The 60,948-nt window shown below is 38.6% G+C and overlaps 1 protein-coding gene across 5 annotated transcripts; it reads right to left on the reverse strand.

Annotated features, from left to right (window-relative positions):
• Nucleotides 1-7,290: 7,290 nt before the first annotated feature.
• LOC128003051 (uncharacterized) lies at nt 7,291-59,991 on the reverse strand. 5 transcript variants are annotated; one of them, XM_052592495.1, is made up of 2 exons: nt 56,240-58,562; nt 7,291-12,136 (listed from the first exon to the last, which is right to left on the reverse strand). In XM_052592495.1, the coding sequence occupies exons 1-2, from the start codon at nt 56,770-56,772 to the stop codon at nt 10,858-10,860; spliced, it is 1,812 nt and encodes a 603-aa protein (XP_052448455.1). In that variant the 5' UTR covers nt 56,773-58,562; the 3' UTR covers nt 7,291-10,857. The 5 variants fall into 5 exon arrangements, 2 of the variants coding, with proteins under 2 accessions (XP_052448455.1, XP_052448453.1); XR_008175787.1 differs by lacking the exon at nt 7,291-12,136 and adding an exon at nt 42,018-43,737 and having other exon boundaries at nt 53,796-59,991; XR_008175793.1 differs by lacking the exon at nt 7,291-12,136 and adding an exon at nt 43,988-44,094 and having other exon boundaries at nt 54,153-59,991.
• Between the last annotated feature and the right edge of the window lie 957 nt (nt 59,992-60,948).

The raw sequence follows: 60,948 nt of genomic DNA on the forward strand, positions 1-60,948 counted from the left end.
CGAAAAATTTGAATACTAAACCCTAAATAGCCAACTTCCTGTTGGGCGGAGCCCATGATATGCAATACAAAAGTTGTTTGGATTGATGAGATTTATATGTGTACCGAGTTTCATACGTCTACGAGCAAGAATGTATGATATATGGCCCTCCATATTCCAGGGGGCGCTGTAGAGCCCCTGTGCCACGCCCGTGTATCAGTCTCTGCCCGGCCCTAATGGCCGCAGGTTCCAATCTGTGTGCCAATTTTCAAGACTTTTTAAGCACGTTAAGGGCCCCAAAAGCCCCCGAGACGTTGGAAAAAAATAATAATAATAATAATAATAATAATAATAATAATAAAAAATAATCCTAAGGAAAACAATAGGCCTCTCGCCCTTTGGGCTTGAGCCCTAAATATAGCTGCAAGCAGCGATGTCGGGCTCAAGCCACCAATGCCATCGCCACCCCGGTGGCATCAGGTAAACTGTGCCCAGCGGGCACATGCATTCACAATATCCCTCTGGCAGTGAGGTTTTAAAGGATATGGCAGTTAAAGGGTTAATCCGAATCATCTAGACTTTAAAATCACATTCACAGAACAATATATATGTATAACTTTAGTAACACTTTACAATAAGATTCCATTCATAAACATTATGTTAACATGAACAATATTTATATAGCATTCATTCACGTCAGTTAATATTCCAAACTTAAACATTAAAACATTGTTTTATTGTGATTTTTTTCCAAGCACATTTTACCAATTCCTAACCATATCAATCTTAATAACTACCATTATTTTTTTATTTAATCATTTATGAGTGCTATACAATAGTCCAGGAAAGCTGGAAGAGAAAAACAGGTCAAGAAGAACTGACAAAAAGAATTGCAAAATAATTAGGAAATAATGTGAAGATTAATTTTTAGTCAATTCTGCAAGACAGACTTTCAGGAAAGGAGGTGGAATAAAAATGAGCTCCTAAATCTTAATCCTGGATTCTGGAAGATATATTCCTCAAACCATCGAACAAGAGGAGGTGCTGGTCCTTCACGAGTCACTCTAATCTGTTCATAAAGCCTATATATAAAGTCTTAATATATAGTATTTCACAATACTTCATGGTATTCTAATTAAATCATTTTTTGGAATCTTAGATCTCTCAGAACCTGACACAGAGTAATTCTGGAGACTCCAGGAAAGTGGCAGTTCTGTAAAATGTTGGCGCTGGAGACTAAATGCTCCCTGATAGTTTCACACCTAATTCACTTAACACACACACACACACACACACATTACCCACAGTGACAGTGGGACTGAGTGACATCAGATGTATGATAGTTTTTTAATTTTCTATCATCCATATAGTGTTGTATAGTCATGAAACTATTGTCATGAGACCAGTCATTCTGAGGAAATATGCCTCAGAATGACTTGTCTTTTATGTGTACATTTTTTTTTAAAGTGTTTAGAAGCTGCACTTTAAAAAAATAAAAATACATTTACTGGTTCCTTTTTTACTATTATTTAAAAAAATCACCACGACAAAACCCTTCAAGCTATCCAAAATTCATTCACACCTGTTCTGTAAGATTAATTCTTTAAACAGTGGTAAAAGAGGATGTGGGGCTGAACCTTCAAGAGTCACTCAAAACGTATCTGTCCATAAAGCCTATAAAGAATTATTCTTAATATACAGTTCACAATACTTCAGCTTGTTATTCTAATTAAGTGAGGGTCATTTTATCAGTAAAATACATAAAATACATATTATTTTATTTGAAAGATTTCTATAAATTATTTAAATCATACTCGTTTCTCCAATAATTATTTAAAAGTAATCCTATAGCTCCCTCAGGTGGCCATTATAGGTACTAAGAATTGCAAGCTTGATTTATAAGTTATGATAGTTTAAATTTTATGCTGGCTCTTGAAAATGATAAAGCTATGAAACTTACTGTGCTTCCTTCAAATGAGGACTTCTACTTATATAAAAAATTATGAAGAGTTGGAATGAAAAATTGTAAAGATATAGTAAAATAACTATTGTATTTTTTTATGTTACTTTAATAAATCTCTGTGGCAACACCATTTAAGCTATCCTAAACCCATTCACAATTTAACATCTCAGTATTTTGGCATAATGTTGAAAAAGGAGTATGGAGTAGTATGAGGAGGAGTATGAATTCATTTACAGGCTGATTTTATCATAAATCCACAATAAAATTTCTGAGTTCTGTATCAATCTGTGTTGTTGTTTGTTTATTTTTATCTTTTATTTTTCATAGGAAGATAACTTACTCTCCTTTTTAATAAATGTGCTTATAAACCAAGGACAAGCTATTTATAGCTGTATTTATAAACTGCTTACTACTGACTATTGATATTGGGACAAGGCTTTATAAAGCATGAACTGACTATTTACTAATGAGTGCAGTTATTATAAAGTGTTATCAATGCATTTGCTAATGTTAACAAATTAGACATTATTTTACAGTGTTATCAAATCCTTAAATGACTCATAAGCATTTGTGAAAGTTCTGCTTGCATTACAGCTTAGTATTGATCTGTGAGCTGAACAGATTTAGTGTTACATCCATGAGATTATGTAAGTTAAAATAAATATAATGTCACAGGATGTCATAGGTCAGTATCAAATGAGTTTGAAATTATTATTTGCAGCACAAATAAGGTTTTTTTAGGATTTTTAAAAATCCCTAAAACTGTCAGGAAAAGGTTAAGGCCTAAGCTATTTCTATGTGAGTGGCTAAATTTATTTTTGTTTTTATAATTGTAATACACAAACTATGAAATTATACAAAATGTATAAAAAGGTAAATAAATAAATACGCACACATTAAAAAAGCAGCCAAGTCGAATGAGTTTCCTTTTTTATATAGATTAAAATTGAAGACAGAAGCAAGTGGTAAATGTGGTCACTTTAATATTCAAATCCAGTAGATCCAGTTTATGTTCACGTGGCTGTTTTCGTTTATAGTCGCCAAGCTATTATGTGTTTTGAAATAATCTTGTCCGTTATATGTTCGTTCGTACGACGAAAGGCAGAATCCTGCAGCTCGAGAGATGTGTTATTCTGCCAGTCGCGCTTTCAAATAGTCTTGCACACTTAAACAGGTCACAAACACCTGCATTTAGCTCTTGTTGTGTTACAATGGGTTTATTGTGTGCATTTGTGGTAATATTTTATTTAAAAAAGCTCTTAAACAAGAATAAATTCGTTTGTTTTGAGCTGGACACTGTACGCGCTGATCGGAGCGGTGATTTCAGATAGGCAGCCACAAATATTTCATTTTCACACAAACAGTTCAAAAACATCTGAATTTAGCTCTTGGTGTGTTCTAATTGGTTGATTGTGTGATATCGCTGTAATAATTTATTTTTAAAAGCTTTAAAACAGGAATAAATTCGTTTTCTCTGAGCTCTTTACTCCAGACGCTCGTGATCACAGCGGTGATTCATCTCTCCTATTTCTCACGTATCTCTGGCCAGAAATAATTTATCCATGAGCCCTGAACCGGTAATAATCAGATATGTTGGTTTAGCTTGTCAGTGTGAATTAAATCTAAGTATTTATTTGTATTTTTAACGGATTTAAAAGTGAAAGTAAAAGTCCGGGAATTGAACCTGTAGGGGCGCTATTTCTCTCAGACAATGGAAGTCTGAAGCACACACACTCAAACAGAGGGACAGAGTGAGATGAGATGTCTGACAGTTTTTTAATTTTCTGTTATCCATACAGTGTTGTAAAGTCGTGAAACTATGCATATTTCCTCAGAATGACTTTTTCATCTGTATGAAAAAATTATTTGACGTCTTTGGAAGCTGCAACTTAAAAATACAATAATGATTCCCTTTGTAAGGTCATTTAAAAAAATCACCACGGCAAAACCATTCAAGCTATCCAAAATCCATTCACAATTTAAGTTCCTATCAGAAATACTGATGTGTGTTCAGAGTTTTGTGAAATTCTAAGTATGTTATTTGCCTCAAAATCACCTGAGAAGTATTCCAGTTTGACATGTTGCCACGGCAACAATTTTTTAGATATCAATATCCCCCTTGCAGATTTATATCGGCTGTGTTTTAACATTATTCTGATGAAGTTTGAAGCAAATCGAGTAATAATAAGATGCTGAATTCAAATCATTTTGAAAATGACACACTTCCTTCTGCCAGTTGGTGGCGCTATAACTTTGACTCCTAATAGTCACATATATGCGATCGACATCGAACAACGAATAATCTGATGAAGTTTGATTAAAATCAGGAAATGTATGTGGACGATATTAGACACTTCCTGTTTCTCATTTCTCGCCATAATTTCAACGCCTCGCCACGAGCAAACCGTTCGAGATATCAAAAATCCCCTGGCAATTTTTCATCCCCAGTGTCTTGAGATCATGTTGACCGAGTTTGGCGGCAATCGAGAAAAAAACCTATGACAAGTATTTCAAATTCCAGAGCATGCGCTTTTTACATAACTCTAAATAGCTGACTTCCTGTTGGGTGGAGCCTATGACATGCAATACGAAAGTTGTTCGGCACGATGAGATCTATATGTGTACTGAGTTTCTTATGAATATGTGCAAGTATGTGTGAGCTATACATCAACATTTCTGACTGTGTTCCAGGGGGCGCCGTAGAGCCCCTGTGCCACGCCCGGGTCCCAGCCTCTGCAGGCTCCTAAAGGCCACAGATTCCAAAGTGTGCGCAAATTTTCAAGAGTTTTTGAGTATGTTAAGGACCCCAAAAGCACCCACAACTTTGCCGAAAAATTTGAATACTAAACCCTAAATAGCCAACTTCCTGTTGGGCGGAGCCTATGATATGCAATACAAAAGTTGTTTGGATTGATGAGATTTATATGTGTACCGAGTTTCATACGTCTACGAGCAAGAGTGTATGATATATGGCCCTCCATATTCCAGGGGGCGCTGTAGAGCCCCTGTGCCACGCCCGTGTATCAGTCTCTGCCCGGCCCTAATGGCCGCAGGTTCCAATCTGTGTGCCAATTTTCAAGACTTTTTAAGCACGTTAAGGGCCCCAAAAGCCCCCGAGACGTTGGAAAAAAATAATAATAATAATAATAATAATAATAATAATAATAATAATAATAATAAAAAATAATCCTAAGGAAAACAATAGGCCTCTCGCCCTTTGGGCTTGAGCCCTAATAATAATAAAAAATAATCCTAAGGAAAACAATAGGCCTCTCGCCCTTTGGGCTTGAGCCCTAATAATCCTAAGGAAAACAATAGGGCTCTCGCCCTCCAGGCTTGAGCCCTAATAATAATAATAATAATAATAATAATAACAAATAATCCTAAGGAAAACAATAGGGCTCTCGCCCTCCAGGCTTGAGCCCTAATGACAAGCAAAATTTCTGTTTTTCAAATGAGGAAAATTATTTTTTCCAATTAAATGTTATCAAAAACGTAAATAATATTATTATATTTCTTGCTTTGGACAAAAGAATACAATAATAATTCTGATATCTCTTTTCTTAGTCTGACAGGATTGACACCGTACACCTTTCAGTTGGACCGCTCACCAGGGAGTCAGCGAAGGCGACAGTTGCTCAACACGTATCTCTATTAAATTGATCTCAACGATGGATGAGATGCTAAAACTTGGAATGCGTTTCCAAATGTAGGGAGGTTAGGAAGAACAAATGAGAGGATGATTACAATCAAATTCATAAGGATGATTCGTCGTCTTTGGCACGATTGTGTATTTACTTCACTTAGAATTGATTGATGGTTCTTACATGTCCTACAAATGTAAAAAGAGAAGAGGAAAGTAAAGGAGAGAGAGGACGGAGATGGTAAGTCTCAGAAGCGGTTACCTCAACTACAAGGAGAGCGTTGTGTTAGTTGCTGCACAACTAATCAAACAAAATAAACTTTAAATGAAAGAGAGTTGTCTTTCTAATTTATTTGAACTCGTAGTGAGGGATAACAATGTCTCCTTTTAGGGCTCAGGTTTGTCGTTCCCAGGCTAGGATACACAAAGTAAAGAAATGGTAAGAAAAAGTAAAATTAAAAAAATTAATAAATGGGCAAAATATGCAAAAATGAAAAAAAAAAAAAAAGAAATCAATAAGTAAAACAATAGTGGTTAAGTGTATAACCAAAATAGGAAGAGGGGTAAAACGCATTCAAATAATTAAAGGTCTGAATAGCATATATTCAGATGGGTAATAAATAAATTAGGAAGAATAAGTTTACTTAAACTTCCAAAGTTCAAGGCTTATTCATTCCTAAAATAATAAGACCCAAAAGAGAATACTAGAAATAAAAGATCATATGAAATGATCTGAGAGGGAAATTTTAAATGATTCAAAATAAATTTAATGTTTCAATTAAATTTCAATTTGACAATTAATAATTGTGAGTCAGTATTTCCCTTTCTAGTAAAATGAAAATAAGTGGTCTAGTGAGAAAACAGAGCGATAAAAAGAAAGAGACTAACAAGTGTTAGTTAAGATGTTGAAAATGGTTAAATCACGTCAGCGTTGCCCAAACACACATTATTCTACCACTGGATGGTAATGCTAACGGCTAACCTTTGAGGCTAGTGGCTTTAGTATAGACTTCAATGTAAATGCAATGGTTTCGTTAGCTTAGCGACACCGCAGAGTTTGTGCGCTGCGCGTGCACAGTTCAGAGTTGCTCCGGAAGTACGTTAGGCTTCCGGGTCACGGTCGTCACTATGGCAACCAAAACACATTCTAGTGGATCAGCACATGAATCGTTGCATTGTTGCAAATACAGTAAAGCATGTTACATGAAATGTCGGCTCATTTCAACACTGTACAAATAACAACACCGCCTTTCAGTTGGTTTTGCGATGTGGCACTTAAACTCTCAGTTTGTATAGAGTTAAATTTATCTTAATTCAAATAGCAGCTTCCTGCTGTAGTTAAGGGAACACAGTTATATCAATCTCAGCAATTTGAATCTCCGTGCCAGTTTTTCTGGACACAAACATAAAAGTTTTCCTTCGCTGTTGGTACACAGTTAAACTTTACTTGATCAAGCTTTTAAAACACTCCCATTCAAATTACTCTCGGACACACGCAGTGTTACGCGAGATTGCATTCACTTTGTGAACGGATACAAATGGGCAAACATTGTTCTCTAATGTTTAACGTTAATTTAGGGGAGTAGAATATCAAATTTGATTCGGCAGTGGAACACGCACTGGCAATCAAACTATATGAAATATGAATACGGGGACTTTGATAAATAGATTGAGGAACCCGCTCAAAACTATTCTTTATTCACCGATTTATATCCCTTTTGAAACACTAACAGTTTAGCTCCGTTCAGCAAACAGTGACTGAGATAGCGTTTGAGACACTGGAACACGCAGTGAAATCAAATCAGCTATAAAACAAGGCATTACACAAATGAGGAACACGCTCAATTTCTACCTTATTGTACGATCTCAGATGTTTACTTTTAAGTTCACTTACTGCTGTTAACAAAGGGGAGACGGACTCGAGTTAAAGTCTCCTCTAGCTCCTTTCATTCAAGCGGGAGGGCGCGCGCTGCTTACGTCACGCAAACACACACACATACTCAGGTCTCGGAAGCTTTTCATCCGTCATTCCTTTAGCAAAATCAAAGATTAAATAACTTGGTTTATGCTCACAATTTAGGTTAAACTGCCCGCAATCATTCTCCACCATAATAAATGTAAGGGAAACAGGTCAATTTAGCTCAAAGGGAATCATTTAAGATTTTAAAGGGAATTTGAACAGAATCACTGTTTCACGGCTGTTCACGGAGACGCGCCTGCGATTCAGTGAACGAGCCGTTTAACATCAAATCTGCGCTGGATACTAATATCCAAACTATAGTGAAAACACTATCAATTAGCACAGTAACAAGATCGGCAGTTTAAGACATTAACTTGTAAGCACAAAACACAAGATACTTCTCTTTTCAATATGAATAAGGCTTTATTAGATAAATCTAAGACATATAAACTAATCTAACACATAAACGCACACACACACACATTCACACAAGTTGCAGGAAGGTCGAAAGTTAGGGAAAGATGAATTTAAGAGAATGGAAATATGGAATCCCAAGTTAACAGCAATACGTTAAATTGCATAGACATGAACAACCATCAATCACGTAATTAGCGCTCGCATTGAGTTCCTCAATGGGGTTAAAATTATATTAGATACACCAGCACAACAAATATCTGGGAATACGTTGCCTTCGTTTGCTGTGAAAGGGACTCCAGTTGAAAGGGGTTTCCCGGTGTCGCTGATTGGCTGGAAGTTCAGTTGACTGAAGTGACGTCTTGGGGAGCCCGTGCTTGGGCGTTGGCTGAAGCTGGAGTTGTGTGGCTGGTTGGAGTTCAAACGCGCAGACGAGGTCGACGTTACAAAACTTAACTCAGAACACGAAACTCTCAAACGGAAAAGAAAAGAAATAAAGTTTGACGAGACTAGGTTGTGTTCCTTCTCATTGTGGCATAAGTAGCAGCAGGCAGGCACGCTGGAACCGCGCTCAAAGAACCATGATGACTAACCGCATGGCTAGATGCTACAAGCTAAAGCTAGGTAGCAAAGCTACAAGCTAAAAGCTAAGAGCAGGCATGACTGATAGCACGAGCAATGCTAGAACTAAAAGCCGACATGGCTAATAGCAGCAGCTAGACTAGAACTAAAAGCCGACTAAAAGCCGACATGGCTAATAGCAGCAGGCAGACTAAAAGCAAGGCATGACTAAAAGCCGAAATTACATCGTGTCCAAAGTATTTAAAACTTCCTGTTGGCCACCCCTCAAATGTTGCCTTGACCAATCAGATATGTTCTTGAGTCTTGGGTATCATAAATCATTTGTTTATCTTACCAAGCATGTGGTTCTTGCCTCACAGGGTCTAATTTTGGACATGATTCCTATAACATGATTATGATATATTTTACAAATAAATGATTGTCAGGGCAATATCAAGCAAGAAAATTCAATCACACACATATCAAACACGACTATGTACCCTTCAGCTATACCATAGTCATTTAAAGAAAACATACACGATAAGTGATTATAACATGATAGTCAAATGTGTGGGTTACACGTAAATGAATATGGAGTTAAGCAATAGAATGATTCATTCATAAGTCTTTTTTGAGTTCATTCTGGTCCATATATAATGTATAAAAAGGGTTTCTTTGCCATTCTCTGGCAAAGGACTTTTCTGTGAAGACAAAGGTTTAAAGCCCTTCCCCCTTAGGAATTTCAGTCTGGTTTCACTGGCTGGGGGGGAAGTCAATGCAAGTATTTAACTTGATCTCCTGGGTTTACATGTGATGTCCAGCGTTGCATTCCAATCACGAACAATAAATTTGACAATCTCTTCTTTGAATTAAAATTGTCAATAATTGTTCTATTGGTGTTAATGTTGAAAGCTGTTGTGTGAACAAGTTGGTTGGTTGGTTATCTTGTTTGGTTCCTGTGGCACTAGAACTGATTTATGACTTCCTGAGGAATTCAGCTCATGTTTCAATGCACACAGCTCTGATAGACTCTTTGATTTGTCTGATTTGACTCATTTCTGCTACATATATCCCCCTTTCGATCGGCGAGGTGTTTAGGTGAAGACATCGTCGATCGCTGGAGAAACAAAGGCAGAAGAAGCAGACAAACACAGCAAACAGCAAGACAACACCTCCATGACAGTTACTGTACTGGTGCAGGCATCAGGTTATTTAGGTACACGTGGTTAAGTTCAATTAGTCAATGTAGTTTAGCACATTGAGGATAGTTTAGATCGTCTTGGAAATTGTTTTTATTTTGATTCATCAATCAAATTTGTGGTTAACTTTGTTTGGTTCTTCTAGGTTGTCTTACTTTACATGTTTACCATTAGTTTTCTAGTAATTTCATTTTCAATTCAATGGATTGACCTATCATGCATGGAGCTCTCTGGCTTCCATTCAGTTTAGAGTGGCTGGCGGATATTAGGTGTTGCGAGTCAATCCTAATATCAGACCTTCAACCCTCGCAGGGTGTCTAGGCGTTTCACCTACTCAGGAAAGAGGGGAAGGAGAAGGATAGGTAAAAGAAGAACAAAACAAAACAAGGCTGCTGTGGGTTTTCCTAGCATGTGTTACAACTACTATTGAGCTAGGATGTCAGGTGCAGCTAGTGTGTCGTGAACCTTAACTTAGTGTCAGGTGTTCTACCTATTGTGAGGATGGCTGCACGTTTCTTCATGGTGGGTATGTGTAACTTTGTTACGCTAAAAGTTGGATATTCTACCTGTGGGAAGAATATGTTTGTTGACTGTGTTATCAGTAGATGTGTTTACCTCTGGGTGTAGGTAATGTTGTGTATTACTGGTGTAGTGCATGTGTGGTCAGATCTGTTCAAGTCTGTGTTGTCTCCCCCTTTTTCTAGCATGTCACTGAAGACTGGCTCTCTGCATCTTTGGCTTGGATGAGGGCGTGTCCATGGTCTAATGAGGGGTCAGTCCAGCAAGGCAGGAAGTTCTTTAGCACGCCGTCGGAGGCAGTTTGGCATGGCTGTGTGAAGCTGAGTTGCAAAACTTGTCTCCTATGTTGCATTCTTCTTGTGATGCCTTCTGGCTGTAGCAGACTTTCTGACCTTCTGTGCTCTGGTGGTTACTGTTGCACAGACAGGGAATGTGGTACTTGGAGTTGGAGTTCATTTGACAGTTTGTTAGTGACTGAGGTGATGTCCTTTAGTACCTCAGATTTTTCATCAACAGTTGGCCGTGAAAGACTTGTTCATTCTGGGTTGTTGTTGAACAGGTGCTTGTCATCTCTGATGCGGTGCACCAGGTGATCACCGGCCTTCCGTTCTGTCGCTGGTCACAGCGAGCATGACTCAACTTTGTGGTCACCTGCATGTAAATTGTCTTGAAGGAACTCTCTTAGTTGTTCCATGACTTGTTCCGTGTCTTCTAATGGTAAGCGGTTATGTTCTTGTGAGTACTCAGCACTGTGCATGTCTGAGTGGTGCTGAGGTGGGTTTTGTTGTCGCTTACCCACACGAGTTGCTCTTGGATGAGTCAGGTGATTACCTTTGGATATCTGGTTAGGTTTCCAGATGTTATCCTTTTGGTTTCTTGAGAAGCGTGGCTGGTCCCATGGATTTTTCCAGCAGTTGGGCTGAAAGCGGTCGTGGATATGGGCGTCACGTTCTCTGTGCTCTTGATGGAAGACTCTGGTGTTGTGATGCCGCTGGGTGTCGTCCAGTGCAAGGCTTGAGTCTTTGTTGACAGAGTTCAAGAGTGTGGATGTTTTGTTACCTGTCTTTGAGGCCAACTTCTGCTTGTTATAGGCCTTCTGTGTTAGGTCACGCAACTGTTGGATGGTCATGGAGTTCGGACAGGCCATGACACCTAGATGGTGACTGACTCCAGGGTGCAGATTCTTTAGGAAGAGGGTTTTGAAGTTCACATCCTCTTCAAGGTCAGAGTTGTTGTGTGCACCAAAGTAGGATTGTCGGAGTCGGTTGTAGTAAGCTTGTGGAGTCTCTTGACGACCTTGTTTGGTTTCCAAGGCAGTTAACAGTCCATGTTCAGACTCTGGGTCTGTAAACTCTTTAATCAGGACCTCACGAAGTCGCTGGTAGTTTGACTTGGTTTGACTGGGCTGTCGATCTAGAAAGTTTCGTACCTCGGAACTGGACGTGGCTCTAAGGAGGTATAACCAGTCTCTGTCAGTCACATGAGGTCTCACTTCCAGGTGAAATTCGATATCTCGCAGATAAGCTTGGATGTCGGGGCTCTCTGTGGAGTTCGGGTTGAACCTGCTGATGTTTTTAGACAGCTTGTTGAGGTCTTTGATGGTCATCCCGTGTGCAGCTTCAAGGCCTTGGACGGGAGGTTTTCTTTCGTTGGCAGGAAAGGGTTGTGTGGCGAAGGCAGGTGAGGTTTTGGGTTGTGGCCCTTCGCTCCTTTCGTCACATGCCAGTTCTTGGACGTGGGACTCTGCTCTGCTCAGCAGTGATGAGGCTAAGAGATGTTTCTCTTTTCTTGGCTCTAGTTTGTGCTTGTAAGCATTTTGGAGTTCTTTTCTGACCATGTAGAGCTCATCGTTGGTATCATCTAGTTGTTGGGTCAGATTGTCCATTTCAGTTCTGTACCTTTCAAGGTGGTCTTTCAAAGCACTGATTTCAGAGTTCTTGTTTCTGATGTCTAGCTTGGCTTTCTCTAGTAGCTGTTCGGCATACTGGAGTCTGTTTACCAGGTCTTTCTGAGCAGCCGTTGCATGTTGCTGGTCGAGCTGAGCTGCTGCCAGGGCTGCTTGGAGCTTCATAACTTGTTCTGTTGTATCCTGCTCCCTCTCGCTGGGTGCTTTGAGTTGATTTTGAACTTTCACTTCCAGCTTGTCTATGCGACGTTGAGCACCTGTCAGCTCCTCTTGAAGGTGGGTGATGTGCTTGTCGCTCAGTTTCAGCTGGGTTGTGAAGGCATAGCTTAGTGAGCTCGTGATCTTGACTAGCTCCTCGTGGTTGTTGTTCTGGCTTGAATCTTGTGTCAGGAATCTTCTCAGGATTAGGATTATTATTAAAAATAATAACAGTTCAAATGTCTTTGGAGTGAGGCTGTCTGTTATGCCTCTCAGCCAAATGTTCACATCTTCCCCATGGGCAATGGGGTCTGCAGTCTGCGGCATGTTGGCACGCTGGGGAGAAGAGAGACTGACACAGATCTGTGTGGAGTAAAAGCCTATGTGTGGTGGGACAACTAAGTGTTGTATCAGTGATTGTGAACCACTAGTGAAATGTGGTGATGACTGTGTTGGTCTCAGGGTGTCTAAGTAGACTAGAGATGCGAAGACTTTGTCACTCTAATGAGGAAGAGGAAAAGAGAGACAGAGGTGAAAAACAAATTCAAATGACAAGCAAAATTTCTGTTTTTCAAATGAGGAAAATTATTTTTTCCAATTAAATGTTATCAAAAACGTAAATAATATTATTATATTTCTTGCTTTGGACAAAAGAATACAATAATAATTCTGATATCTCTTTTCTTAGTCTGACAGGATTGACACCGTACACCTTTCAGTTGGACCGCTCACCAGGGAGTCAGCGAAGGCGACAGTTGCTCAACACGTATCTCTATTAAATTGATCTCAACGATGGATGAGATGCTAAAACTTGGAATGCGTTTCCAAATGTAGGGAGGTTAGGAAGAACAAATGAGAGGATGATTACAATCAAATTCATAAGGATGATTCGTCGTCTTTGGCACGATTGTGTATTTACTTCACTTAGAATTGATTGATGGTTCTTACATGTCCTACAAATGTAAAAAGAGAAGAGGAAAGTAAAGGAGAGAGAGGACGGAGATGGTAAGTCTCAGAAGCGGTTACCTCAACTACAAGGAGAGCGTTGTGTTAGTTGCTGCACAACTAATCAAACAAAATAAACTTTAAATGAAAGAGAGTTGTCTTTCTAATTTATTTGAACTCGTAGTGAGGGATAACAATGTCTCCTTTTAGGGCTCAGGTTTGTCGTTCCCAGGCTAGGATACACAAAGTAAAGAAATGGTAAGAAAAAGTAAAATTAAAAAAATTAATAAATGGGCAAAATATGCAAAAATGAAAAAAAAAAAAAAAGAAATCAATAAGTAAAACAATAGTGGTTAAGTGTATAACCAAAATAGGAAGAGGGGTAAAACGCATTCAAATAATTAAAGGTCTGAATAGCATATATTCAGATGGGTAATAAATAAATTAGGAAGAATAAGTTTACTTAAACTTCCAAAGTTCAAGGCTTATTCATTCCTAAAATAATAAGACCCAAAAGAGAATACTAGAAATAAAAGATCATATGAAATGATCTGAGAGGGAAATTTTAAATGATTCAAAATAAATTTAATGTTTCAATTAAATTTCAATTTGACAATTAATAATTGTGAGTCAGTATTTCCCTTTCTAGTAAAATGAAAATAAGTGGTCTAGTGAGAAAACAGAGCGATAAAAAGAAAGAGACTAACAAGTGTTAGTTAAGATGTTGAAAATGGTTAAATCACGTCAGCGTTGCCCAAACACACATTATTCTACCACTGGATGGTAATGCTAACGGCTAACCTTTGAGGCTAGTGGCTTTAGTATAGACTTCAATGTAAATGCAATGGTTTCGTTAGCTTAGCGACACCGCAGAGTTTGTGCGCTGCGCGTGCACAGTTCAGAGTTGCTCCGGAAGTACGTTAGGCTTCCGGGTCACGGTCGTCACTATGGCAACCAAAACACATTCTAGTGGATCAGCACATGAATCGTTGCATTGTTGCAAATACAGTTAAGCATGTTACATGAAATGTCGGCTCATTTCAACACTGTACAAATAACAACACCGCCTTTCAGTTGGTTTTGCGATGTGGCACTTAAACTCTCAGTTTGTATAGAGTTAAATTTATCTTAATTCAAATAGCAGCTTCCTGCTGTAGTTAAGGGAACACAGTTATATCAATCTCAGCAATTTGAATCTCCGTGCCAGTTTTTCTGGACACAAACATAAAAGTTTTCCTTCGCTGTTGGTACACAGTTAAACTTTACTTGATCAAGCTTTTAAAACACTCCCATTCAAATTACTCTCGGACACACGCAGTGTTACGCGAGATTGCATTCACTTTGTGAACGGATACAAATGGGCAAACATTGTTCTCTAATGTTTAACGTTAATTTAGGGGAGTAGAATATCAAATTTGATTCGGCAGTGGAACACGCACTGGCAATCAAACTATATGAAATATGAATACGGGGACTTTGATAAATAGATTGAGGAACCCGCTCAAAACTATTCTTTATTCACCGATTTATATCCCTTTTGAAACACTAACAGTTTAGCTCCGTTCAGCAAACAGTGACTGAGATAGCGTTTGAGACACTGGAACACGCAGTGAAATCAAATCAGCTATAAAACAAGGCATTACACAAATGAGGAACACGCTCAATTTCTACCTTATTGTACGATCTCAGATGTTTACTTTTAAGTTCACTTACTGCTGTTAACAAAGGGGAGACGGACTCGAGTTAAAGTCTCCTCTAGCTCCTTTCATTCAAGCGGGAGGGCGCGCGCTGCTTACGTCACGCAAACACACACACATACTCAGGTCTCGGAAGCTTTTCATCCGTCATTCCTTTAGCAAAATCAAAGATTAAATAACTTGGTTTATGCTCACAATTTAGGTTAAACTGCCCGCAATCATTCTCCACCATAATAAATGTAAGGGAAACAGGTCAATTTAGCTCAAAGGGAATCATTTAAGATTTTAAAGGGAATTTGAACAGAATCACTGTTTCACGGCTGTTCACGGAGACGCGCCTGCGATTCAGTGAACGAGCCGTTTAACATCAAATCTGCGCTGGATACTAATATCCAAACTATAGTGAAAACACTATCAATTAGCACAGTAACAAGATCGGCAGTTTAAGACATTAACTTGTAAGCACAAAACACAAGATACTTCTCTTTTCAATATGAATAAGGCTTTATTAGATAAATCTAAGACATATAAACTAATCTAACACATAAACGCACACACACACACATTCACACAAGTTGCAGGAAGGTCGAAAGTTAGGGAAAGATGAATTTAAGAGAATGGAAATATGGAATCCCAAGTTAACAGCAATACGTTAAATTGCATAGACATGAACAACCATCAATCACGTAATTAGCGCTCGCATTGAGTTCCTCAATGGGGTTAAAATTATATTAGATACACCAGCACAACAAATATCTGGGAATACGTTGCCTTCGTTTGCTGTGAAAGGGACTCCAGTTGAAAGGGGTTTCCCGGTGTCGCTGATTGGCTGGAAGTTCAGTTGACTGAAGTGACGTCTTGGGGAGCCCGTGCTTGGGCGTTGGCTGAAGCTGGAGTTGTGTGGCTGGTTGGAGTTCAAACGCGCAGACGAGGTCGACGTTACAAAACTTAACTCAGAACACGAAACTCTCAAACGGAAAAGAAAAGAAATAAAGTTTGACGAGACTAGGTTGTGTTCCTTCTCATTGTGGCATAAGTAGCAGCAGGCAGGCACGCTGGAACCGCGCTCAAAGAACCATGATGACTAACCGCATGGCTAGATGCTACAAGCTAAAGCTAGGTAGCAAAGCTACAAGCTAAAAGCTAAGAGCAGGCATGACTGATAGCACGAGCAATGCTAGAACTAAAAGCCGACATGGCTAATAGCAGCAGCTAGACTAGAACTAAAAGCCGACTAAAAGCCGACATGGCTAATAGCAGCAGGCAGACTAAAAGCAAGGCATGACTAAAAGCCGAAATTACATCGTGTCCAAAGTATTTAAAACTTCCTGTTGGCCACCCCTCAAATGTTGCCTTGACCAATCAGATATGTTCTTGAGTCTTGGGTATCATAAATCATTTGTTTATCTTACCAAGCATGTGGTTCTTGCCTCACAGGGTCTAATTTTGGACATGATTCCTATAACATGATTATGATATATTTTACAAATAAATGATTGTCAGGGCAATATCAAGCAAGAAAATTCAATCACACACATATCAAACACGACTATGTACCCTTCAGCTATACCATAGTCATTTAAAGAAAACATACACGATAAGTGATTATAACATGATAGTCAAATGTGTGGGTTACACATAAATGAATATGGAGTTAAGCAATAGAATGATTCATTCATAAGTCTTTTTTGAGTTCATTCTGGTCCATATATAATGTATAAAAAGGGTTTCTTTGCCATTCTCTGGCAAAGGACTTTTCTGTGAAGACAAAGGTTTAAAGCCCTTCCCCCTTAGGAATTTCAGTCTGGTTTCACTGGCTGGGGGGGAAGTCAATGCAAGTATTTAACTTGATCTCCTGGGTTTACATGTGATGTCCAGCGTTGCATTCCAATCACGAACAATAAATTTGACAATCTCTTCTTTGAATTAAAATTGTCAATAATTGTTCTATTGGTGTTAATGTTGAAAGCTGTTGTGTGAACAAGTTGGTTGGTTGGTTATCTTGTTTGGTTCCTGTGGCACTAGAACTGATTTATGACTTCCTGAGGAATTCAGCTCATGTTTCAATGCACACAGCTCTGATAGACTCTTTGATTTGTCTGATTTGACTCATTTCTGCTACAATATTAAACAAAAAGATTGTGGGTTCACTTAAGACAGTACATCTGTTACAATAAAAGGGCATTTTTGTCTTTCTTTCTTAGTTGTTTCCATATAATTTTGACAGTCTTATTAGATAAATCGTTTCAGTTGTGTATGGTAACCCTTGTTGGTATCACGCTTGAGAGCCCAGACACCTCTGACATCACTGAGAAAAAAGGCCAATGAAACTGGCAAGCAAAATTTACATGAGTGGCCACACCCTGGATATCCAGGTATAAATAGGCCAGCATGGCATTTTACAGTTACTCATTTAGCTGACGCTTTTATCCAAAGCAACTTACAACTGCTACATATGTCAGAGGTCACACACCTCTGGAGCAACTGGGGGTTAAGTGTCTTGCTCAGGGACACTCACACCAAAGGCATGTGTCTTATCTACTGCGCCAACACCACCCATTTGGTCGCTCAATTTATTCTGAGGAGTCTAAAAGCATCTCAACACACTCAGAAGTAGTTCAGAGTTGTGGCATAAGGGACACAATGTCTCTGTTCCCTCCATCAAGGAATGAGGGGTACAATACATTACTGAGACTTTCCCTTTCACAAGTTCACATTTACATATAATAAACTGAGTAAAGGCTATGCGTATTTGGTGTACTGTCCAGGGAGAGGGCTCCAAGTTCAGTAATTACTCTTGCCCAGGGTAATCCTCCTGTCCGGGGAGAGGGGTCCGAGCTCAGCTTTTAGCCAGGACACAAAGAACTCCACCAAGTGCTCCTCCCCATGCTGGGGTAGGAACTGGCTAAAGGTGAGGAGTCAGATTGGTGTAAGTATGCTGAAAGACTAGAAATAATGAAGGTAAGGTTGCTTTGATTATTTATAGGTTTCTTCTCTTGTGCTGGTTGGATAGATGGTGTAATTACTGATGATGGACTGGTCGTGTTAATTATCTGCTGGTACTCATCCCGAAATTTGTTAATAAAACCTCACTTCAGGTGGTCACTTTGACCCGCTGTTGAACTGTGTTGTGCGAGCCACTTAGATCTGGGCACAGATGCCAAATCGTGCCTTTGCAATGATGATCACTGGGGAAGACACATACTTGCGTAGGTCCCCTGGCCAGCTGTGTGCCCATGTGTCTGTGCCGAAGGAGGCCTCATACAGGAAATCACATTGGACAAAGGGACGGAATCACGTGAGGCAACGGACGTGTCTGTGACTGACTGAATCACTCCAATCAGCTGGTTATAGAGCCTCCACTCATCCAGGAGAAAGACCTGTTACAAGAGCGATTCCACTGCGTGAATAAGGTCACCCAGAATGTGAAAGGTTTGCAGAAACCTAAGTTCCCACTGGCTCCAGGAGATGACGGGAGTTGTGGCATATGACAGGAGCGACTGCCCTGGTGGCTGCCATCACTGTGCTGTCCGTTTGGATAAGGCACATGCTAGTCCTGGATTAACGGCCAAAACCTCCCAAAGAAAAAAGCACTGGCGACATCTTTTGGGCAAACGAATGCCTGTGTAGGCAGGAATTGACCAGGTCCCTAAGGTTGTATGCTCATTGCTTAAAGCATTTCAACCTATCCTGGAAGCATCCTTTGTTAGAATTGTGGTTTTGGACACTGATCTAGAGCCAGACCCACCCGTAGAAATAAAGGTTCTACCAAGGATTGGAATGGAAAGCACCTCGTGTGAAAGCTACACGATGCGAGCCATGGAGCCATGCACATTTCTGAACTTGGTCATACAGGCAGTGCTGAAGCAGTTTTATAAGCATCTTCTGGCGGAATGATGCAGCTGAGGACCCCATACCCCAGAAACCAAATAATTCAAGAGGAACCGCTATTCTGTGCTTGGGACCCCCAAGCAATTCAGCACTGTTGGAGCACAAATCTCCTCAAGGTGTGCTACCTGGAAACCAAATCCAATTTAATATAAAAAATAGATGTTCTACCCAGGGCAAAACCCAGAGCACCCACTCCCTAAGAGAAGCAAGGGTGGCTTGAACCAAGGTAGCAGAATGCCACTGAATGTCAATGGGCGCAAACTAAATTGCATACATGGGAATGGCTGGGGAGTCCAGACACCTTGCCAATGGCCATAGTGGCACTACGTTCAACGTACCTGAGGCAGGGTTCCTGCAGCATTGTGGAACAAGGCTCACCACTGCAGAGGACGTTTTAACCATGGCAGGCTCACCATGGCAGAGGGGTTTAACCAGACGGATACACGAGCTTCACCAATCAGATGCATCACTGTGGGATTGTGGGATTGTTCAGGATTGTGGGTAATGAAGTACTTAGCCAAGACATCACAAATAAAAGGCATTTACATCAAAACAAGGTTAGTGCCCCATGAACCTTTTGTCGTTTATATGAGCATATGCTATTGCTTAGTGCAGCCGTAGCTGGTTTTAAGTCTAACATGTATGGTTACGTTTTTATGGCTTATACTGTCAATGCAGAAATTGTATTTCATTTTTACTTCCGGCACCTGCTGTGGGCGGGACTGTGATGCTCTGTGATGTCAAAGGTATCTGGGCTTACAAGTGCGACCCCTAGTGTCAGAACTTTAACAAAATCAAAGAGACCAACTAAAAAGGGGAAACTCTGTAAAGCTTGTTTGTAAGTCGAGAAGAAGGAGGCGGGAACTGGCAAACATTTAAATGAAATTTTAATAATAAAATAAGCACAAAACAGTGCTACAGCCCCCCAAAGATGACTGCCGTCAAAAACAAAACACAAAATGAAACCCAGGGCTGGTCCTCTCTCGTTAGTCCTCCATTTAACATTCTGGAACTCCTCTGTTGGACTCGAGACTGGTGGGGGCGCAGGTGTCGTTCATTTCCAATTACTCCACCAGCCTCCGGGTTCTGTTGCCATGGCTCTCGCCCCCACCCCACTCATCACAAACTCCAAATATCATAAACTACTGTACATTGATGGCTTGTACAAAAACATGATGATAATCTCCATGATTCAGGCCTCCAAATCTTGGCAGTGACAGTTTGCTTGGGGGAAAAGGCAGGTTTTTATTTTATTTAGTGGCATGTCATTGCAATTTTTTCTTCTTTGTCATTAAGTGAAGAAGCAAATTAAGAACACACAACATCTTACTGAAGTTCTGATTAAAGGTTAATGCATTGTTCCACAAAATTAATGCAGAATTAAGTGCCTGAGCTTCACATTAAAGTGAGTTATGACGCACAATTCAGCACAACTTTAAAAGTCAAAAAGTACTTTCCTGAACGCATGTGAAAATGTGTGCATGTTAACGCATACAAACCTCACAGTCCTGTTAAATTTGTTAGATCATTCTTCAATAAATTATCCCAATGCCTTTTCTTAGACGTGTGTAAAGAATATTGCCAAGTGTATTATACTGTGTTAATTAGTATGCAAATGTATCCTTTTATGGTCATCTTCTTCATTATATTTAATCTCTTTATTTATCTGATAGATTGAATCATCCATGTACAACTATAATGTAATTTATCACTGGTCAATTAATTTCATGTGCGTTGCTGGTTAATTGTACAGTTCTTAGCAGTTGTATAGAACTGTACTTTTTAATCAAGTGTCACATAATCACAAATACATGGATTTTAATGTACTTTTTTATTTTTTTTATTGATCGCATAAATATAAATCACTCTTCTTTAACCTTGAAATCATTGATTCAGTGGTAGATTCCAGTCTATCCATGTCAGATGGCCAGTGAATGTAGGCAACCGCCTCTCTTAGGCTCCATGACACCTTGATATGCAGTGGACCGCTGTCCATCGAGCTGGGGGGGTTCTCACTCATCCAAAAGAGTCATTATTGAGAGGGATCAGTAGACTTTTAATCTTGGACTATCTGTTTATGCATGGTCTCTGCTATCACTATTATTATTTAGATACTGTCTAATGCTCATAATCCTACATGGAAGCCCTTTTCTGAATTAATGTAAGCCCCTAACTTGCTGTGGGCCTAACCAGCTAACAAAATCCACCTGTTATTAGAGAAAATGTATGCCAGCACATCACATATAAAACAATGATCGAAATTTCAGACACCACTTCCCATCACGTCAGACACCAAAGCTTCATCTTTAATCACACCCTTTCTAATAAGACCCCAGAGAGTAATCTTGCCACAATTTCCGTCTATAAACAAGATCATATTGCGGCAGGTCACCTGCGCTAACCTTCTGTTGAATTACGGTCCAGCGGTCCACTCTGATTGCTTCAATCACAGCAGCAGATTTGAATAGCCAAAAAAACTTTCCAGTAAAAACCTCAGCCTCCTGATTTATCCTCACATTGAGAAAATTACATTCACTCACTGTCCTCTCTGTTTGGAATCCATTATAGTTTATTATTATCCCTGCTACATACGCACACACAGAGCTAGCAACACAAAAATAAAGGCAAAGAAAATTTCCAGCCGAGATTGAGGCATAAATTATGGCCACAATGTTGTTGCAAAACAGTGATCTGAATTTGATTAGGCTTGCTTTTACTCCAAGCATGTGTGTGTGCAGTATCTCATATTTAATCATGATCCACTTGATGATTATCAGTTGGGTCAAAAAAAATAAATGTTTAGTCAAAAAAGATTCATGAAAAATTGTATACATTTAGAAATTTACTTAAAGAAAAACAAAATGTGCAGTTATTTGAGAATATATGCAAATACAGTGTGTTTTTTTCTTTCTTTTTTTATGAAAACTGTTTCCAGACAAACTAAACACAAGGGTGATTTTAGTATTATTTATAGTAATTTTGTTAGGTGCTTTTAATATTTTGTAATATAATTTTTTTATATTACTATTTAGACTTAATATATTTAATACATTGCAGTTTTGTTTTTATTTCAGCTTAAGTGTTTATTTACTTCTGGTTTGAAATCTTATTTCTTCAGCTCCAGTTCATTGCCAAGTTTAGTTAATTGTTTATTTAAATTTAATATGTATATTGTATTTTATTTCAGTTTTTTTTTTATCGTTTTAGTTAATTATAATAACTAAATAACTAATACATTGCATAAAGTTGGCCAATCAGTTTAGAGCTTGCCAGATTAAAAACGTGCTATATATAATATCACAGAGTGTGGTTTTGAGGTTGAAGCTACCTATTCATTAGAGATGTTCCGATACCCTTTTTCTCTTCCCGATACCGATTCCGATACCTGGGCTCAGGGTATCGGCCGATACCGAGTACTGATCCGATACCTGGGTGTATATCTGTATATACAGCTGTATATACTACTAGCCCTGTGTAAATTGCTAGAATTTTTTTATGGTGTGCTTCAGACAGATCCCTCAATAAAACATGAACAAATACATGGTGAACTACTGTATTTATTACAGTATTTTTATTATCTAACATGAATTTGACAGTATTATTTATTTTCTTATGCAAAAAAGAACTTCAAATGCAGCCAAAAATCTAACACCGCAAACTAAAAAAGGTATTTAAGTTTTACAATATAACTGTATAAAAAAACTGCAACAAATAAGTCTAGGAATATAAAAAAAGATCTATTAATCAGATAATCAGATAAAGTAAAAAACAAGTAAAAAACAAGCAACCATCTAGGCATAATTATTATTATTATAGAGATGTATTATTATTACTGTAGGCTACAACAGTAGCTTTATATATTGTCAATTTACTCATGTAAACCAAACATTTATTTTAATGGGCTGCCATGAAGATCTTTGAGTGTCTGTGTTTATGATATGACAGTATTCTCAAATGAAACGGTAAATTCTCATGAAGTGACGGTTTATGCGTTCGTGTCCTCATGACACACAGCAGAGACTACAAAACAGCGAGCTCTCGCGCATCTGTGCCAGTCACCCACAGAGATGTAGATTTTGCGGGAGTAATATTTAAATAGTATTTTGCAGTTTAATATTCACAGACACTAGTATATATTCGGCTACTGTCTGGAGCCCTGCGTTTTGACTTACACGGAAGCGACTGAACGCAGTTGCCGGTACTGAATATACTCGAGAGTCTGTAACTACCGGTACTACAGAGACATACTGCTAACCACTGATCTATAATATAGTAGCGGCTTCACTGTCTTTTGGCAGTTTAGAATGTGATGAGTGATCCAGTCATATATAGATAAGGGCTGCTAACGCGTTTTCATTTCTTCTTCGCTGCTCTAAACAGGGGTTGCTTGTGGCAACACAGCACAACTTCCTGTGTTTTCAATGCATTTTGAGCAGCGAAGAAGAACCGTGCAGCGGTTAGGCAAAGCTTGCGGTCATAACTAGGTCTTTTTTAAGAAAATGGTATCGGATCGGTATATGGGTTCATGTACTCGCCGATGCCGATGCCAGAATTTGTTGTGGTATCGGAGATATTTCCGATACTAGTATCGGAATCGGAACAACTCTACTATTCATTCGACTGTCTTCAGTACCTCCATTTTCACACCTCTGTTCATTCATCCTTCTGAGCTGCAGCCCCTGCGCGCACACACACACACACACACACACACACACACACACACACACACATACACACACATACAGATACAACAAGGCTCTCTTCAACAGCTGTCCCACATTTCTCTGAAACCTTAAGCCACTGTTCCCAGTAATCAGGTGGTCGTCCAGATCAAATAAAAGAAGAGGTAGTGCCATTGTAATATGAATTAAACCCCTTAAGCCCTATGTAATGCCTTGTTAGACAGAAGTGCAATCCTTGCACAGTCCTCACTCTCTCTCTCTCTCTCTCTCTATTTGTGCTTCCGCATGGGCATTCCCTTAAGGGACAGAAACTAAACGTGTGTTTGGGGTCATCTGCCTCAGACAAACATCTGTGTCTCAGGGAGCAGGTGAAGAGAGGAGGCCGTGAAGGAGAGGTGACACTCCCCCAGCCACCAGGGGGAGAGGGAGGTCTTCATAAATAATCTTCAAACAATCTGCTTTTCTTGACTCCCCTTATTAATTACTTTTATGGCCAAAATCAAACATCTGTCACTGTGGAATATACAAATTAATTTGGCAGCTTCTACCCACCAGGAATGGTAGTGCTCAGACAGTGAGTTTTGGCTTGTGTGGCAATAATTGCTCAATATTTTGAATTCAATTTTAATACTGAGAGAATAATGTGATATTACACAGATATTCTCATTTACAGCCTTATATAAAGGTACTTTATTGGCATATTTGGTTCCATGAAGAATCTTTCCATTATACCAAAAAGTTATTTATAGTGGAAAAGGGTTCTGTATTCAAATTTTCTTAATTCTAAATTCATAGTTTTGAAACATAATTTGTGCTCACTTTTCTTTTGATATCTAGCTATTAGAGAATAGTTTCTTTATTTCATCCAAACCACCAACCTGTACAAATAAATCTAACCTCCCACAGGATCAACAAAACTTACATAACACAATCAATAATGGATCAAACAAAAAAGGGATGAGGAGTTTGGCATGAGGCAGTCTGATAAAGATTCAGATTTTGTTTCATACTGAGGGAATAGTATGATATTATAATAATTATACAATCATTCTTATTAAGCCATTCAACATTTTTAAGAATTACTTTATGTGCGGCTTTGCTCTGATGTTTAGCTATTGGAAAATAATTTCTTAATTTTATACAAACCAGACACTTGTACAAATATAACGAACCTAACCTTCCATAAGAAAAAACAAAACCTCAAAAAAAAAAAAAAAAAAAAACACCATACAATCACTAAAAGATTAAACAAAATAGGATGAAATGTTTAGAACCCTTCACCATGTTCATAAAAGTTTGTCTGGGTCTTGAACGAAGTCAAAACCCTGCTTTTTTCGGAACGTTTCCTCACTTGGCTGGGTGGTGGGGGATCTTAAGCTGGAGCTGGCTGACAAAAGACAGCTGTCTGCCTGTCCTCCAGCTCTGCAGTGAGGTGCCCTGGGACTTTGCCTGCTCAAGGGTCAACACCTTTGTTAGAAGACAACAATTGGTACCAGTTATTGAGCGGCAAGAGTTCGCCTCACCCTCTCCTACCATCTTTCACGGGAAAGAGACAGACTCAGCCGCTTGCCCATCATCCTTCAAAGCTGAAGGAGGAAGTGACCTAGAGATGGTGTGGGGTGGTGCTGCATGCTGGGTGTTGCTGTGCTCTGCTTCAAGACTGATTGACTGAGTATGGAGGGATATACTTTGTCTTATGAGAAAAAGGGGTATTAGTGAATTTGCATATTCAATATCCACTGTAGGATTTCCACGCCTGAACTAGACAGTTTGGTCAAGTGAGCTTTTATAGATCAATTTCAGTATTTGCAAACAGTGATGACATTTTTTTTTAGGCAGAGCCTATATCTGGTGACAGAAAATGCCAGTTTTAATGTAGCAGTCTATGCAAGCCATGAAATATAGGAATAAAAAAGGTAATTTTGAGTTTATATTTGTCTGAATTTTTTCTTTCAGTTCTGAGATTATATCTCACAATTCTGGAAAGAAAAATTATCTAGTCATTCTTTCTTTATAGTTTATAAGTTTATAATCCCACATGTCTGGCTTTTTTTCCTGAGAATTGACAAACTTGCAATTGTTGAGTTGAATCAAGTTCGAACTAGATAAACTTGCATTTGCGAGAAAAAAATAAAAGTCAGAATTGTGAGATAAAATAGGTTATGTAAAATGTTATATAGGTTTAAATAGTATTTCATGCTTTAACTCTAGGGCTAATACAATATGTCCCCTATATGAATACTGTATAGACCTATTGTTCAAATCAAATCTATGCTTTAAAAGCAGAGTAATCATAGAAATCAAATGGCGTCTTTGATGACAGCATTATATAAAACATTTTTGCATTCCAATTCTGACATCCAAAGGCACAACAATATAATTTTTTCTCTTATTCCATGGATTTTACCCATTTCCCTATAGTTGTTATAACCAGTGTTTTTCTGCAGCCGGAATACCTGCGCAGCTGTATTTAACTGTGACATCTACTCCAAATTGGTCCGCTGTAATTGATATTTCACAGCATGGCTGTAACCGCCATAGACATTGAGGGGGACAAGCTGAAAGAGCGTGGTAAGGTGGAAGTAGCTAATCGTTTTATATTAGGCAACTGTTTTTCGATAGAAATGTTAAATGACTTAAATGACTACAGCACAAAATCTGACTCATGAAGACTTTGCTGAGAAATGCAAATTCACGGTTCTGAAGTTCTTCAGAAAGTCGCTAATGTAAACAGCCAATAACTGCTAAGCATGGCACGGCATATTATGACAAACAACACATGCTCCATTATGCCAGCTGGTGTAATGATGTGATAATGTCAGACTCATTAACTTCAGCACACAGTTTATGGTGGCCTTTTACGACATAATTAATTGACTCACAGATAAATTAAACCAAAAATAACTCGACTGAAATGCATTTGTAAGCTCAAATCTGATCTCTCATAAAAACTTCTGATGGTACACTGAAAAAAAATGGCTTATCTTACTAAGTATTATTTTATTTTTTCTAGTCAAAATATCAACAGTTCCTTAAATCAAGATACTTTTACTAGATAAGCAAAATGACTTAAGATATTTAGTATTCCTTAGTATTGTTTCCTGGGGAACAAAAGAGAGTTGGATATGCAATATTAACTTTGTCGAGTCCAGTAGACATCAGCTGTTGTGGTGTTGCTTTCGCGGGCAGTGGTGAAAACACAAGAAAATAATGACGAGGCATATGTCACCCTCAGATTCATCAGTACAAAGGTGGGTAATGAAACTGAACAAGTTTAGACAGCAAGTAAGCTAGTTAAGTAGTACTATGTTAATAACAATATTTTAAATCATTAAATTTTGCAATCAATGTCATATCTGACAAAGGTGCATGTATATTCATAACAGAATCATGAAAAAATGTGTTTCTTCAAAAATATGAAGCAACACAACTGTTTTCAGCATTAAAATAATCTGAAAAGGTTACAAAGCAGCAAATCAGCATATTTGATTATTTTTCTGAATGATCATGTGACAGTGAGTAATGATGCTGAAAATTCAGCTTTGATCACAGGAATACAGTATATGTTAAAACATTCAAATAGTTATTTTTAATTGACATATTTCACAATATTGCACTGTTTATTTTTAATTAAAAAAAAATGCCTCTGTGAGCATATGGGAAAAAAAGATTTCATTTTTGAAATCACCAATGAAACCTGACAACAACTGTCTCATAAATATTGTTTCTTTTGCTCAAATAGCATTAAAAAAAGCTTTTTTAGGCTAGACCTATTTGAAGATGACACAATCCTGCACAGCCAATGGTTGTAAAAACCGCCGGGATTTAAAATCAATTTTGTGTTAGCTAACACACTCACCTTGATGTATGGTCAGAGATTGTCTTACTATAGGGAGATGAGAGGGTCTGTATTACTATCTATTGAAGAAAAAGTGTAACAATCAACTTGGTTCACGTGTGCCATAATAACCAATCATATTACAGCCCTGAAGTCATGAGTTGCACAACACTCAGTCGCCGTTGATGGATACCATAGGAATGAAGAAGAAATGCCATAAACTGAATCCCACCTATCGCAAAAAGTTAGTGACTTCTCTTTTAAAACAGCATTTTTGTCAGTGTAAATTCTTAAATCACTTAAATCTAAAAGTATTTTTAGTGTAAAACATGTTGAAGATTAGCCAATAGGCTGTCTATTCATTTAATGATCAGCTGTTTTTTCTAAAAAGCTGTATATTCAGCATAGTAAAACCTTTCCTCCAAATAACATCCATTCAACAAAATGGCCTTTGGTCTCCTTTCCCACGTACTGTCTCAGCGGAAACGTTAGCATTAGCCATTGCATTTTTTTGGCTAAAGGGTGCAGGTTTGCCTTCTAGTGGCTTTGGCATGTTGTTAGTTAGGTCTACACAACAACAATGACTTCAAGTTGACCCCTCGAATATGGTGGATGGCTTACATATAGCAGCCCATAGAAACAGTTGTTAAACAAGGCATCTACGTATCCACCTTTTTCAACACAGAATAAGAAGTTTTACGTGAATGTGCGAGACTTTCGGTTCATTAGCTGCTGTAGGAAAATAATGAGAAGAATAACAATGTGCAGTAAATGGTAAGACTGTTTGCACTACAAACCAATGTGTTCAGAATTTATATATTAATATATAATTAATAATTCTTGTACAAAAGATATATTAAGCAGTAGGCTACATGAAAAGTGTTTCTGTTGCTTCATGAAAACATCTCTGAAATTGCATTTAATTCATTTCATCTGTCATAAAGTATGCAAACACCGCGAGAGCGTCTGCAGCGAAACATGAAGTCGAACACAGCACACCTACTCTTTTTAATAATTCATTACAGCACTTGATGCTTTCCAATGACAGACCTGTCAAACTGTGAGACTGTTCAGTACGCGTTCATGGGTCGCAACCATAGACTGTATAAAAACATGGACGTAGTGTCCATGACGTCACCCGTAGACTCCTGAAGAGCGTTTTTGAAGCTCAAAGTGTGCAGAGCGGGCCGTCGCCATCTTGGCAGCGCGTCACCATGCGACTCTCCTGGATAATAGAAAATTGACAAAAAGGTGGGTGTGGCTTCAGGAACCAGCTCCAGCCTTTTTGCCCATTTTTGTCGCTGACACTACGAGCTCGAGTCTGTTTTCACATACTTGCATAATGTTTGTTTTTGGCCAGCAGCGTTAACTAGTTTCATTACTAAAAATTTTAAGTTGAATGTTAAATGTGCCACAGTATTTACTGAATGACTTTTCTTTTCTTGTTTGCATATTTTATATCATGCCCTCCTATTCTGCAGTATGATACAATATAGTCTACAAGTTTAAACATACAAGTTTAAATACAATGTAAGCATTTTAACATAATGTCATGTAATCTTCAATCTTAAAGGAATACATGTAGTATCAAAGGGGCAGATGTATTCATTTGATAAGTTTAAGCATAATTTAACAGGAAATTCCCAAGGGGCTGAAGACTTTCCATTAAGACAGGATAGTGAAAATCTGACATTTAATCATGTATGAATACAGCTTGAAAAGAAAAGGAAGAAAAAAAAATGATGCAAGCTGGTCTGTTAATCTGAATGACTTATGTTACCATGTTATTGCCAGTAATTTAGGGCCATATGTTTCAGCATTTTGCTCAGATCTCCAAGATGAAATGAAGACAGGATTTAGCTAAAAGACAATATCTGAGCCTGTCAGATGAAGGTTGAATCAAAGTATTCCAGCTTTCCTTATTTTTATATTTCATTTATTTTTTTACCTCCTTGTCTGATTTATCAGTAATTGTATATAAACTGTCCACTGCTGCAAGATGAAATTCATTTTCTTAATCCCAAACTAGCTGTTATAAGCGATGCAGTTATATCCTGAAGTAAATAATCCATCTTGTGAAAATTCATTGATATTGGTTTTAATAAAGGATACCAAGTCTAGACAAACAGCTTATGACAGCTCATGCTAGAAAAGAGTCATATTGACAACTGCATCAGATTAGCTCTTTTACATTAATCATCATGACAGGTCAACCACATTATCAAACTTAATTGGTCATTTGGAATATTTAATCTTTACAGAAACTAATAATAAACAGGTATTGATTACAGTGTCATTAAATACCCATTTATGTTTTCCACAAAGTCTTAGCTCTTCTAAAATAAGAAATGTTATGCTCTCTTAATATGCCACAGACAGATGTCAGATAAATCTGTGTCAGCCGATCATGCTGATATTTCTGTAATTATGTCCAATCATCCTGGCGTGACAGTGCATTGAATAAATCCGTCAAAACCGCCTTAGTGTCCATATGAGCCCTCGTAAGTCCCACCAATATTTCCACCTGTCTTTTGTTGGCACATCCTCCTAGGGCAGGGGTAGGCAAAGTCGGTCCTGGAGTGCCAATGTCCTGCAGAGTTTAGCTGCAACCCTGAAAAAAAAGCACTTGTCTGTGGCCTTAGCAATCCTGAAGACCTTAATTAGCTTGTTCAGATGTGTTTGATAAGGGTTATAGATGAACTCTGCACTGTAGGACTGACATTGCCAAATCTGTCCTAGGGGCTGCCACACTGTACACTTTTCCTTCTATATTGATTTCCATTCATACACATTCAAATAAGGACATAGGAAAATGCAAGCTCATATGAAGAAATCTGCATTTCACTGCATTCTGAAGTTCAAGTTTGGTGAACTCTGACCTACAGATTCACGTCACATAAAGATGTGTGACCAATAGAATGTCACAACTGACCTCTAAGCTCAATTAAACAAACACAACCTCTAAAGCTGCAGGTTTGCAGCATTTGGAGAAAAGTGGAGTAGTTTGTATATTCTTACATGTTGGATTTATTATTATTTGTTATATGTTGAATTTTTGCATTTTAAAGACACCACAGAGCGTAGACGTCATGTCTCATTCATTGCAGTGTCCAAATGAAATTCTGTGTGAAATGAAACATTTACTCAACCTCAAGCCATCCAAGATGTAGATGAGTTTGTTACTTCATCTTAAGAGATTTGAGGTTTTCTTAATTGAAGAAGGACATCCCTGTTATCCTCTCAAATATTATAGATAAATAAAATAAACTCAATTTGCTTTTCAGCACATTAAAAATTTGGGGTGCACTATTCCTTTAAATTTCACTTTCAGTTGTGAGGCAAATACAATACTGTAATGTCTTGCAATAGTTACATTACATTTTACATAAAAATAATTGCATGAATTACATAATACAGTTCTGGCAATAAAAATGTGGAAAAGTGAGATAATGTACAGTCCATGCAAATGCCTGTATCTTTTGTTTTATCTTTTTGATTTTCATGTCTCCATCCACTTGGCATTGTTCTAATATATTTTAGTATCAGGCTATATCAAAGGCATCTGGACTATGAGTCACAAATTAGTCTGGATTGCACTGCGTTTTTCTTTTGTTTCTTCTATTTGTGTGTGTGTGTGTGTGTGTGTGTGTGTGTGCGTATTTCCTTAATGACATCACCATAAAAGGGCTCTAAAAACAATACCCTTTTGCATATTTTGCATATTTTGGCATATGCTGCACTAAAACAGAGGCATCAAATATTTTTGCAAACCTAAGCAGTCTGCAACACTGCCCAGTGATGCTCCTACAAGGCAAAAGTTTTCCAAACAATTTCCTGTTTTTGTTTTGAAAGCCTGAACAAAAAACAAGAGAGCTTTGCATATTCACTGCTTGCTGCTGTCGGGCAAACTTTGTTTGCAGTTTGCTGCTAGTTTTTTCCTCACAGAGGCATAACCTTTCCAAGCAGAGCCCTTGACTAAATTCACAAATTATTTGTCCAATTCTATTTTTCAAATATAGATTAAAAGTCATGATGATCACTATCCCCAGCAGTTAGCTCCATCATCGGTAGCTATTTCAGCATATGCTTGCACGATAACAAAAATGAAGCATTAAATATGGTGGCAAATAGAATTTTTTTTCCAGGACACATGCAGGAAACTAACCCGCTTTTCACAGAACCTGTTAAGTTAAGACTGTTAATGCCATCCCTGATGATGATGTTATTTGCATAATATAACTTATAGTGGATGGAGGTCCATAAAGGGGAAGCACTGTAAAATATTTTCATTGTGCCAGAATGTCAGTAGGTAGTAAACGCTTTATACTGCTTTTATGGGTCTCAATCTGTTGTTGTTCACGGTGATTTTGGAATCTATTAAAATTTCACAGATTAATTTAATGCCTCTCTTCAGAATGCTGGTAGCTTTTTATTTTTTTTCTGAGGATGTGCGTTCATATGTTTGACCCAACATAAAAGCTATGGCAAGGCAGCTCAAGAAAAGTTATGCAATTCATGTTGTTATGGAAGCTCTTTATTTTATAGAAGTTACAGTATATATCTTTTTTTAACAGGACCATAAAGGTTACACAGTCGTTTAAGCAGCAGTTGAAACAGATTGATGTTTATGTCATTATGGTTACAAATGAAATGTGCCTGACTTCCTGGCCCCCACATAAAGCAGAAATGAGCTTCATCTATAATTAAAGCTGCTAATATACTTACTGTTTGCTTTGGCCTTTGTTTATAGTTTACTGGTTTGTTTTTTAGGAAGAATGGATTTATTTTATCAATGCTAATCCCCAGTCAGCCAACAGTTTGTTAGTCAATATTCATATTCACTCTCAAGATGAGTGTTTATCACAACTGTTGAATTGGTCTGGTGTGAGTGACAGTAGGAGTATGCAATCTGTTGTTCACATTCAAATTACTGTGCCACTTTGTCTTAATGCAAGTCCAGCTCTGTCGACATCATTGGTGACATAATGTTGATTACCACAAAAAATGAGTTTGACCCTTCCTTTGTTCTTTTTTAAAAGAAAAAGAAGAAATGGAGGTTACGATGCACTTACAGTGGAAGTAAACGGGGCAATTTGTGGAGGATTTAAAAGCAGAAAAAGCTTGTAATTGAATAGAAGCACTTACATGAATTATTCTATTAAAACGTTTTTAAACAGAGTCATTTTAAATAATTTTTGTCACTTCTTTATGGTTATTCGTTTATGCTGTATATGTTTTTTTTTTTAAGTGTCAATAACTGTACACAGAAAAGGTTAAAATCTTGTTATGCTAAATTTAATAAAATTATGTTAACATTGTTTACATTGCCTCGCTGTAACAATATTTTATTTTTATTGTTTTTATTTAAGAAGAAGACCAAAAAGAAGTAGTTATTATGATTATGTCACAAATGTTGTTTTAGCTTGACTTGTACTGAAGCTGAAATATTGATTTAATGTGAATTTTTGAGTGGTGATTGGAACTATATATCATGCTGTGAAAAGAAAGGGCATTGCAATGCCACAGTAGACTACAGCAGGTTTTTAAGTAAATATACATTCTCAATCCTTGTTTGGATTTGCTGACATCTGCCAGAGCAGAATATTCCACGCCCCGGTATTTAAAAGCCCATTCTGTGAATAAGGGGAAATTAACCTAAATAAACATTTTTACGTAAGGAGGAGGGAAGTGCAAGCTTACACAGATGAGAGCTTAAGCAGGACTGTTTAAACGAAGCATTGCACATTGTTCTTAATACCAAGCTTCCGCAGGGAATATACTAAAGCATATACTGCACCATATGCTGCAGAAATAATGCTGCCCCATTATACACCTTATCTGATTATACATAATTCACAAAGTCTATGAGAATCTCATATATTTTCACTTGATTATCATATGTGTAAACCTGCTGATGAGGCCTCTCCTTTTCTGTGATCTAATCTCCTTTACAGCGACAGCCTCAGGGCCCTTGAGGAAAATCCCCCATTACCACACACCATGTGTTGGTCTGTTTATTTATATTTTTATTTAAATATTACAAAGCCCTCTAAACATCTGTCTACTCTGTGTCTAATCCGTCCAATGAAAATGTTCAAATTTTCTTGAGCCCCTTTTCAGTATGTCGCACTCTTATGAGTTTTATTTCAGAACAATGGAGAGTCAAAGCCTGTGAGGACGTCCTATACGAAAAGTCTTCACTGACCTCATCATGTTCCCGATGTGGGAGTAAACAGACATGGCAGATTGGAAAAGTAGGAGAGCTGTTGTGCTTCTTCACAACAGGCGTTTGAATCACGTTAGCCACATTTGGGTTCAGTTCAGGAACTGAATGATTCCAATTCTATTTTTCAAATATAGATTAAAAGTCATGATGATCACTATCCCCAGCAGTTAGCTCCATCATCGGTAGCTATTTCAGCATATGCTTGCACGATAACAAAAATGAAGCATTAAATATGGTGGCAAATAGAATTTTTTTTCCAGGACACATGCAGGAAACTAACCCGCTTTTCACAGAACCTGTTAAGTTAAGACTGTTAATGCCATCCCTGATGATGATGTTATTTGCATAATATAACTTATAGTGGATGGAGGTCCATAAAGGGGAAGCACTGTAAAATATTTTCATTGTGCCAGAATGTCAGTAGGTAGTAAACGCTTTATACTGCTTTTATGGGTCTCAATCTGTTGTTGTTCACGGTGATTTTGGAATCTATTAAAATTTCACAGATTAATTTAATGCCTCTCTTCAGAATGCTGGTAGCTTTTTATTTTTTTTCTGAGGATGTGCGTTCATATGTTTGACCCAACATAAAAGCTATGGCAAGGCAGCTCAAGAAAAGTTATGCAATTCATGTTGTTATGGAAGCTCTTTATTTTATAGAAGTTACAGTATATATCTTTTTTTAACAGGACCATAAAGGTTACACAGTCGTTTAAGCAGCAGTTGAAACAGATTGATGTTTATGTCATTATGGTTACAAATGAAATGTGCCTGACTTCCTGGCCCCCACATAAAGCAGAAATGAGCTTCATCTATAATTAAAGCTGCTAATATACTTACTGTTTGCTTTGGCCTTTGTTTATAGTTTACTGGTTTGTTTTTTAGGAAGAATGGATTTATTTTATCAATGCTAATCCCCAGTCAGCCAACAGTTTGTTAGTCAATATTCATATTCACTCTCAAGATGAGTGTTTATCACAACTGTTGAATTGGTCTGGTGTGAGTGACAGTAGGAGTATGCAATCTGTTGTTCACATTCAAATTACTGTGCCACTTTGTCTTAATGCAAGTCCAGCTCTGTCGACATCATTGGTGACATAATGTTGATTACCACAAAAAATGAGTTTGACCCTTCCTTTGTTCTTTTTTAAAAGAAAAAGAAGAAATGGAGGTTACGATGCACTTACAGTGGAAGTAAACGGGGCAATTTGTGGAGGATTTAAAAGCAGAAAAAGCTTGTAATTGAATAGAAGCACTTACATGAATTATTCTATTAAAACGTTTTTAAACAGAGTCATTTTAAATAATTTTTGTCACTTCTTTATGGTTATTCGTTTATGCTGTATATGTTTTTTTTTTTAAGTGTCAATAACTGTACACAGAAAAGGTTAAAATCTTGTTATGCTAAATTTAATAAAATTATGTTAACATTGTTTACATTGCCTCGCTGTAACAATATTTTATTTTTATTGTTTTTATTTAAGAAGAAGACCAAAAAGAAGTAGTTATTATGATTATGTCACAAATGTTGTTTTAGCTTGACTTGTACTGAAGCTGAAATATTGATTTAATGTGAATTTTTGAGTGGTGATTGGAACTATATATCATGCTGTGAAAAGAAAGGGCATTGCAATGCCACAGTAGACTACAGCAGGTTTTTAAGTAAATATACATTCTCAATCCTTGTTTGGATTTGCTGACATCTGCCAGAGCAGAATATTCCACGCCCCGGTATTTAAAAGCCCATTCTGTGAATAAGGGGAAATTAACCTAAATAAACATTTTTACGTAAGGAGGAGGGAAGTGCAAGCTTACACAGATGAGAGCTTAAGCAGGACTGTTTAAACGAAGCATTGCACATTGTTCTTAATACCAAGCTTCCGCAGGGAATATACTAAAGCATATACTGCACCATATGCTGCAGAAATAATGCTGCCCCATTATACACCTTATCTGATTATACATAATTCACAAAGTCTATGAGAATCTCATATATTTTCACTTGATTATCATATGTGTAAACCTGCTGATGAGGCCTCTCCTTTTCTGTGATCTAATCTCCTTTACAGCGACAGCCTCAGGGCCCTTGAGGAAAATCCCCCATTACCACACACCATGTGTTGGTCTGTTTATTTATATTTTTATTTAAATATTACAAAGCCCTCTAAACATCTGTCTACTCTGTGTCTAATCCGTCCAATGAAAATGTTCAAATTTTCTTGAGCCCCTTTTCAGTATGTCGCACTCTTATGAGTTTTATTTCAGAACAATGGAGAGTCAAAGCCTGTGAGGACGTCCTATACGAAAAGTCTTCACTGACCTCATCATGTTCCCGATGTGGGAGTAAACAGACATGGCAGATTGGAAAAGTAGGAGAGCTGTTGTGCTTCTTCACAACAGGCGTTTGAATCACGTTAGCCACATTTGGGTTCAGTTCAGGAACTGAATGATTAAATGAAGCTAATTTTGCGAGATGCAATTAATAATGTGTGTATGAACTATAGATACTGCTTTTGCAGGCCTGACAGGTAGATTAGATAAAAAATAAATAAATAAAAAATCACAGTTGACTGTTGTCTGAAACAGGAAGCAAAAAACAACTGCATATGATACTAAGTGTGGCTTTCATCTCTGTATTTTGTAAAGATATTGCATAATAAATATTATCATCCATGCTAAATAATTGTTTATGTGTAGGAATACTGTTATGGTACATTTTCACACATTCCTTATTATGAAAATATATTATAAAAAATAAAAAATAAAAACAACAATCATGTGCTTTTGGAATTTTACTGTACATGTGGGTCAAGTTCATTCAGATAACTTAAAGATCAAGATGTTGTTATTTTTGACTCACAAAATTGGAGTCGCATTAAAATATTTCACTTAATATCTAAAGCCCTGTTATGAGCACTTAGAATTTTTGCACCAAAATCAACCAGATATTAAACATGATTTAAACAATCTTAATGCCACTTCAGATCAGGAATAGATTGAAACAGAATTAGACTGAAAGAAGATTGAAGAAATCTGGGTGGAATAATGGTGTGCTTACGAGTCGATTAACACGTATCCGCGTTATGAGGCATTTTCTCCTGATAACCCCCGAAAAGAACTTAAATGACACTTTTAGTTTTGATCGTACAGATAAGAGCAATACATCAATCCAACCTGTAAAGGGTCTAACGACAAATAACAACAAAACTTTGTGCATTTATAAAATAAAGATAACAAAGAAAGGTGTGCTAACTGCAGCCTTGATCTCCGCTGATCTTCATTTACAAACGCATCATTAAAATGAACTGTAACTTAGTGAATACTCAACGAAGAGACATGAGAGAGATACTTTTAAACTAAACAAGTGCTGCCAAAAACAAATATTTCTATGATAAAGTAATCCATATGAAAACAACGCAATGTCTGTTTTTCACGTCTCCCTTCATTATCTTCTAATCAGATTGTAATGTTTGACTGAAAAGTGTGGCTTGAATATGCCCACACAACACTTTACTGTTTGCTCCACGATAAGAGAAATAAGACATAATTCACCCCAAAAGATGTGATGTGTATTACCTCAGGATTTGGATTTCCTCAGAAAAAAAAGAATGAAGCGCTTTATTCATGATAAACATGAGTATTATAGTTTGGAAAAAGTCTTAACTGGTAAAATGTTTACATGTTATGTGAAAACTAGTACAAGTATATATATATATATATATATATATATATATATATATATATATATATATATATATATATATATATATATATATACTTGTACTAGTTTTCACATAACATGTAAACATTTTACCAGTTAAGACTTTTTCCAAACTATAATTCCTGACTAAATGTTGATCAAGTGAAATATTATGAAGTTTCAATAACAGTATTCAGTTCTATAACATTCAAAATCTTGATGTATATAATGTAAGTGTAACAAATAAATGTAAATGTAACAAATGTAACAAACAACGCTGTTCTTTCAATTTACCCCCCCCCCCAACAAAAAAAACTGAAAAAATAATTTCAGCTCTTTTCGACAATAAATAATAATAATAATAATAATTATTATAACAATATATATATATATATATATATATTCACCTATATATTCTCAGGTGTAAATCACAATGATATTCATGATAGTTGACGCCTACTCACATATGACTTTTACCAACAAAAAGCATCTTAGAAAATTTAAATCAATAATTTAATTATTTTCTGTGAGTGAGTAAACAAGATGATTTTGAAAGAAAAATTCTAAAAGTCCCGGTAACCAGTGTTCTTTATGTGTTTTATTGCCTTATTCAAGTGATTTAACATTTGTAGTTTTTCACTAACCACACATAATATTTTTTTTTTCTCAAAAACACAATCATGTACATACATGCTGCTCACATATTATTATAGCCCAGTTTGTGCTGTTTACAGTGAGATTAGGCTTTAGACCTTTAGATATTTATAAGAAACTGAAAAAAGCACAAATTTGAGGGCATGACAAAACTTAAAATACCCTTAAACCTCAGAGGGTTAAACACAAATATCAACATATTTATAAAATACATGAAAGGGATTATTATGCTGTGACTCCTCGGAACTGTGAAAACATTTAGAAGATGGATTTTGTAAGGTCAGTTCCACAGTCTAAAAATCAGTGTCCAGAAAATAATACTACTGTATATGGATTTAATTTAAGCTAAAATGAAGTTTATGAAGTTTAAACCATCAATAAAATACATGCTGTGCTAGATCCATACGCAGTCTCATAACAATTGGACATTTGGGACACATTTGAATCCAAAAGAGGCTCATTTTAGCTTTGCATTCAGCATTGTCCTTTTCACTTTGCTAATAGCGATCACTTAGCAGGACATTTCTTCATGTGGGACTGCGGATTCTGCCAGGCTATTTTCAGACTTAGCTTTTTGCCACTGGTCCACAGATTAGCATGGACCACAGCCAGAGCACATGCTACTGTTTCAGGCCTCCCAACTTTAGTCTATACAGGGAAATCAGGTACAGGAAGAAATATGGAATTTATTTGTGTGGAGGCCTGAATTTAAATGTGGGGTAGGTGCTATTGTTACAATACATCAATTTACTTAATATTAAATTAAATAGTTGACATACTGTAAAAGCATTTCACACATTGTGTTCACATAATGTCTCCTCTTCACGTAACACTCTGTCTAATGGAGTTTCACAGGCTTGGAGCAATTTTAATACATTCTGTATAATAAGAATCCAGTTGGGTAATTAAAATTATCCGTAAGATTTATATCAGCAAACAGTGAAGGTCTAAAACTCAGAGTGCCGTGAGATCCATATTTCCGTTGAAGAGTGCGAGAATGACTGTGTGTAAGGCTATTCAAATGAAATAGAAGGCCATGTTATCTTTTCTGAGGATGATTTAATGCCATGCTTCCTTGACTTTGCCCTAAGCTACACAAGGTTTTCATTTACCTGCTTAGTATGTATATATTTTATTATATATTTGATTTCTTGGACCAAATATATCTACCTATTCATCTCAGTCTGACTGACTGTCTATCTGTCTGTTCATCAGTCCATCCCAACAACTATTTACCCATCTGTCAATGCATCTGTCTGTTTGTCTTTCAAAAGTTTTTATATTTCTGTATCTCTGAAATATATGTTAATCTTCCTACTTTAAGCATTTTGCATAGTTATGCTTTTTTTATTATTATTTAAATAAATTTGAATTCCAGTTCCTTATTAATTTTAAATGTTAAATTAATTTTGAAATCCTCGTTTTTATTTCAATTCAAATTCAGGTATTCTTTATAAATGTGCATAGCAACCTTGAGCCATGGAGACCAGCCTGCTTGCTCTGCCTATGGTTTTGTTCTAGTACAGATTGCACTTTATTTCATATATTTCATATTATTTCATTTAAGAGTACATCACATTAAACTGTATTAAAATGAACTGGACGTTGTTTAGATTGCTCACATTGACAGGGTAGGAATGAGCAGTGAACTTTTTTCTCACCTGCTAGATGCCACTGACATACTGTACATGAGCTATTAGTTTATCAATTAATGTCCCTTGTAGTGTTCAAAAAACAAGAGCTTGATAATTAAATCAGTGCTAAGCAAGGCTACAGTCGCCATAAGGGCCTTTGTGTTATGGGTTTCGCTAGAAGTCATGCCACTAAATTACACATAGCAAATGAGTTGCATGGTATATTTTCACATTAGTCTTGGGGAGAAAAACATTTCTTGCTCTTCACAAGGGATCTGGCTCCTGTGATTCAGATGCATGGGATTTGCTTTGAGAGGTCAAGGCCGGAGATGCCTGTTTTTTTTTTTTTTTTTTTGCTGCTGTGCTAGTCGGGCATCACACACTAGGCAGTACTCCCTATAGACTCAGGTAGCAGATTCTGGGAAATGGGATGCTGGTGGATGAGGGGGAGACTAGGAGGACCATCTGCCAAGTTTGAGGGAAATCGCCACAACATGCATGTGCTACAATATTTTGCAAAGCATGCAAGGTAAAAGGAGCTTTGGCACAGTAGTTGGATAAAAGTAAATGTTTAAGATTTCCACAAAAATTTTAAGCCGCATATACAACACTTATAATACATAATATTTCTTGCACACCAAATCAGTATATTAGAATTATTTCATGTGAAATTGCAGACTGAAGTAATAGCTGCTCAGCAATCTAGCTGTCTGCCTGTCTGTCTGAAATACTGGTCTGTTTGCGAAAAGTACATTTATGTAAAAGCATTATGGGTATGTTAGATAGCATGTATCCTTGGATTGAATTTTCATTCTGATGAACATGCAGGCCTGATCTTGTAACATATTACATCTGCCTGACTCACATACTGTATGGATTTTAATGTATGGACGTAATATTACATCTGATGCAGATGTATAAATTCTTATGCAGCTGTTTGACTGTCTGCCTTCACAATCAACTGTTTCTGTGTAATCCTGCGATCAAGAGAATTAATTTAAACAGATATGCTTATCTAACATATTTATGAGAAAGATGGAGGCCAAAACTGAAATATAAAATCTGAGCTGTAATCCTAATATGTTATGAAGGGGTAGGATTGTGATGCAGTTGTTCAGGTGTAGCGGACCCAACGTCAGGGGATTAGTGGAAAGGTTATTGTAATTTTTTAAATAACACAGAAGCAGATTTTATTATTAAAAGGCTGAATGTACCATCTGCGCTGGAATACTCTTTTTTTTTTTTTTTTGGTTGTAAAGCATTACATCCCAATAATTCATAATGCTGCTTTTCATCAAGTCAGATGTTCTGCTACAGGGGAATTGTGAAATGGTTCAATGAATTATGTCTGATACACTCTGAACATGTGTATGAAAAGATAAACTGTAGCCACAAGTAATTACATCAAGAGATTGGAATTAAAGTAATGTTATTTTTGTGTAACTGAGAAAAAACTGAATGTGCTGTTCACTCGCTTGCTACATATTTCCTTTAATCTCTGTCTACAGTTTAAGTAAAGGATGTTCTGAATCTAGAGAAAGATAAATACACTTCAATCTACATGACCTAATGTTCTCACTTCAGTTATTTACATCTACTATGCCTCCAACAAAATGCTTGAAAAACTGACCTGGAGAGTCATTCAAATCTGTGTGTGTGTGTGTGTGTGTGTGTGCGTGCGTGCGTGCGTGTGTGTGTGTGTTTGTGTGTGTGTGTGTCTCATCACCATGTCACCATATGGCCTCATGTGGCAGTAGCCTCCTTTTTTTTTAACTGCAATTGCAACTTTCCATGACAGGTATGCCAGCCAACATCAACACATCCAGCCGGGTATCTCATCAGGCCTCCTCTGGACTCATCTGTTGTGACGGATATTTTCTGCTTGTTCAGACATGTTCTCGCGTGGGTCTAGAGACGCAATGACCCACGTTTGGGGTGTATGCCCCATAATACTAATCTTGTTGGTCGTTATATTAGCATACGTTTTCTGTGAAGATACGAATAAAACAACTCACCTGTTGAGTGTAATGCAAGCGAGATCGGCATCTCTTTCTAGATGAAGTTTGTCACGAAGCTCTGTCAATCTAGAAAATGCAACACCGATATTAATCCATGCTCTTTCTCTCCTCTTTTCCCAAACTCTTCTTGGGTCGTTTGGTTGGCGCTGTAAAGGGAAACAGGTCAATTTAGCTCAAAGGGAATCATTTAAGATTTTAAAGGGAATTTGAACAGAATCACTGTTTCACGGCTGCTCACGGAGACGCGCCTGCGGTTCAGTGAACGAGCCGTTTAACATCAAATCTGCGCTGGATACTCATACCCAAACTATAGTGAAAACACTATCAATTAGCACAGTAACAAGATCGGCAGTTTAAGACATTAACTTGTAAGCACAAAACACAAGATACTTCTCTTTTCAATATGAATAAGGCTTTATTAGATAAATCTAAGACATATAAACTAATCTAACACATAAACGCACGCACACACACATTCACACAAGTTGCAGGAAGGTCGAAAGTTAGGGAAAGATGAGTTTAAGAGAATGGAAATATGGAATCCCAAGTTAACAGCAATACGTTAAATTGCATAGACATGAACAACCATCAATCACGTAATTAGCGCTCGCATTGAGTTCCTCAATGAGGTTAAAATTATATTAGATACACCAGTAAAGGTCACAGTCTGGAGGTAAAGTTACTTGCATCTCCTGTGAAGAAGGAGCCTCGGTGAAAGGGCTATCCCGAGGTCGTTGATTGGCTGGAAGTTCAGTCTCTGAAGTGACGTCTTGGGAAGCCCGTGGTTGTTGGGCGTTGGCTGAAAGTGCAGAGTCGTGTTCGCTGGTTGAAGTTGAATGGACGTTACAAAACTTAACTCAGAACACGAAACTTTCAAACGGAAAAGAAAAGAAATAAAGTTTGACGAGACTAGGTTGTGTTCCTTCTCATAGTAGCAGCAGGCAGGCACGCTGGAACCGCGCTCAAAGAACAATGATGACTACCGCATGGCTAGATGCTACAAGCTAAAGCTAGGTAGCAAAGCTACAAGCTAAAAGCTAAGAGCAGGCATGACTGATAGCACGAGCAAGGCTGGAACTAAAAGCCGACATGGCTAATAGCAGCAGCTAGACTAGAACTAAAAGCCGACTAAAAGCCGACATGGCTAATAGCAGCAGGCAGACTAAAAGCAAGGCATGACTAAAAAAGCGAAATTACATCGTGTCCAAAGTATTTAAAACTTCCTGTTGGCCACCCCTCAAATGTTGCCTTGACCAATCAGATATGTTCTTGAGTCTTGGGTATCATAAATCATTTGTTTATCTTACCAAGCATGTGGTTCTTGCCTCACAGGGTCTAATTTTGGACATGATTCCTATAACATGATTATGATATATTTTACAAATAAATGATTGTCAGGACAATATCAAGCAAGAAAATGCGATTATTTGAATACTAGACATGACTAGGTATCCTATAGTTATCAAAAGACATACACAATAAGTGATTATACATGATAGTCAAATGTGTGGGTTACACATAAATGAATATGGAGTTAAGCAATGGAATGATTCATTCATAAGTCTTTTTTGAGTTCATTCTGGTCCATATATAATGTATAAAAAGGGTTTCTTTGCCATTCTCTGGCAAAGGACTTTTCTGTGAAGACAAAGGTTTAAAGCCCTTCCCCCTTAGGAATTTCAGTCTGGTTTCACTGGCTGGGGGGGGAAGTCAATGCAAGTATTTAACTTGATCTCCTGGGTTTACATGTGATGTCCAGCGTTGCATTTCAATCAAGAACAATAAATTTGACAATCTCTTCTTCGAATTAAAATTGTCAATAATTGTTCTATTGGTGTTAATGTTGAAAGCTGTTGTGTGAACAAGTTGGTTGGTTGGTTATCTTGTTTGGTTCTTGTGTCACTAGAACTGATTTATGACTTCCTGAGGAATTCAGCTCATGTTTCAGTGCACACAGCTCTGATAGACTCTTTGATTTGTCTGATTTGACTCATTTCTGCTACATATATCCCCCTTTCGATCGGCGAGGTGTTTAGGTGAAGACATCGTCGATCGCTGGAGAAACAAAGGCAGAAGAAGCAGACAAACACAGCAAACAGCAAGACAACACCTCCATGACAGTTACTGTACTGGTGCAGGCATCAGGTTATTTAGGTACACGTGGTTGAGTTCAATTAGTCAATGTAGTTTAGCACATTGAGGATAGTTTAGATCGTCTTGGAAATTGTTTTTATTTTGATTCATCAATCAAATTTGTGGTTAACTTTGTTTGGTTCTTCTAGGTTGTCTTACTTTAAATGTTTACCATTAGTTTTCTAGTAATTTCATTTTCAATTCAATGAATTGACCTATCATGCATGGAGCTCTCTGGCTTCCATACAATTTAGAGTGGCTGGCGGATATTAGGTGTTGCGAGTCAATCCTAATATCAGACCTTCGACCCTCGCAGGGTGTCTAGGCGTTTCACCTACTCAGGAAAGAGGGGAAGGAGAAGGATAGGTAAAAGAAGAACAAAACAAAATTAAAGCTGCAAGCAGCGATGAACGGGCCCTCGCACCCGGGCTCACCGGCAGCGAGTGGTTTTAGTTAATAGGTGAACGGTGAGAAATATGCGTTTAAACTCATAAATATAAGTAGAATATATCAATGTTTATTCCATATATGTGCCAATCTTCCTGTTGCCAGCAGGTGGCGCTATCATTATAATGGAATATTGGCCTTCAGATGTGTTCAGGGCAGGACTTTTATCGAACATCTGAGGTTTGGGGAGGATTGGACATTTTATGCCTGAGTTACAACAACATCCTATTTCATGGCGAAACAATGAAATTTGTCAGGCCGCCATGGACACGCCCTTTAACGAAACCTCAAGATCTTCGCAATTTAAGATCGCAAAAGGCTTTAGATTACACTGACCAAGTTTGGTGTTGATCTGAATAAATATCTAGGAGGAGTTCGTTAAAGTACAACCCCTGAAAATGGCCAAAACAACACTAATTTTGCAGAGAATATTCCAAATAACTGACTTCCTGTTGGGATTCGGACTTCGTACCAAGAGACTTTTTCATAGATATTGGTGTGTTACATATGTGTACCGATTTTTGTACATGTACGTGAAACATAGCTCAAGGCGCACTCCGTTTAAAGTGTACACGCACTCTGTTGAAAGTGTATAGGTGGCGCTATTGAGCCATTTTGCCACACTCGATGGAATATTGGCCTTCAGATCTGTCCAGGCCAGGACCCTTATCACACAAGTGAAGTTTGGGCAAGATCGGACATTTTATGCCTGAGTTATAACATCTTTTATTCCCATGGCGAGACATTGAACTTCATCATGGCGCCATGGACACACCTTTTAACAAAAACTCAAGATCTTCACAACTAAACATCACACAGGTCTTTAGATTAGACTGACCACAAAAAAGACATTGATGTCATAAAATTTCTAGGAGTAGTTTGTCGCAGTGTAAAATATGTAACTTCCTGTTGCCAATAGGTGGCGCTATTACTATAACTGAATATTGGCATGTAGATCTGTTCAGGTCAAGAGTCTTATCCAACATGTGAAGTTTGGGGCAGATTGGACATTGTATGTCTGAGTTACAGCAACTTCCTTTTTCATGGCGAAACATCGAAATTTGTCAGGCCGCCATGGACCCGCCCTTTAACGCAACCTCAAGTCCTTCGCAATTTATTATCGCAAAGGGCTTTAGATTACACTGACCAAGTTTGGTGTTGATCTGAATAAATCTCTAGGAGGAGTTCGTTAAAGTACAACCCCTGAAAATGGCAAAAACAAAAGCAATTTTGAAGGGAAAATTCAAAATAACCGACTTCCTGTTGGGATCCGGATTTCGTACCAAGAGACTTTTTTGTAGGTATTGGAGTGTTACATGTGTGTACCAATTTTTGTACATGTACGTGAAACATAGCTCGAGGCGCACTCCGTTGAAAGTGTATAGGTGGCGCTATAGAGCCATTCTGCCACACCCGGTGGAATATTGGCCTGAAGATCTGTTCAGGCCAGGACTCTTATCACACATGTGAAGTTTGGGGAAGATCGGACATCTTATGCCTGAGTTATAACATCTTTTATTCGCATGGCGAGACATCGAACTTCGTCGCGGCGCCATGAACAAGCCTTTTAACGAAAACTCAAGATCTTCACAACTGAACATCGCACAGGCCTTTAGATTAGACTGACCACAAAAAAGACATTGATGTCATAAAATTTCTAGGAGTAGTTCGTCGCAGCGTAAAATATGTCACTTCCTGTTGCCAATAGGTGGCGCTATGACTATAACTGAATATGGGCATGTCAATCTGTTCAGGTTCGGAGTCTCATCAAACATGTGAAGTTTGGGGCAGATTGGTCATTGTATGTGTGAGTTATAGCAACTTCATTTTTCATGGCGAATCATCGAAATTCGCCAGGCCGCCACGGACACGCCCTTCAACGAAAAGTCAGGATCTTCGCAATTTAACATCGCAAAAGCCTTTAGATTAGGCATACCAAATTTGGTGTTGATTTGAAGAACTCTCTAGGAGGAGTTCGTTAAAATACAACACATGGAAATGACCAAAATTACACAAAATATGCTCATAATATTAAAAATAACCAACTTCCTGTTGGGTTTAGAATTTCGCTCCAAGAGTCTTTTTTGTAGGTATTGGTGTGTTACATATGTGTGCCAATTTTCGTGCATGTACGTGAAACATAGCTGGAAGGCTGTTGATTTTCTTGGTATAGGTGGCGCTGTCGAGCCATTTTGCCACACCCTCTTCTGAATCCTATATCAGACGAAAATTTTCACCAGGTTTGACGCGTGTGCAAAGTTTCATGACTTTTTGAGCATGTTAAAGCCCTCAAAAATGCGATTCATTCGGGAGAAGAAGAAGAAGAAGAAGAATAATAATAATAAAAAACAAAGCAGATACAAGAGGGTCCTCGCACCTCGGTGCTCGGGCCCTAACAAGGCTGCTGTGGGTTTTCCTAGCATGGGTTACAACTACTATTGAGCTAGGATGTCAGGTGCAGCTAGTGTGTCGTGAACCTTAACTTAGTGTCAGGTGTTCTACCTATTGTGAGGATGGCTGCACGTTTCTTCATGGTGGGTATGAGTAACTTTGTTACGCTAAAAGTTGGATATTCTACCTGTGGGAAGAATATGTTTGTTGACTGTGTTATCAGTAGATGTGTTTACCTCTGGGTGTAGGTAATGTTGTGTGTTTCTGGTGTAGTGCATGTGTGGTCAGATCTGTTCAAGTCTGTGTTGTCTCCCCCTTTTTCTAGCATGTCACTGAAGACTGGCTCTCAGCATCCTTGGCTTGGATGAGGGCGTGTCCATGGTCTAATGAGGGGTCAGTCCAGCAAGGCAGGAAGTTCTTTAGCAGACAGTCGGAGGCAGTTTGGCATGGCTGTGTGAAGCTGAGTTGCAAAACTTGTCTCCTATGTTGCATTCTTCTTGTGATGCCTTCTGGCTGTAGCAGACTTTCTGACCTTCTGTGCTCTGGTGGTTGCTGTTGCACAGACAGGGAATTTGGAACTTGGAGTTGGAGTTCATTTGACAGTTTGTTAGTGACTGAGGTGATGTCCTTTAGTACCTCAGATTTTTCATCAACAGTTGGCCGTGAAAGACTTGTTCATTCTGGGTTGTTGTTGAACAGGTGCTTGTCATCTCTGATGTGGTGCACCAGGTGATCACCGGCCTTCCGTTCTGTCGCTGGTCACAGCGAGCATGACTCAACTTTGTGGTCATATGCATGTAAATTGACTTGAAGGAACTCTCTTAGTTGTTCCATGACTTGTTCCGCGTCTTCTAATGGTAAGCGGTTATGTTCTTGTGCATACTCAGCACCGTGCATGTCTGAGTGGTGCTGAGGTGGGTTTTGTTGTCGCTTACCCACACGAGTTGCTCTTGGATGAGTCAGGTGATTACCTTTGGATCTCTGGTTAGGTTTCCAGATGTTATCCTTTTGGTTTCTTGAGAAGCGTGGCTGGTCCCATGGATTTTTCCAGCAGTTGGGCTGAAAGCGGTCGTGGATATGGGCGTCACGTTCTCTGTGCTCTTGATGGAAGACTCTGGTGTTGTGATGCCACTGGGTGTCGTCCAGTGCAAGGCTTGAGTCTTTGTTGACAGAGTTCAAGAGTGTGGATGTTTTGTTACCTTTCTTTGAGGCCAACTTCTGCTTGTTATAGGCCTTCTGTGTTAGGTCACGCAACTGTTGGATGGTCATGGAGTTCGGACAGGCCATGACACCTAGATGGTGACTGACTCCAGGGTGCAGATTTCTTAGGAAGAGGCTTTTGAAGTTCACATCCTCTTCAAGGTCAGGGCTGTTGTGTGCACCAAAGTAGGCTTGTCGGAGTCGGTTGTAATAAGCTTGTGGATTCTCTTGACGACCTTGTTTGGTTTCCAAGGCAGTTAACAGTCCATGTTCAGACTCTGGGTCTGTAAACTCTTTAATCAGGACCTCACGAAGTCGCTGGTAGTTTGACTTGGTTTGACTGGGCTGTCGATCTAGAAAGTTTCGTACCTCGGAGCTGGACGTGGCTCTAAGGAGGTATAACCAGTCTCTGTCAGTCACATGAGGTCTCACTTCCAGGTGAAATTCGATATCTCGCAGATAAGCTTGGATGTCGGGGCTCTCTGTGGAGTTCGGGTTGAACCTGCTGATGTTTTTAGACAGCTTGTTGAGGTCTTTGATGGTCATCCCGTGTGCAGCTTCAAGGCCTTGGACGGGAGGTTTTCTTTCGTTGGCAGGAAAGGGTTGTGTGGCGAAGGCAGGTGAGGTTTTGGGTTGTGGCCCTTCGCTCCTTTCGTCACATGCCAGTTCTTGGACGTGGGACTCTGCTCTGCTCAGCAGTGATGAGGCTAAGAGATGTTTCTCTTTTCTTGGCTCTAGTTTGTGCTTGTAAGCATTTTGGAGTTCTTTTCTGACCATGTAGAGCTCATCGTTGGTATCATCTAGTTGTTGGGTCAGATTGTCCATTTCAGTTCTGTACCTTTCAAGGTGGTATTTCAAAGCACTGATTTCAGAGTTTTTGTTTCTGATGTCTATCTTGGCTTTCTCCAGTAGCTGTTCGGCATACTGGAGTCTGTTTACCAGGTCTTTCTGAGCAGCCGTTGTATGTTGCTGGTCGAGCTGAGCTGCTGCCAGGGCTGCTAGGAGCTTCATAACTTGTTCTGTTGTATCCTGCTCCCTCTCGCTGGGTGCTTTGAGTTGATCTTGAACTTTCACTTCCAGCTTGTCTATGCGATGTTGAGCACGTGTCAGCTCCTCTTGAAGGTGGGTGATGTGCTTGTCGCTCAGTTTCAGCTGGGTTGTGAAGGCATAGCTTAGTGAGCTCGTGATCTTGACTAGCTCCTCGTGGTTGTTGTTCTGGCTTGAATCTTGTGTCAGGAATCTTCTCAGGATTAGGATTATTATTAAAAATAATAACAGTTCAAATGTCTTTGGAGTGAGGCTGTCTGTTATGCCTCTCAGCCAAATGTTCACATCTTCCCCATGGGCAATGTGGTCTGCAGTCTGCGGCATGTTGGCACGCTAGGGAGAAGAGAGACTGACACAGATCTGTGTGGAGTAAAAGCCTATGTGTGGTGGGACAACTAAGTGTTGTATCAGTGATTGTGAACCACTAGTGAAATGTGGTGATGACTGTGTTGGTCTCAGGGTGTCTAAGTAGACTAGAGATGCGAAGACTTTGTCACTCTAATGAGGAAGAGGAAAAGAGAGACAGAGGTGAAAAACAAATTCAAATGACAAGCAAAATTTCTGTTTTTCAAATGAGGAAAATTATTTTTTCCAATTAAAGGTTATCAAAAACGTAAATAATATTATTATATTTCTTGCTTTGGACAAAAGAATACAATAATAATTCTGATATCTCTTTTCTTAGTCTGACAGGATTGATACCGTACACCTTTCAGTTGGACCGCTCACCAGGGAGTCAGCGAAGGCGACAGTTGCTCAACACGTATCTCTATTAAATTGATCTCAACGATGGATGAGATGCTAAAACTTGGAATGCGTTTCCAAATGTAGGGAGGTTAGGAAGAACAAATGAGAGGATGATTACAATCAAATTCATAAGGATGATTCGTCGTCTTTGGCACGATTGTGTATTTACTTCACTTAGAATTGATTGATGGTTCTTACATGTCCTACAAATGTAAAAAGAGAAGAGGAAAGTAAAGGAGAGAGAGGACGGAGATGGTAAGTCTCAGTAGCGGTTATCTCAACTACAAGGAGAGTGTTGTGTTAGTTGCTGCACAACTAATCAAACAAAATAAACTTTAAATGAAAGAGAGTTGTCTTTCTAATTTATTTGAACTCGTAGTGAGGGATAACAATGTCTCCTTTTAGGGCTCAGGTTTGTCGTTCCCAGGCTAGGATACACAAAGTAAAGAAATGGTAAGAAAAAGTAAAATTAAAAAAAATTAATAAATGGGCAAAATATGCAAAAATGAAATAAAAAAAAAAAAGGAAATCAATAAGTAAAACAATAGTGGTTAAGTGTATAACCAAAATAGGAAGAGGGGTAAAACGCATTCAAATAATTAAAGGTCTGAATAGCATATATTCAGATGGGTAATAAATAAATTAGGAAGAATAAGTTTACTTAAACTTCCAAAGTTCAAGGCTTATTCATTCCTAAAATAAGACCCAAAAGAGAATACTAGAAATAAAAGATCATATGAAATGATCTGAGAGGGAAATTTTAAATGATTCAAAATAAATTTAATGTTTCAATTAAATTTCAATTTGACAATTAATAATTGTGAGTCAGTATTTCCCTTTCTAGTAAAATGAAAATAAGTGGTCTAGTGAGAAAACAGAGCGATAAAAAGAAAGACTAACAAGTGTTAGTTAAGATGTTGAAAATGGTTAAATCACGTCAGCGTTGCCCAAACACACATTATTCTACCACTGGATGGTAATGCTAACGGCTAACCTTTGAGGCTAGTGGCTTTAGTATAGACTTCAATGTAAATGCAATGGTTTCGTTAGCTTAGCGACACCGCAGAGTTTGTGCGCTGCGCGTGCACAGTTCAGAGTTGCTCCGGAAGTACGTTAGGCTTCCGGGTCACGGTCGTCACTATGGCAACCAAAACACATTCTAGTGGATCAGCACATGAATCGTTGCATTGTTGCAAATACAGTTAAGCATGTTACATGAAATGTCGGCTCATTTCAACACTGTACAAATAACAACACCGCCTTTCAGTTGGTTTTGCGATGTGGCACTTAAACTCTCAGTTTGTATAGAGTTAAATTTATCTTAATTCAAATAGCAGCTTCCTGCTGTAGTTAAGGGAACACAGTTATATCAATCTCAGCAATTTGAATCTCCGTGCCAGTTTTCTGGACACAAACATAAAAGTTTTCTTTCGCTGTTGGTACACAGTTAAAATTTACTTGATCAAGCTTTTAAAACACTCCCATTCAAATTACTCTCGGGCACACGCAGTGTTACGCGAGATTGCATTCACTTTGTGAACGGATACAAATGGGCAAACATTGTTCTCTAATGTTTAACGTTAACTTAGGGGAGTCGAATATCAAATTTGATTCGGCAGTGGAACACGCACTGGCAATCAAACTATATGAAATATGAATACGGGGACTTTGATAAATAGATTGAGGAACCCGCTCAAAACTATTCTTTATTCACCGATTTATATCCCTTTTGAAACACTAACAGTTTAGCTCCGTTCAGCAAACAGTGACTGAGATAGCGTTTGAGACACTGGAACACGCAGTGAAATCAAATCAGCTATAAAACAAGGCATTACACAAATGAGGAACACGCTCAATTTCTACCTTATTGTACGATCTCAGATGTTTACTTTTAAGTTCACTTACTGCTGTTAACAAAGGGGAGACGGACTCGAGTTAAAGTCTCCTCTAGCTCCTTTCATTCAAGCGGGAGGGCGCGCGCTGCTTACGTCACACAAACACACACTCCAGTCTCGCAAGCTTCTCACCTTTCATTCCTTTAGCAAAATCAAAGATTAAATAACTTGGTTTATGCTCACAATTTAGATTAAACTGCCCGCAATCATTCTCCACCATTATAAATGTAAAGGGAAACAGGTCAATTTAGCTCAAAGGGAATCATTTAAGATTTTAAAGGGAATTTGAACAGAATCACTGTTTCACGGCTGCTCACGGAGACGCGCCTGCGGTTCAGTGAACGAGCCGTTTAACATCAAATCTGCGCTGGATACTGTAAGGGAAACAGGTCAATTTAGCTCAAAGGGAATCATTTAAGATTTTAAAGGGAATTTGAACAGAATCACTGTTTCACGGCTGCTCACGGAGACGCGCCTGCGGTTCAGTGAACGAGCCGTTTAACATCAAATCTGCGCTGGATACTAATATCCAAACTATAGTGAAAACACTATCAATTAGCACAGTAACAAGATCGACAGTTTAAGACATTAACTTGTAAGCACAAAACACAAGATACTTCTCTTTTCAATATGAATAAGGCTTTATTAGATAAATCTAAGACATATAAACTAATCTAACATATAAACGCACGCACGCACACATTCACACAAGTTGCAGGAAGGTCGAAAGTTAGGGAAAGATGAGTTTAAGAGAATGGAAATATGGAATCCCAAGTTTACAGCAATACGTTAAATTGCATAGACATGAACAACCATCAATCACGTAATTAGCGCTCGCATTGAGTTCCTCAATGTGACTAAAATTATATTAGATACACCAGCACAACAAATATCTGGGGATACGTTGCCTTAGTTTCCTGTGAAAGGGACTCCCGTTGAAAGGGGTATCCCGGTGTCGCTGATTGGCTGGAAGTTCAGTTGGCTGAAGTGACGTCTTGGGGAGCCCGTGCTTGGGCGTTGGCTGAAGCTGGAGTTGTGTGGCTGGTCAGAGTTCAAACGCGCAGATGAGGTCGACGTTACAAAACTTAACTCAGAACACGAAACTCTCAAACGGAAAAGAAAAGAAATAAAGTTTGACGAGACTAGGTTGTGTTCCTTCTCATTGTGGCATAAGTAGCAGCAGGCAGGCACGCTGGAACCGCGCTCAAAGAACCATGATGACTAACCACATGGCTAGATGCTACAAGCTAAAGCTAGGTAGCAAAGCTACAAGCTAAGAGCAGGCATGACTGATAGCACGAGCAAGGCTGGAACTAAAAGCCGACATGGCTAATAGCAGCAGGCAGACTAGAACTAAAAGCAGACTAAAAGCCAGGCATGACTAAAAGCAAGATTTAATCGTGTCCAAAGTTTTTAAACTTTCCTGTTGGCCACCCCTCAAATGTTGCCTTGACCAATCAGATATGTTCTTGGGGTGGGTATCATAAATCATTTGTTTATCTTACCAAGCATGTGGTTCTTGCCTCACAGGGTCTAATTTTGGACATGATTCCTATAACATGATTATGATATATTTTACAAATAAATGATTGTCAGGACAATATCAAGCAAGAAAATGCGATTATTTGAATACTAGACATGACTAGGTATCCTATAGTTATCAAAAGACATACACAATAAGTGATTATACATGATAGTCAAATGTGTGGGTTACACATAAATGAATATGGAGTTAAGCAATAGAATGATTCATTCATAAGTCTTTTTTGAGTTCATTCTGGTCCATATATAATGTATAAAAAGGGTTTCTTTGCCATTCTCTGGCAAAGGACTTTTCTGTGAAGACAAAGGTTTAAAGCCCTTCCCCCTTAGGAATTTCAGTCTGGTTTCACTGGCTGGGGGGGGAAGTCAATGCAAGTATTTAACTTGATCTCCTGGGTTTACATGTGATGTCCAGCGTTGCATTCCAATCACGAACAATAAATTTGACAATCTCTTCTTCGAATTAAAATTGTCAATAATTGTTCTATTGGTGTTAATGTTGAAAGCTGTTGTGTGAACAAGTTGGTTGGTTGGTTATCTTGTTTGGTTCCTGTGGCACTAGAACTGATTTATGACTTCCTGAGGAATTCAGCTCATGTTTCAATGCACACAGCTCTGATAGACTCTTTGATTTGTCTGATTTGACTCATTTCTGCTACATATATCCCCCTTTCGATCGGCGAGGTGTTTAGGTGAAGACATCGTCGATCGCTGGAGAAACAAAGGCACAAGAAGCAGACAAACACAGCAAACAGCAAGACAACACCTCCATGACAGTTACTGTACTGGTGCAGGCATCAGGTTATTTAGGTACACGTGGTTAAGTTCAATTAGTCAATGTAGTTTAGCACATTGAGGATAGTTTAGATGGTCTTGGAAATTGTTTTTATTTTGATTCATCAATCAAATTTGTGGTTAACTTTGTTTGGTTCTTCTAGGTTGTCTTACTTTACATGTTTACCATTAGTTTTCTAGTAATTTCATTTTCAATTCAATGGATTGACCTATCATGCATGGAGCTCTCTGGCTTCCATTCAGTTTAGAGTGGCTGGCGGATATTAGGTGTTGCGAGTCAATCCTAATATCAGACCTTCAACCCTCGCAGGGTGTCTAGGCATTTCACCTACTCAGGAAAGAGGGGAAGGAGAAGGATAGGTAAAAGAAGAACAAAACAAAACAAGGCTGCTGTGGGTTTTCCTAGCATGTGTTACAACTACTATTGAGCTAGGATGTCAGGTGCAGCTAGTGTGTCGTGAACCTTAACTTAGTGTCAGGTGTTCTACCTATTGTGAGGATGGCTGCACGTTTCTTCATGGTGGGTATGTGTAACTTTGTTACGCTAAAAGTTGGATATTCTACCTGTGGGAAGAATATGTTTGTTGACTGTGTTATCAGTAGATGTGTTTACCTCTGGGTGTAGGTAATGTTGTGTATTACTGGTGTAGTGCATGTGTGGTCAGATCTGTTCAAGTCTGTGTTGTCTCCCCCTTTTTCTAGCATGTCACTTAAGACTGGCTCTCAGCATCCTTGGCTTGGATGAGGGCGTGTCCATGGTCTAATGAGGGGTCAGTCCAGCAAGGCAGGAAGTTCTTTAGCAGACAGTCGGAGGCAGTTTGGCATGGCTGTGTGAAGCTGAGTTGCAAAACTTGTCTCCTATGTTGCATTCTTCTTGTGATGCCTTCTGGCTGTAGCAGACTTTCTGACCTTCTGTGCTCTGGTGGTTGCTGTTGCACAGACAGGGAATTTGGAACTTGGAGTTGGAGTTAATTTGACAGTTTGTTAGTGACTGAGGTGATGTCCTTTAGTACCTCAGATTTTTCATCAACAGTTGGCCGTGAAAGACTTGTTCATTCTGGGTTGTTGTTGAACAGGTGCTTGTCATCTCTGATGTGGTGCACCAGGTGATCACCGGCCTTCCGTTCTGTCGCTGGTCACAGCGAGCATGACTCAACTTTGTGGTCATATGCATGTAAATTGTCTTGAAGGAACTCTCTTAGTTGTTCCATGACTTTTTCCGTGTCTTCTAATGGTAAGCGGTTATGTTCTTGTGCATACTCAGCACTGTGCGTGTCTGAGTGGTGCTGAGGTGGGTTTTGTTGTCGCTTACCCACACGAGTTGCTCTTGGATGAGTCAGGTGATTACTTTTGGATCTCTGGTTAGGTTTCCAGATGTTATCCTTTTGGTTTCTTGAGAAGCGTGGCTGGTCCCATGGATTTTTCCAGCAGTTGGGCTGAAAGCGGTCGTGGATATGGGCGTCACGTTCTCTGTGCTCTTGATGGAAGACTCTGGTGTTGTGATGCCACTGGGTGTCGTCCAGTGCAAAGCTTGAGTCTTTGTTGACAGAGTTCAAGAGTGTGGAGGTTTTGTTACCTTTCTTTGAGGCCAACTTCTGCTTGTTATAGGCCTTCTGTGTTAGGTCACGCAACTGTTGGATGGTCATGGAGTTCGGACAGGCCATGACACCTAGATGGTGACTTACTCCGGGGTGCAGATTCTTTAGGAAGAGGGTTTTGAAGTTCACATCCTCTTCAAGGTCAGGGCTGTTGTGTGCACCAAAGTAGGCTTGTCGGAGTCGGTTGTAATAAGCTTGTGGAGTCTCTTGACGACCTTGTTTGGTTTCCAAGGCAGTTAACAGTCCATGTTCAGACTCTGGGTCTGTAAACTCTTTAATCAGGACCTCACGAAGTCGCTGGTAGTTTGACTTGGTTTGACTGGGCTGTCGATCTAGAAAGTCTCGTACCTCGGAACTGGACGTAGCTCTAAGGAGGTATAACCAGTCTCTGTCAGTCACATGAGGTCTCACTTCCAGGTGAAATTCGATATCTCGCAGGTAAGCTTGGATGTCGGGGCTCTCTGTGGAGTTCGGGTTGAACCTGCTGATGTTTTTAGACAGCTTGTTGAGGTCTTTGATGGTCATCCCGTGTGCAGCTTCAAGGCCTTGGACGGGAGGTTTTCTTTCGTTGGCAGGAAAGGGTTGTGTGGCGAAGGCAGGTGAGGTTTTGGGTTGTGGCCCTTCGCTCCTTTCGTCATATGCCAGTTCTTGGACGTGGGACTCTGCTCTGCTCAGCAGTGATGAGGCTAAGAGAGGTTTCTCTTTCCTTAGCTCTTGTTTGTGCTTGTAAGCATTTTGGAGTTCTTTTCTGACCATGTAGAGCTCATCGTTGGTATCGTCTAGTTGTTGGGTCAGATTGTCCGTTTCAGTTCTGTACCTTTCAAGGTGGTCTTTCAAAGCACTATTTTCAGAATTCTTGTTTCTGATGTCTATCTTGGCTTTCTCTAGTAGCTGTTCGGCATACAGGAGTCTGTTTACCAGGTCTTTCTGAGCAGCCGTTGCATGTTGCTGGTCGAGCTGAGCTGCTGCCAGGGCTGCTTGGAGCTTCATAACTTGTTCTGTTGTATCCTGCTCCCTCTCGCTGGGTGCTTTGAGTTGATCTTGAACTTTCACTTCCAGCTTGTCTATGCGACGTTCAGCACGTGTCAGCTCCTCTTGAAGGTGGGTGATGTGCTTGTCGCTCAGTTTCAGCTGGGTTGTGAAGGCATAGCTTAGTGAGCTCGTGATCTTGACTAGCTCCTCGTGGTTGTTGTTCTGGCTTGAATCTTGTGTCAGGAATCTTCTCAGGATTAGGATTATTATTAAAAATAATAACAGTTCAAATGTCTTTGGAGTGAGGCTGTCTGTTATGCCTCTCAGCCAAATGTTCACATCTTCCCCATGGGCAATGGGGTCTGCAGTCTGCGGCATGTTGGCACGCTGGGGAGAAGAGAGACTGACACAGATCTGTGTGGAGTAAAAGCCTATGTGTGGTGGGACAACTAAGTGTTGTATCAGTGATTGTGAACCACTAGTGAAATGTGGTGATGACTGTGTTGGTCTCAGGGTGTCTAAGTAGACTAGAGATGCGAAGACTTTGTCACTCTAATGAGGAAGAGGAAAAGAGAGACAGAGGTGAAAAACAAATTCAAATGACAAGCAAAATTTCTGTTTTTCAAATGAGGAAAATTATTTTTTCCAATTAAATGTTATCAAAAACGTAAATAATATTATTATATTTCTTGCTTTGGACAAAAGAATACAATAATAATTCTGATATCTCTTTTCTTAGTCTGACAGGATTGACACCGTACACCTTTCAGTTGGACCGCTCACCAGGGAGTCAGCGAAGGCGACAGTTGCTCAACACGTATCTCTATTAAATTGATCTCAACGATGGATGAGATGCTAAAACTTGGAATGCGTTTCCAAATGTAGGGAGGTTAGGAAGAACAAATGAGAGGATGATTACAATCAAATTCATAAGGATGATTCGTCGTCTTTGGCACGATTGTGTATTTACTTCACTTAGAATTGATTGATGGTTCTTACATGTCCTACAAATGTAAAAAGAGAAGAGGAAAGTAAAGGAGAGAGAGGACGGAGATGGTAAGTCTCAGAAGCGGTTACCTCAACTACAAGGAGAGCGTTGTGTTAGTTGCTGCACAACTAATCAAACAAAATAAACTTTAAATGAAAGAGAGTTGTCTTTCTAATTTATTTGAACTCGTAGTGAGGGATAACAATGTCTCCTTTTAGGGCTCAGGTTTGTCGTTCCCAGGCTAGGATACACAAAGTAAAGAAATGGTAAGAAAAAGTAAAATTAAAAAAATTAATAAATGGGCAAAATATGCAAAAATGAAATAAAAAAAAAAAGGAAATCAATAAGTAAAACAATAGTGGTTAAGTGTATAACCAAAATAGGAAGAGGGGTAAAACGCATTCAAATAATTAAAGGTCTGAATAGCATATATTCAGATGGGTAATAAATAAATTAGGAAGAATAAGTTTACTTAAACTTCCAAAGTTCAAGGCTTATTCATTCCTAAAATAATAAGACCCAAAAGAGAATACTAGAAATAAAAGATCATATGAAATGATCTGAGAGGGAAATTTTAAATGATTCAAAATAAATTTAATGTTTCAATTAAATTTCAATTTGACAATTAATAATTGTGAGTCAGTATTTCCCTTTCTAGTAAAATGAAAATAAGTGGTCTAGTGAGAAAACAGAGCGATAAAAAGAAAGAGACTAACAAGTGTTAGTTAAGATGTTGAAAATGGTTAAATCACGTCAGCGTTGCCCAAACACACATTATTCTACCACTGGATGGTAATGCTAACGGCTAACCTTTGAGGCTAGTGGCTTTAGTATAGACTTCAATGTAAATGCAATGGTTTCGTTAGCTTAGCGACACCGCAGAGTTTGTGAGCTGCGCATGCACAGTTCAGAGTTGCTCCGGAAGTACGTTAGGCTTCCGGGTCACGGTCGTCACTATGGCAACCAAAACACATTCTAGTGGATTAGTACATGAATCGTTGCATTGTTGCAAATACAGTTAAGCATGTTACATGAAATGTCGGCTCATTTCAACACTGTACAAATAACAACACCGCCTTTCAGTTGGTTTTGCGATGTGGCACTTAAACTCTCAGTTTGTATAGAGTTAAATGTATCTTAATTCAAATAGCAGCTTCCTGCTGTAGTTATTATATCAATCTCAGCAATTTGAATCTCCGTGCCAGTTTTCTGGACACAAACATAAAAGTTTTCTTTCGCTGTTGGTACACAGTTAAAATTTACTTGATCAAGCTTTTAAAACACTCCCATTCAAATTACTCTCGGGCACACGCAGTGTTACGCGAGATTGCATTCACTTTGTGAACGGATACAAATGGACAAACATTGTTCTCTAATGTTTAACGTTAACTTAGGGGAGTCGAATATCAAATTTGATTCGGCAGTGGAACACGCACTGGCAATCAAACTATATGAAATATGAATACGGGGACTTTGATAAATAGATTGAGGAACCCGCTCAAAACTATTCTTTATTCACCGATTTATATCCCTTTTGAAACACTAACAGTTTAGCTCCGTTCAGCAAACAGTGACTGAGATAGCGTTTGAGACACTGGAACACGCAGTGAAATCAAATCAGCTATAAAACAAGGCATTACACAAATGAGGAACACGCTCAATTTCTACCTTATTGTACGATCTCAGATGTTTACTTTTAAGTTCACTTACTGCTGTTAACAAAGGGGAGACGGACTCGAGTTAAAGTCTCCTCTAGCTCCTTTCATTCAAGCGGGAGGGCGCGCGCTGCTTACGTCACGCAAACACACACACATACTCAGGTCTCGGAAGCTTTTCATCCGTCATTCCTTTAGCAAAATCAAAGATTAAATAACTTGGTTTATGCTCACAATTTAGGTTAAACTGCCCGCATTCTCCACCATAATAAATGTAAGGGAAACAGGTCAATTTAGCTCAAAGGGAATCATTTAAGATTTTAAAGGGAATTTGAACAGAATCACTGTTTCACGGCTGCTCACGGAGACGCGCCTGCGGTTCAGTGAACGAGCCGTTTAACATCAAATCTGCGCTGGATACTAATATCCAAACTATAGTGAAAACACTATCAATTAGCACAGTAACAAGATCGACAGTTTAAGACATTAACTTGTAAGCACAAAACACAAGATACTTCTCTTTTCAATATGAATAAGGCTTTATTAGATAAATCTAAGACATATAAACTAATCTAACATATAAACGCACGCACGCACACATTCACACAAGTTGCAGGAAGGTCGAAAGTTAGGGAAAGATGAGTTTAAGAGAATGGAAATATGGAATCCCAAGTTTACAGCAATACGTTAAATTGCATAGACATGAACAACCATCAATCACGTAATTAGCGCTCGCATTGAGTTCCTCAATGTGACTAAAATTATATTAGATACACCAGCACAACAAATATCTGGGGATACGTTGCCTTAGTTTCCTGTGAAAGGGACTCCCGTTGAAAGGGGTATCCCGGTGTCGCTGATTGGCTGGAAGTTCAGTTGGCTGAAGTGACGTCTTGGGGAGCCCGTGCTTGGGCGTTGGCTGAAGCTGGAGTTGTGTGGCTGGTCAGAGTTCAAACGCGCAGATGAGGTCGACGTTACAAAACTTAACTCAGAACACGAAACTCTCAAACGGAAAAGAAAAGAAATAAAGTTTGACGAGACTAGGTTGTGTTCCTTCTCATTGTGGCATAAGTAGCAGCAGGCAGGCACGCTGGAACCGCGCTCAAAGAACCATGATGACTAACCACATGGCTAGATGCTACAAGCTAAAGCTAGGTAGCAAAGCTACAAGCTAAGAGCAGGCATGACTGATAGCACGAGCAAGGCTGGAACTAAAAGCCGACATGGCTAATAGCAGCAGGCAGACTAGAACTAAAAGCAGACTAAAAGCCAGGCATGACTAAAAGCAAGATTTAATCGTGTCCAAAGTTTTTAAACTTTCCTGTTGGCCACCCCTCAAATGTTGCCTTGACCAATCAGATATGTTCTTGGGGTGGGTATCATAAATCATTTGTTTATCTTACCAAGCATGTGGTTCTTGCCTCACAGGGTCTAATTTTGGACATGATTCCTATAACATGATTATGATATATTTTACAAATAAATGATTGTCAGGACAATATCAAGCAAGAAAATGCGATTATTTGAATACTAGACATGACTAGGTATCCTATAGTTATCAAAAGACATACACAATAAGTGATTATACATGATAGTCAAATGTGTGGGTTACACATAAATGAATATGGAGTTAAGCAATAGAATGATTCATTCATAAGTCTTTTTTGAGTTCATTCTGGTCCATATATAATGTATAAAAAGGGTTTCTTTGCCATTCTCTGGCAAAGGACTTTTCTGTGAAGACAAAGGTTTAAAGCCCTTCCCCCTTAGGAATTTCAGTCTGGTTTCACTGGCTGGGGGGGGAAGTCAATGCAAGTATTTAACTTGATCTCCTGGGTTTACATGTGATGTCCAGCGTTGCATTCCAATCACGAACAATAAATTTGACAATCTCTTCTTCGAATTAAAATT

This window comes from Carassius gibelio, chromosome A5 (assembly GCF_023724105.1).
Source record: "Carassius gibelio isolate Cgi1373 ecotype wild population from Czech Republic chromosome A5, carGib1.2-hapl.c, whole genome shotgun sequence".
NCBI classification, from domain to species: domain Eukaryota; kingdom Metazoa; phylum Chordata; class Actinopteri; order Cypriniformes; family Cyprinidae; genus Carassius; species Carassius gibelio.

Bases quoted from the DNA above. Each gene is read 5' to 3' on its own strand.
- LOC128003051 (XM_052592495.1), bottom strand. From the start codon at position 56,772: ATGCCGCAGACTGCAGACCCCATTGCCCATGGGGAAGATGTGAACATT. The intron at 12,137-56,239 runs GTACAGAACTGA...CCACCTTGAAAG, and splicing joins TTGAAAGACCACCTTGAAAG to GTACAGAACTGAAATGGACA.